Genomic DNA, 51,058 nt, shown 5'->3' with positions numbered 1-51,058 from the left:
ACTCCAGTTCTATAGCCCAAAGGTCGAGGGTGGATCTGTGGGCACTGCTCCTTCCCCGACCCCTGACTTTCCTAGTTCCCATCTACCCCACTTCCCGGAAGAGAAGACTCATGCCAGTGTGGCTTGGCCTCAGTTTCCCAGTCTGTAAAATAGGTTGTCATCTCTGCCTCTTTCCCTGAGGTTTCCCGCAAGTGAATTCCTGGCAGGAAGGATGGGCACAGGAGGCTCCAGGCCCAGTCCACAAACCAAAGGGTGAGAGAGGCCCTTCCAAGCTGGGAACGGGCAGCCTCGGTTGATCCTCCTGGGCCTCAGTGTCCCAAACTGTCCCAAATCTTGGTCTCAGGGTGGCTCCCCTTCAATCTTTGCACCAACAAGGGGTTTCCAAGCCCAACTTGGGGTCTTCCTCACTCTCGACCCAAACGGCACAAACAAAAAACCAGAAAAAAAAAAAAAAATCATGTCTTTATTGTCTGATTAATAAACTGGCTTGGAGGGGGAAGAGGAATGGGGTTTTGAATACAGCTAGCCTTGATTAGTCGGAAACTCCTGTTAACTGTGTACAAAATGAATGTTATAAAATCAGGTACAAAACAGGGTCAACAAAGCAGCAGCCCTGGGGTGGTCTCAAGGTACCCGGGAGGCTGAGAAACGGACCCAACGTGGCCTCAGGGTGAGGCCGAAGGACTGGGGCCTGGGGTCTGCACCCCACCCCTCTGCTCCTTCACCTCGGGGCACACAAGCTCTCCTCCCTCCCCGATTACAAATCACTACAAAACTGCCCTCAAAGGGGCACAAACACCAAGGCCAAGGCACTACCAGAAATGAAATGGGTTCGGAGCCCAGCGCCAAGCTCCCCCTTCCCCAGCAGCCGGAGCATGGAGGAGGGGTGCCCTGTTCCCCACGCCCAGCAGGGTGGGCACGCACAGAATTCCGCAGCTGGGGAGGGGCTCCGCCCCCCAGACAGGCGGTGGCCTGGGAGCCCTGAGCAAACACAGCCATGGCTTTGGTCAGTGCTGAATGTGGAGAGAGGGGCCACAGTCCTATCTGGCCCCCACGACGTGGCCTGCGCAGAGATGTCCTGTCACGGTCCTTCTGGAGCTGCCGCCCCAGGCTACGGCCCTAATTGGGGTAGCACATGCAGCACCCCGTGCCTGCTGCGTCCACGCTGGGTTTGGTGCTGGGTCCCAGGAGCCCATCGGTGACAGAGTGCTCCGTGATGATGTCCTCCACCCGGGTGATGTACAGGAATGTCAGCAGCACCCCCAGGAACTGAGGAGAACGGGCAGGGCGGGTGAGAGCCTGCTGGCCATCTGGGTGGCCCTCTCCGGCAGTCCCGAGCCCCCACTACCCCAATGGCCCCAGCCTGGGCCCTCCTCTGCGCCTGCTGGGAAATCCCAGAGACCCTCCATTCTGCGACTCCTATTCCCCCCCCAGCTATGTCACTCACTTTCTAGGCCATTCACCCCCTCCTTCCAGCCCTCCAGCCCTCCCAGGGTAAGCCCAGGTGGCTGGTCCAAGAGCTCTCTTCACCCCAGCCCTTTGTGCCTACTCTGCACTCTGTAATCACCGAGCCACACATCATCTGAAGCCACAGCCTGCCCACACCATCCCCACCTTTAGCTCCCCTCCCTGGGGGCCGGGGGGGGGGGGACCAGCACACCTGGGGGAGCAGGATGCCTAGCAGGAGGCCCGCCATGATGGCGTAGTTGTCCATGAACCAGATGAGCACGGCGTTGGTGCAGCCCCGCACGTAGATGACATTCTGCACGCTGAGGCGCTGCCGGGGAGGAGCCTGGCTGAGCACTCGCCTGGAAGCCCTGGTCCCAACTCTGCCACTCACCCCAGGTCCAGGCGAGTCCCTCAGCCTCTCTGGGCCTCAGTTTCTCGTATGCAATGTGATGAGAAGGTGGCTCTAGATCACTGGGTCTCAGCAGGTGGTACCGCTCCCTAGAGAGCACTGCGGACATTGTGGTGGCACTTCCGGTTATCACTGCGATCGGGGCTGGGGGCTGAGGGACTGTAGAGCTCAGGGCAATCCTACTCCACGGACAACTTCCCAGACTACCTGCCTCTTAGATGTCCCCTGGGCATCTGGATGGGTGAAAACCCATCCATAATTATCTGAGCCCAAAGCCTAACTCCAGGGACATAAAAACCAAAGTGTTTTCTGCATGTTTTTACTATGCACTGAATTCTGTAGAAAGAATATTAGATAAAGTAAGGGATAATTATACTTTATTTTGTTTGCAACTTTATCAAGAATTGTTCACCATTTTGAAAAACCATGTCAATGGCAAAAATACGCCCATGGTAATGCAAGTTGTCCACACAACACCCCTGCCAAGTATCAGAAGCCCCTGGCAGTGTAAACACCCAACCACTTCGCTTTCTCTATCTAGTGCCTGAGCACGTACGTGTTGAAATATGGTATATGGTTGTAAATTGTTTTATCTTATTTCTCCTTTTATCTCAAATCATTACGTTACCTGTTTTGGAATTACGTGTGTAGGTAGGTTATATTATCTGTGAATTTCACTTTGGAATAATAAATAGGGCATTACCAAGTGTTTAATGTAAAAACTGGCCATTGGGTTTGATGGCTGGAGAATCACTGCTGGTCTGTGGCTCTGCATGTTAAACGTGTGTCAGAATCACCTGCCGGCGCCACCCCAAGAATGCCCGTTTCTAAGAAGTTCCCAGGTCGGGGGCGGGGGGGTGGAAGGCGCTGCTGTTGCTGCTGGTCGGGGGACCTCACTGTGAGAACCACTGCTCAGAGGCATCTCAAGTCGTCACTATTTTCAGCTTCCTTCTCAGCACCACCCCAGCTTGTCTCCAAGTCCAGGAGAAATGCCCAGGAAGCTGAGCCAGGAGGGACCTTCCAGAGGCTCCCTTCCCCAAGGGACTCCTGGGTCCCAGGCTGAGGAAGCCGGTGTGCGTCGTCTGCAAATGGGCAGCTCCAAGGGCAGAGGCAGGCTGGTGCTGAGCGCGGCCGGGCACAGGGGCATGCTGGGGGCACTGGCAGGGGCACGGTGGCCTCACACGTTAGGTGCCCGGCACATCCTGGCAGCCAGCCTTTCCCAGCCTGGGGGGATTCTTGGCTCCCCGAGTCCTGTTCTGGGTGGGGCAGAAAACCTGAGCAGTCCCTGGCTCCTTTTCACAGCCAGGAATGTTGGGAAATCTCAGCAGCCAGGAGCCTCACCCCTGGTAGCCCCTCTGATCACCCTGGAGATGGGACAGGAAGGGCAACCTTTCTGGAGGAAAGAGATTTCAAAGACGTTACCTCCTTGTCAATAGTTCTGTAGCCGCACATGGTGTTGACAACTTCTGTCTGAAACAGAAATGTGTATTAGCTAACACTTACATAGTGTTTACTGTAGAAGACATTTGTTCCCCCGACCCCCATTTTATAGTGCACAGAGAGTTGCACTGCCCAGTATGGATGGAGCTGAGATTCCCACCCCGGCAGCCTGGCTCAAATCTGCATCTTAACCTCCAGCCTCCAAGAAATGCACAGGGAGGACAGGTGGGAAGGCCAGTTCCGTGGCGCTTCGGTGGGAGGCCCACTGCTCCACCCGTGGCAGCCTAGGAACCCAGAGGAAAGGGCACTGCCCCAGGCTCCCTTAGTGCAGCTGCCCCAGAGCCCAAGCTTTGCTGATATGGTTATGGGTTGTCTGAGGTCAGGGCTGGGCTGCTCCCACTACGCTGGCTCTTATGAAAGAAAATCCCAGACCACAGCCAGGGCCCTGGCCAGCTGGGGATTACCTGACGGCAAAGCCAGGCCTCTGACCACACTTCCCTGTTCCTGCAGACAGCCACTCACCAGTGGAAGGACCGCCCAACCTCCTTCCTGGGAAGAGAGCTGCTCTCAGGAACTCCCAGCGGCTGACTAATCTAGGCGCAGGGGAAGCTGTGGTCGGCCCTAGACCCATCAAATCTCTTCCCAGCAGACCTATAACACAGGACTGGCAGGGGCACTTCCCATCACTGCCTGAGCCCTTGTATAGTTTCCTCTATTTTCTACAAGGTGAGAGAAAGCTCGATGTCCCGGTCCCATCCCTTCACATCTAAGTGAAAGCTGCTGTGGGACCAGGGTGCCACAGGTTCCAGCAGTAATGCAGGACAGCGGAGTGGCCAATGTGGTCTCTGGCATCATGTTACCTGGTCCAGGTCCTGCTCTGCCACTTAGGAGCTCTGTGACCAACCTTAGGTGGGCTGCTGAGGGACTAGCACATGCAGGCACTCAATAAGGATTTGTTGAATGAATGAATGAATGAATAGCTTCCCTGGTCTCTTCCATAAAGCAATGGTGATCTAAGAATGTACCCCACGGAGCTGTTTTGAATATAAAGTGAGATATACATGTAAAGGGCTTATCCCAGGGCTGGGCACATGGCAGAACACAGACACGCTGGCTGGAGTGACTTTGGACACGATCCCAGTCCCTGGAAGGCAAGGAGGGCTGTCTACTCTCTTTCCAAAAGAGTGGGTTGAACCTCAGGCGTCATCTAGATCTGTCTAAATGTCAGGGCCTGATGTGTGGGCAAAATAACCTCTCAGTCTAGACTGTCCCCCAGGAGCCCTCAGACCCCAAAACACCGAGCATCCACTTCATGTCAGTTGGCATTTGTGGCCCCCCAGGCCAAGAACATGACCCCCAGGGAGAAGGTCAGGCCTGGGGAGCAAGTGCACGAGGGCATGATGGGAACAGGTGCTTCCTACCTCATTTGTTCATTCATTCAGTCATTACTGAACAAATACTGAGCACTCATTATGTACCATTCTCTGTTCTAGGTGTTGGGAATATAGAAGAACAAAAAAGGGTCCTTGCCTTCATGGAACTTTTATTCTAGGGAAGGAGACAGACAATGAACATAATAAATAAGTAAGCTATATGGTATATAAGAAGGTGACAAGAATAAACTTACTCTTCACTGTGCTTCCAACCCTGGAGGTAGAACCACAGCTCCTGCCCCTCAGGGAACAGACATGCAGCAGCAGAGGCCTCCCTAACCCTAGAGCCCAGAACTCTTCTCTAGGCCCCAGGGTGACTCACCTAGATATCTATGCAAACATTAATTCTGGGTGGTTTTTTAATGAGATTAACATTTTTTGTTTTTGTTTTAATTAATTTATTTAGTTTATTTATTTTTGCCTGCGTTGGGTATTCGTTGCTGCATGCGGGCTTTCTCTAGTTGCAGTGAGCAGAGGCTACTTTTCATTGCGGTGCGCGGGCTTCTCACTGCGGTGGCTTCTCTTGTTGTGGAGCACGGGCTCTAGGCGCTTGGGCTCCAGTAGTTGTGGCGCACGGGCTCAGTAGTTGTGGCTCACGGGCTCTAGAGCGCAGGCTCAGCAGTTGTGGTGCGCGGGCTTAGTTGCTCTGCGGCATGTGGGATCTTCGCGGACCAGAGCTCGAACCCGTGTCCCCTGCACTGGCAGGCGGATTCTTAACTTCTGCGCCACCAGGGAAGCCCCCAATGAGATTAACATTTAAATCAGTAGCCTGAGTAAAGCAGATTGCCCTCCCTAACGTGGGCGGGCCTCATCCAATCAGTCGATGGCCTGAATAGAAAAAAAGGGCGGTCCTTCCCCCAAGTAAGGGAGAATTCTTCCTGCCTGACTTCAAACCTGAACTGAAACACTGGGTCTTCCTGGGCCTTGAGCCTGCCAGCCTTAAAACAGGAACTACAGGGCTTCCCTGGTGGCGCAGTGGTTGAGAGTCCGCCTGCCGATGCAGGGGACACGGGTTCGTGCCCCGGTCTGGGAAGATCCCACATGCCGCGGAGCAGCTGGGCCCGTGAGCCATGGCTGCTGAGCTTGCGTGCCCGGAGCCTGTGCTCCACAACAGGAGAGGCCACAACAGTGAGAGACCCGCGTACCAAAAAAAAAAAAAACAAAAAAAACAGGAACTACATCATCAGCTCTCCTGGTTCTCAGGCCTGTGCACTCAGACTGGAACTAAACCATTGGCTCTCCTGGGGCTCTCACTTGCCGACTCACCCTGCAGATCTTGGGACTTGCCTGCCTCCATAATTCTGTGAGTCAGTTTCCTATAATAAATCTCTTTACACACACACACACACACACACACATCCTATTGGTTCTGTTTCTCTGCTGAACAAGCCAGCAAGTCCCTTCCGGGTGGGACACTCCTCATGTAATGCCTGGTGCATGTGGAGGGTATGAAGACCTGTTCCCCTTGCCCCAATATGGGACAACTCTGAAGGACCATCCCAGAACATTCCTGGAGAGGCAGCTGAGGCCCCCATTGAGCCTGCATCATTGCTCAACCTCTCCCTCTGCCCAGCCCAGATTCTGTCACCTCCCTTACAGGTGTCAATCCTGAGCGCACCTCCTACTAAACCTCCTGCTCACTAACCAGCATGTCAGAGTCCACTTCCTGGACAGCCTTAGCTGTGACACCTGGACCACTGCACTAGCCCCTAACCAGACTCCCCACGTCACCTCTGCTCCCACAGCAGACAGGGTGGTCCTGGTAAAGCCTAAGTAAGATCTGCTACTCAGCTACTGAAGCCCTGTCACTTGACTGCTTGTCACTCAAGGGAACCTAAGTCCTGACCACGGCCATCAGGGCACCCATGACCTCCCTGACTTTGTCTGCCACTCTCCTCCCCCACACGCACTCTGCTCTAGCCACACTGGTCTCTGCACTGTTTCTCAAACTCACCAGGGCAACTCCCACCTCAGGGCCTTTGCACTTGCTGTTCTCTCTGCCAGGAGTTCCCATCCCCAGATACACATGGCTCACTCCCTCACTTCCTTCAGGGTTTTACTGAGAACCTACATTCTCAGTATCTAAAATTGCAATCCTCCACGCCCCTGCTTTATTTTTCTCCTTAGCATTTATCATCTTCTAGCATACTATCTCTTTTACTTATTTATTTTTCTTATCAGTTCTACCCACTAGAAAGAATGTCAGCTCCATGCAGGCAAAAGTTCTCTGTGTGTTTTCTGTATCCTCAGAATGTAGAACCACATCTGGCAGGTCCTCAATAAATACTCGTTGAATGAATGAATGAATACAAGTTGGGCTTCCACATCTCAACCTGGACCTTCAGGTGCCACTGCCTTGGGTGATGAAGTTCAGGGTCACCCCCCGTAGGCCTCCCTAAAAAACCCGGGCTCTTCCCCAGCACTCCCCTTGCACAGAAAGCTACCCTAAAATGGCAGCTACAATTTCCAAACAAACCTCCCCTCCTGGCCCAGCCTTTTTAGGGCTAATGCACTTGGCATTGGCTCCCTGACTCACTGGGTGAGGCCCCCACCCCTACCAGCAGCTGCGTGGTTTACAGAATCCGGAAGTGGGCACAGAATGGTGGAGCATCAGAAGAGAAATTTTCCATGACTCTTCAGGGTGTGAGTAATTGCAAAGCTCTCCGCCTCATTCCAACCCAGAAACCATGCAGTTTTGGGACACATTAGTCAAACACAGGATTGACCAAGCCTCTCATTTATTAGCAGTGACAGCACAGGGCAGCCTCCCAAGTGGCCAAGGAGGCAACAGAGCTGAGAGGATCCCACTGGGGAGAGGCGGAGGCTGACGGTTACATCACCAGACCCCTTCCAAATACCCTGTTGCTGATGGTGACCAGGATGTCAAGCCCAAAGTCCACCAGCAATGCCCACAGTGCAGGCCCTGCTCTGGTCCTCTGGCTACGGCTGTCAAGCCAGCCACCCTGCTAAGCCCCCCGGCCTGGACCCTCTCCTACTCCTTGCCTGGCTTGCACAGGAGTCCAGGGTGCAGCTCTGACAATGGCTGCCTGAATTTCGTCCCAGCCCCATCAACCTTGGGCAAAGCACCTAACCTTTTGGTTCCTCAGTTTTCTCATCTGTACAGTGGGTGAAATAACGGTACCTACCTCACAGGGTTGTTGAAAAGACTAAATGAGTTAATACAACTAAAGAACCTAGAAAAGGCCAGCACATGGTAAGTGCTCAGTAGATGTTAACGACCGCTACTAATAAGACAAGACTTCCCCGCCCCCCTTCCCAGATTCACCCCCTTTAGTAGCCCTCGAGGCTCAGGAAGCCTCGACAATGACCACCACCTCCTGCCTGCCGCACCCAACCATCCCCACCACCCGTCCTGAAAGGTGAGAGAAGCGTTTGACCAGCCGGGAAGCCCCAGGAGCAGTGGGTACCGTGTTTCTGAAGCAGCAGGTGTAGGGCACCCCGCAGGCCAGGGGTCCGGGGGCACTGCAGTCGTGGTACTGGTTTTTGCTCCAATCTCGGTAGTCTTCTCCGCCACAGCACTTAAACTGAGGGATGAAACAAGCGGGGAAGAGAGCTGCCATCACCGCCGGGGCCCCGGGCAGACAGCGGGGAGGGGCCCTGCCGGGGATGGACGATGTGATTTATGATGGGGGTCACCCTGGTAGGGGGAGCTACAGGCAGCAAATGAGGCATCCGTTGTGGGGTCAGAGTTCACCAAAAGCGGCATGGCTGCCCAACAGGTAGTGAGCGCCCCGTCACTGGAGAGGCATGCAAGCCAAGGCTGGGTAGCCTTTTGGTGGGATAGCGGGGTGGTGACTAAACACTGGAGGGAACATCCTTCCTTGACAACCGGACTCCATCTTCACATCCCCAGGGCAGGCGCTCAACCCGAGGAGCTGGCCTTTAAGGTCCCGGAGAATAGGATTCTAGGGAAGCCCCACAACCCAGGGGTCCCTGAACCACACTGACCTTCTCCTCACCTGCCCCAGCTCTGCCTGTCCTGCCCTTAGCAAAGGGGCACACACCTCACACCCTGGCCTGGGCTCAGGACTGAAGCGATGGCACAGCTGGCATCATTTTCCCCTTAGCTTAGCCCCTCCCTGCATCTCCCCCTGTACAGATGCCAACGCCTGGGGGAAGCAGTTACTCCACTGAGATGCTGGTGCGTGCCAGGCATTGTTCTGTGTGCCAGAGAGACAAGGGGCAGCCAAAGCACCACAGCCCTGCCCATATGGGACACACGTGCAGAGGGAGACAGAGAGGAATCAGCGTTGTGAAAAGGACAGTGAGGTAGTGCTGGGTACCAGGGATACGGCAAACAGGGGAAGGAGCGGGGAGGTCGGGAAAGGCCTGAGGAGATGTCATTTAATCTGAAATAGGAACAACAGGAAAAAGCCGGTCAAGACATGCAAAGACCCCACGCAGAGACGAGGTGGTTATATTTCAGCAGCAGGTGTGCCTGGAGCAGAGCCAGCAAGAATGGAGGACATGAGGCCAGACCGTGAAAGCCCTGTCAGCCAGAACCAGCAGGGAGCTGGGATGGTATTCTGAGTGACGGAAAGTCACTGCAGGGTTTATTAACCAGGGGAGTGATATGATCCAAGGTCTTAGTAAAAACACAGATACCCTTTCAGAGTCCCCATAGAGCCTTTTAGGTTATCAGTTTGAGGGATCTGGAAGTGCCTCTTTGGGGTACAGTGCAAAGGGCATTTGCTTTGCCATCAGACAGGCCAGAGTTCAAATCCTCACACTACCGGTAACTCCATGCTGTGTGACTTTGGGCAAGTCAGTGACCCTCTCTGTGCCTCAGATCCTCAACCGTAAAGCAGGAAGAGCAACGTCAGCTTTGCACAGCTGAGCTGAGAATTACAAAGGGAAGCCATGCATGACGCATTCAGCACCAAGCAGGGTGCCCAGTGAGCATGAGTCATCCCGCCATTCCACCCTGGAAGAAATGAAAATTGCGAGCCAGCTGAAGGTTGGTTCCAATAAAAGCATTTTGCTCCACTTGATGGCCAGAGCTGGCAGGCACATGCCTGGCAAAGAAGGGCCTCCCGGAGGCTGCACCTGTTGTGACTACATGGAAGGCCTGAGCCAAGGGTGTGGCCACTACGGGTGGCCCTGGGCGTGGTGAGACATTTGTCCCCACTGAGGGCTAGCATGGGGATCAGGCCAGCTGACGCCCCCAAGGTCACATCCAAAGAAGCGCAGCCAGGGCTGAGCGGGCCCTCGGCCCTCAAACTCTGCTTGTCCTCACCTAGTAGGACATGAGGATGATGACCACTGCAGCTGACACCGACCTAGGTCTCATCATTTGCCTGGCACTGCTCTAACCACCTCTGAAACAGGTCGAGGCTATCTCACAACGACGCCAAGAGGAAGGGACCATTAGTAGCCCCTTGAGGCAGATGAGGAGGCTAAGGCGCAGAAGGACTAAGTGAGGTTGATGTGTAGAAGCCCCCGAGGGCAGCAGCTTGCCCTGCAACTGCTATTATTATTACACCCACAGATTCGGGTGGACCTTGGGAAGAGGGATGACATCCCCAAAGGACAATTATCACATTCAAAGAAGCGTCATCGAGGAAAAGGAGAAGTCTTGTGCTGTTCCCCCATGCAGGGGGAAGTGGAGTCGGGGAAGAGCTCTCTCCCCGTCGGGGCTGTCCTGGACTTGGCAAGGCAGTGAGCTCCCCATCACTAAAGGGTCCTGGCAGGGGGAACTTCGAACTGGGTGGCTTGGAGGTCACTCCCACCTCAAAGAAGGAGGATCTTTACCCACTGGAGATGGGGCACCCTGAGGCACTGCCAGGTGGCTTGTAGCTACCCCTGACCTTGTTCTTTTTTTTTTTTTTCCAGGAGGGGAGGGCCCGTGTACCTGGAGAGGAACAGGTAGGGCAAGTATATTGTGGGGGAAGCACACGGGTAGAGAGCTGGTTGAGAAGGTCAGGCCCTGGCATCCCTACCCTTGGCGGCCATCCATGGCCCGCCCGTGCCTCCCAACGTGGCCAGCCACCTGCTTTGGGAATGGATAAGCCATGTGACCCTCACCCCGACCCTCTTGAGCAGGGTCCCCAGTGGGGGACAAAGGGCATGGGAGGCAGATGTCTGACCCAAAGAGCCTGGCTCACCTCCTTCTGAACAAAGTCCATGATGTTTTTGAAGTCCAGATCGTCATAGTAGTTCTCGATTCCTCTTCGAATGTTGTCATTCAGAAAGTCGATGGTCTATTTAGACAGAGAAATGACAAAGGAAGAAGAGCACACATCCCCAGAGTCCCACCCGAGATTTCCCAAAAGTCGGGATTGAACCAGAGTGCCCACATGCCCAGGTGGCCCCTGCCCCTACCTGCACAAAGCACCCCTTCCACGCCCCCAGTGCCCATCGGATGCAGGAGTAGTGCACCCCATTCCTTTACAGATCAAACAACCCATCCAGGCCAGGGCTGGGACCAGCTGCTCAGGTTCCTGGCCTGGCGCTCCTTCTACTGCCAAAGACAGGCCTGTGCTGGAACCTTCCCTTTGCCCTCCAGGCCTTCTCTCCACTCTTCTCTCCTATCCAAGCTCTTGTTTTACAGATAAGGAGGCCCAGAGAGGGAGCTTGATTCTCCCCAGATCACCGAGCAGGTCTCAACTCTGGTTAGGGGCCCGGCCAGGTCTCCTGACTCTCCTCCGGGCCTCTCTCTGTCACTGCAGGGAGATGACAGGGCCCACCTCCCTCTCGGGCTGGGACAATCCCCACCGGGAAGGGCGCTGGCAGGCCGCCCTGTCCCAGTCACACTGGGCCTTCTGGATCAACAGCCCGGCTGTTGTACTGGGATCCAGGAGCACAAAAGGCCCCACAGCAGGAAGGGATGGGGCGGGAGCGTGGGCAGCCCAGCTCCACACTGGCAGCGACAATCGGGGCTTTCAGAGCAGGAAGGCCCGTGTCTCATCAGAGATTGTGCTGGCACAAAGGGTGCATTCTCAGCTCTGGAGCCGGACGATTCCCGCGGGAGGTGCCCTCAGGGTACATGGGGACAGCAGGGCCCTGGGTTCCAGGCCCCAGCCTGGGACTGCAGGCCCCATCACAGCTACTCCTCCTCTCTGGGCCTCAGTTTCCCACTTGTGAACCAACCCTGCAGGCCTATGTTTAAGACACCTCCGAGCTCTGAAGATCAAAGACTAGGCTGCGAGGGGCTGTCAGGCCTCACGGTCCCTGCAGCCACGCTGGCCTCGGGCACTTCCTTTAACTTCCGGGCCTCCATTTCTTCCTCTACGGAATGGGGGCTGGCGGTGGGGGAGAACCCTCTGCCTGGGAGGGGTTGGAGATTCAAATAAACTAAATCTACAAAAGTGCTTAGCAGGACGCCAGGCACATAGTAAGCCCTGCTGTTATTATGATAGGTCTTTCTTTTTCCAGGAGACAGATACCCTGTGGTATCACTTCATACCCATTACGTCATCAGTGGAAAATGGCTAATCCCAGAAGAAATTAAGGCCCTAAGTCTTGTCCAAGAGCTGGGCCCTAGCCTGGGACCCCTCACAAACACCCTGCAGCCCAAAGAGGTGACGTGACGTGTCCAAGGTCACCCTGCTGATCACTGGCAGAGAGATGGCTGGAACCAAAGCGTCAAACTCCCGGCCTGATACACTTTAAGAAGCCAAGATAAGTATCTGTATAACTGATTCACTTTGCTTTATACCAGAAACTAACACAACATTGTAAATCAACTATATACTCCAATAAAAATTAAAAACAAAAACTCTGTGTGGGGATAGGTTATCCAAGGTAACTCCTCTGTAAAATGAGAAACAATATTAACAGTCTTAGACTCATAAAAGATCATGTTTACCGATGATTAAAGCGAATACGGAAAACAGCAAAAAAAGAAGCCAAGAATAGAACCCAAGGTTCAGATTGGGGCCATCTCCCCAAACCATCTCCAGTATCAAAAAGAGAGGAATGAAGGATGTGACAGCCATCTCCTTCCTGAAACTCAGACACTGCTCAAAGCCAGGGTGACAGAGGAGACTGGCTCAGGGAAACCTATCTCTGTGGCCAGAAGGAAAACCCTCTGCTGATGAAAATCAGCCGCTCAGGAGCAGACCTGGGAGCTGCAGGCCTCGGGAGGCACAGGGCCAGCCCCCTTCCCATGTGAGAGGCTCTGCAGTCACCAGCCCTCAGCCCTGCCCAGGTCTGGCACTGGATCCCAACCAGGGCAGGGGCTCAGTGGAAGAGCTGCTTGCTGGCCACTCGACCTGGGCAGAGCAGGAGGCTGCCTGGCCTCAGGCCACCCTTCCCAGAGGCTCCCAGGTCCTGCAGCCTTCCCGACCTTGGGTACCAGGACACCAGGCAGGATCAGTCTGTCACCCAGGGCAGGGCAAGGGAATGAGCTCGCAGCGTTCAATGGCATGGTGTAAGGGGCCCTTGGCTGAACTGAGGTGCAGGGGCTGATGTCCAAGGTCAGGGACATGTCTAGGGCCACTCATGGGAGGCGGGGTGGCTTCCTTCCACTCTCAAGGCACTGTGGACCGTCCTGGTCCACCTACCCCAGCCCATTGGCTCACCCCTCAGCCCTCCCACTGGGTCACATGCTGTTAGGAAACAGGGTGGGATGAGGGCAGGAGGCCCAGGGCAGGGAGGAAGACAGGCGGCAGAGGGGACGCTCAGTGGCCCAAAGGGGAAAGGCTCTCCCTCCCTCTTTGGTGAGCAGCCCTGACCTCCCTCCCCAAACCAGCTCAGTCTCTGAGCATTTTCCAAAGGCACGGACTCCAAAAGAGCCCTCTTTGTGCAAATCAGGCCTTCCATCTGGTTAGCTGAACCGGGACCCTGTGGGGAAGGGAGGCCCCGCTGGAGGCCTCTCGGGATGGACAGGAGGAACAGATGGTCCCAGGCTCCACAGGCGGCAGCTGCCCCCAGTTACCATCAGAGAGCTCTTTAGGTTGTGCTGGTTCTTGCACGTGTGCACTGCCTTTGGCACCGTGCGTGTGCGTGTGCGCGTGCATGCCCATGCCAGAGACGTGTGTAGAATGCTTGGGTGGTTCCTGTGGGGGTGGAGGGCATACAGGTCATTAATTAACTCTAATTAAGTGTAAAGCACGGTGCTTATATCCCACAACGTCCTGAGGGACTGGGGGAGCCGCTGAGAGGACGCGCCCTGTGGGAGCGTGGAAGGGAAAAGAGAATTCTGGCTTCCTCTGCTGCGTCCAGAGGCCAAACGCACACAGTGCCAGCCCCACTCTGCTCTAAACCAGGTCACACAGCAGGGGCAGCTCCAATGAGGACTAGAAAACCACCTTTCACAAATGGCTGGCATGGCCTCAGAGGCACGTGGCCCGGGCTAAATTAAGCAGAGAGTGAGCGAGCATCAAAGGCCATGGGATTTTCAGAGCACATTGTTCAAGCCACCAGACTCAAGCTACAAAGAGCTGCCCTTTCTAGTTCTTTCTTTTAATCTAGTTTTAGAGATATCTGAAGCCTCTGCATCACTGCTCTCAGTGGAGGCACTTGGAGAGTTTTTAAATGAAGGAGGGGAAGAGCGAAGGGATGTCAGATTGCTTCTGGAGGTCATGAAAATGTTCTCAAATCGACAGTGGTGATGGTTGCACGTATCTGAATGTACACTTTAAATGAGCGAATTGTATGGCATGTGAATTAAATATCAATAAAGCCTTTTTTTTAGCCTAAATAAATGAGGAACTGGAGGGGTGGGGGGCATGGGGCAGCAGCTCCCCCAGGACGGCAGGGGTGGAAGGGCTGGCTGGCAGCCGGAGCCTCCCACCAGGCCTCTGGGGACGCAGCTGTCCTAGTTTCCTACAGGCTGCCAGCCGGCTTCCATCGCTTCATGTCCGCTTCTGAGGCCCATGCTGGGGAGGCCCAACAGCTGGCAGCTCAGCTCTCATAACGCAGAGGCGGGTGCTCAGCCTAGGACTTCCTTCCTCCCTTAGTGCCTGGGCTGAGCCAGCATCTCTGGGCTCCCCACAGTACCCCCAGAAGGTGGGGATCCATCCTCGTTGCCTCCAGACCCCAGCCTCTGCTCCAGCCCTGAGATGGGCCCCATCAGACAACCAAGGGTTGAGAGGAACCCAGGGAGTGAGAAGGAAAGAGGTGCAAACTCTGCAAGGTTCTCTGGAATACCCGGCTGGAGGTCACAGGATTAATCCCCATGGTGAGGGAGGGTTATGCTTTGGTCTCCCAGGTGTTTGGGGCTCCAGCTCTCACTTCCACAGTGGGAGGCACCAGCTATGGGAATCTGTCCACAACAGTGCAGAACTTTCTCTACTTTCTTCTGGGTGGGAAGGATATATATGCTCAGGTGCTCAGCCAGGCAGGCTATGCTGTCTCCTTTCTCCCTGCCCTGACCTCACGGTCACACCCAGAGCCCGCTCGTGGCAGTGCCATGATAAACAGGCTGGGTGCTGCCCATCATTCCATGGCCTGGTGTTAGGTGTGACCACAGCACCCTCTGATCAAGGCCAGGAAAGTGGTCGCTCCCCTGACTGTTCTGGTGGTAGAGGGAAGGAGGTCGGGGATGGGTAAAGAGGTACCAGCTACAGCCCAGTGCCCTCTGGGTGTCCCTGCTCAGCCCTGCCTCACTGGGAACATACGGTCAGGAGCTGCCCACCTCCAAAACCCCCGACACCCTCCAGAGAGGCTCGGGACAAGCTGGGGTGATGGCAGGTCAAGAGCGGTGAGACCCAGACAGCTGTGGAGGTCATTCAGGTTCTCTGCCCCCCACTGGGTTCAAGGTGCTGCACTTCTGCTTCTAATGCCCGGGCCCTTGGGGCCAACAGCTCTGCACCCAGCTCTCCAACGCATGGCCACTCGACCCTGCACAAGCAGAAAAGCTGCTTCAGTCCAACTACTGGGTCATGCCTGGCAGCAGAAGCCTCATCCAGGGGCAGCGGTTGATGGAGAGTTTCTTCCTTACACTCTGGAGTCTGTTTATCTTTCGCTGCCTGGCGGTGGCCATGGTCTGTGCACCTTCCTGAGAACCCTGTGTGAAGTTATGAGCCTGATGACTTGTCCTCATTTGTCACCACAAGTGGATTCTTAGAGTTAAGAGGTAGCCTGCAGGGCTGGAGACTGAACTTATTACATCGTGATTCAGAGAAATCTGTCTTCTCCTCTTGGTGAAGAAAAACTGGAGTTGGGAACTCACCTCCTCCTGGAACCTGACCTTGACTGTGCCTCACCTCTTCCTCCATCATACGCTGCCCCTTTCTGCCACCATCAACAGCCAGGCTGCTCCTTCCCTATCCTCGCCATTGGCCCATTTCTTGTTTTACAAAATCGCATGGCATTACAGTTGGCAGGGACATCATTTTTCTTTATATGGTATTTTCCCCCTTGATTATAAAAAAAGAAAAAGAAAATTTGGGAGCTAGGGAAAAAAAGAGTCCCATCCCTCAGAGGAGATATGAATTAATATGTTAATATTTCTATTTCCTTCCAGGTTTTTCCAGGCCTATGTTTTTCATTGTGGAGATCTTACTGCACTTAGTTTTGTATCTCATTTTTTAATTTTTTGAATTATGTATCACGGGCATATGACAGCACAGCCCATCATGAGCCTCCAAAGAGCTGAGATCCCTGAAGGTGAAGGTCCTTCCTGGGTTGCACACTGAGACCTTCCCGACAGGGCCCCATGAAGGGGACAACCCACCCAAGGGGAAGGAACACACTTCACCCCGTGGTGCCCTCAGGGTTTGGGGATAATGGAAACTCTCACCCCTGACCTCAGGCCCACGGCATCCTCAGCTGTAAGACCTAAGGGTCCCTGGAGGTTTCGTCTTAGTTCTCTCCCTGGAAAAGAGTGGTGTCACAGCCCCTGTTGACCTACCCGGCACTGGAAAATAAGTCAACCGCCTTTGTGAAAGCACCTGGGAAACCAGAACTGCTGTTCACTTAGGGGATTGTTTATTAAACCACTGATGCTGCTAACCCTGGCCTGCACCTGGGCTTTAGTCAGTAAAGCACTCATAACTCTGGAAAGCTGTGGGCTGGCCAGGAGCCCTGCTGACTGCACAAAAATGCATCCCCATTCGCAAATGGAATAAACATCTCTCTCCCCTCAGGGCTGCTGAAAAATGAACCAATACCCTGGAACTGCCAGCCCAGAGCAGATGGTCTGAAAAGTAGAAAAGAGAAAAAGGGAGGAACAGGTAGCAAAACTAGATTGGGAAGACAACCAGTGGGACAAGGCAATCTACAGATTCAACGTGATCCCCTATCAAAATTCAGATGGCATCTTTCACAGAAATAGAAAAAAAAATCCTCAAATTCATATGGAACCACAACAAACCCCAATAGCCAAAGCAATCTTGAGCAAGAAGAACAAAGCTGGAGGCATCACTCTTCATGATTTCAATATTGCAAAGCTATAGTTACCAAAACAGTATGGTGTTGACATAAAAATAGACACACAGGTCAATGGAACAGAATAGAGAGCCTGGAAATACACCCACACATACATGGTCAACTGATTTCCAGCAAAGATGCCAAGAATATACAACAGGGAAAGGACAATCTCTTTAATAAATGGTGTTGAGAAAACTGGAAATCCACGTGCTAAAGAATGAAATTAGACCCTTATCTTACACCATAGACAAAAATCAACTCAAGACGAATGAAAGACTTAAATATAAGATCTGAAATTGTAGAACTAACTCCTAGAAGAAAATATAGGGAAAAACTCCTTGACATTGGTCTTAGTAGTGATTTTTTGGATCTGACATCAAACATTATAGGCAATGTCGCCTATAGCAAAAATAAATAAGTGGGACTACATCAAACAAAAAAGTTTCTTCACGGCAAAATAATCAAAAAAGTAAAAAGGCAAACTATGAAAATATCTGTAAACCATATATCTGATAAGAGGTTAATATCCAAAATATACAAGGAACCCTTACAACTGAATAGCAAAAAAAACAAATACAGTTGACCCTTGAACACTGTAGGGATTAGGGATGCCAACATCCAACACAGTTGAAAATCTGCATACTGCTATTTCTGCCTCAAAAGCAAAGGAAATGATAAATAACTCACCCAAGGGCAGGAAGCTAAAACAGCTTAAATAGAGTCAGGACTCAAACCCTAGTTCTTTTGACTCCACATATTGTAATCTCTAACCGAACATAAACTTTTCCTCACGCTTAGTTATTTAAGGATCTGTAAAATGAAATACAGGTACTATATTTATTGAAAAAACTCTGTGTATAAGTGGACATACACATTTCAAATCCATGTTGTTCAAGGGTCAACTGTAATCTGAGTAAAAAATAGGCAGAGAACCTGAATAGATATTTTTCCAGAGAAGACATACAAATGGCCAACAGGTATATGAAAAGATGCTCAACATGACTAAACATCAGGGAAACGCAAACTGAAACCACAGTGAGATGTTATCTCACTCCTGTTGGAATGTCTATTATCAAAAAACGAGAGACAAATGTTGGTGAGGAGAAAAGGGAACCTTTGTACACTGTTGATGGGAGTGTAAATTGGTACAATCATTATGGAAAACAGTATGATGATTCCTCAAAAAATTAAAAATAGAACTACCATATGTGGTACAATCCCACTTGCAGGTATATATCCAAAGGAAATGAAATTACTATCTCAAAGAGTTATCTGCCAGGAAAAGAACTCTCATGTTCATTGCAGTATGATTCACAATTGGCAAGATATGGAAACAACGTGTCTGTTGCCAGATGAATGGACAAAGATGTGAGAGATATAGAGAGAGATACAGTTATGTAGATATATAGATATACGTATATTCTCCATTGTGTGTGTGTGTGTGCATATATATATGTGTATATATGTGTGTATATATATATATATATATAATGGAATATTATTCAGCCATAAAAAAGAAGGAAAACCTGCCACTTGTGACAACATGGGTGAACCTCGAGGGGGTTATACTAGGTGAAATAAGTCAGACAGAGAAAGACAAACACTATATGGAGTCACTTATATGTGGAGTCTAAAAAAAAAAAGTCAAACTCATAGAACCAGCGAGTAGAAAAGTGGTTGCCAGAGGATAGGAGGTGGGCGAAATACGGAGATGTTGGTCAATGGTACAAACTTCCAGTTATAAGATGAATAAGCTCTGAGGATCTAATGTATAGCATGCTGACTATAGTTAATAATACTGTATTATACATTTGAAATTTGCAAAGGGAACAGATCTTAAGTATTCTCACCAAAAAAAAAAAAAAGTTAACTATTTGAGGTGATGGAAGTATTAATTAACTTGATTGTGGTAATCCTTTCACAATGTATACATATCTCAAATCATCACACTGTACAGTTTAAATATATCACAACTTTATTTGTCAATTATTCCCCATAAAGCTAGGGCAGGGGAGAAAAAAAGAACTGAAAAAAGATTGGAAAGCATCCCTGAGCTGCCTCCATCTTCCTGTGTGCTCTTAGGAGGGCTTCTTAACCTCTCTGTGCCTCAATGACTCCATCAATATGATGGGAATCTCCCCTTCCATCACAAAACAGGAAGAAGACCCCTGGATTCCAAGGGTGTAGACATGCCTGTGGTTAAGGCCCACCCAGCTGGTCTCCCTACTGTCCACTCTCCATTCAGCAGCAAGTAAAATGTGAATCAGATCACATCACTTCCCAGCATAAAACTCTCCAAAGGCTTCCTACTGCCTTTAAAACAAAAATCCAAGGCCCTACCTGATCTGCCCTAGATCTTCATCTTCTACTCCCTCCCCATCACTCACCTGTTTCAGCCAAGCGGCCTCCACACCGTGCACAAACCCGCCAAGCTCCCTTCTGCCTCAGTGGCTCCCTCCGCCTGGACCTCTGTTCCCTCTGAGCCTTAGCTGGTTGGCTCCTTTTCAGCAGCATCCTCCCCACCTCCACCCCAGGCACTCTGTTACCAGCCTGTTTTGTTTTCTTGTTCTCCGGTTTACCTGTTCAGTGCCCATCGCCCCAGCCCAGTGGATGTTCCACGAGGGATTATCTGCCCAGCTCTCTGCTGCACCCCCAGTTTGCAGCCCTGGGCGCATACACAGTGCGTGACTAGCATACACATGGCTGATAACTGCGCCAGAAGCCCACCTGGTTCCGGAAGATCAGGGCCACCACGCCACCAACGAGCTCGATTATGAGGCAAATCCCAAGGATGTACATAAACTGGAAAACAAAATTCAGAGATTCACCTAGAGGGGAAGCGGAAGTGCCATCTGTGCCGAGCTCAAGCGCAATAAAGAGAATCACCTCTGTCGGAGCTCTTAGCAGCTCCTGGGCCTTTCGCCCCTTCCTCCTGTGAGGACACAGGATGTGGACACACATTCCCGGGAAAGCCTGTCGCTGGACCTAGTGGTCAGGAAAAGGGACTCAGCTGTCCCAGCCAGACTGTTATCGAGGTTTGTCCCAGGGGTCCTCAGCAGGGTCTAGGTGGAGAAACACAATCCCCTCCACCCACCCCCTACCACAAGCAGAGCTGGTCCTCGCTCTGGCTGACCCAGAGGGGACAGGCTGTGCAGCATTTCCAGCTCTGCCTGCAGAGGCTCTCCACAGTGGCTTCCCAGACCCCCAGGGTGGGTGAGGGGATGCCTGAGGCTTAGAGGATACACCCCCCTTTATCACAGAAACGGGCATTGTCCAAACTGATGTCAATAACTTCCAGGCTCAGGCAGCACCGAGACTATCCTCATAGGGGCTTTTAGGGGCTTCCCGTGTGAGGGGGACAATGAGGTCAAACACACATGTGGTTGCAGAGAAAACAGATCCTCCTACCCGGCACCCCCCACTCTGGGGAGCCATCCATCTCCTGCCAGTAAGCGGGGTAGGTGCCCTGACCCCAGGGCAGGCACTTGGCCAAGCAGGCCCATCAGAGTCCTAGGACCTTGGCCAGAGTTACCAGGAAAGATTCCCCGGAATCAAGAACCATAAGGACTGTTGGCCTGAGGCTGCTGGCCACCACTGCAAAGAGAGCCTGAGAACAGCATCGGGCGTCCAGCTGGGAGGTGGCGAGAGAGAGCGCCTGAGGGCACCGTCTGTACCCCCAGACCCAGTGTGGGCTTGCTGGTTACATGAGCTACTGACTCACCACCAACAACTTTTCTTGGTTTTGCTTGCTCTCATTTGAGTGTGCTTTCTCCCACCTCCAACCGACAGTCCAGACCAACACAGGGTTTAAGTAAGAAGAACAGTATTCAAATCAGCCTTTCTACGCAGAAGTGGAGGAGGCTGGGCACTCTTGGGCCAACGTGCACAGACAGGCTGACCCAGGAAACCCTCTAAAAGAGCTGGTTTGAGGCAAGGACTGAATAACTGGGATGCCCAAGGGCCCAGGGGTGCTCTCCCCAGCTCTCCTGGGGATGCCAAGGACCCCACCACCACCAGTGGCTGAGGGGTGCGTGGGGCGGACTCACCGCTTGGAGAAGGCACAGGTTGTCGCGAAGGGAAGCCAGCACGCCGATGAAGGACACGATGAACATGACAACCCCCAGGAGGATGAGGATGATGGCCGGGGCCAGAAAGGCACTTTCCAGGGTTTTGTATTTCTGCCTCTCGACCTCTGCATAGATCCCCACTGACAGGACCAGGCCCCCGATCAGCTGCGGCAAGAAAGCAAGGAGTGAGAGAGGAGAAGGACTGGCAGTCGCGTGATTTTCCTATAAAGGGTTCGTCTGAGGGCTGTGGAGTCTGCCGTTAAGAGGGGCTCACCCCAGGTGACTGGATGTGAGGGAAACTGTTATGGGCTCAACTGTGTCCCCCCAAATTCACATGCTGAAGCCCTAACCCCCCAGGACCTCAGAATGGGACTGTACTTGGAGATTGAGGCTTTAAATCGGTAATTAAGTTAAAATGAGGTCTTATGACTAGGCCTTAATCCAATACAAATGTTGTCCTTAGAAGAAGAGGAGATTAGGATACAGACACACACAGAGAGAAGACCATGTGAAGACACAGGGAGAAGACAGCCATCTACAGACCCAAAGAGAGAGGCCTCAGAGAAAACCAATTCTGCCCACACCTTCGTCTTGGACTTCTGGTCTCCAGAGCTGCAAGACAACAGATCTGTTGTTTACGCCACCCAGTCTGTGGCACTTTGTTATGGCAGCCCTAGCAAACTAACACAGACCCTATTTGGAAATGCTGCTTTAGAAGAAGGTACTGGTGAGTCAGGGAAAATCCACTGGCTAGAGGGTCCGAGAACCTGGGTTCGAGTCCCAGCTGTGCCACTTGCTAGCCCTGGGCGTTGGATAGGCCTTGGACCACACGAGTCTGTGCTCTCATCTGAAAAATGGCTGAAGTTTATCATTTCTGCCCTGCTCACCCCACAGGTTTTTGCAAGGCTTTTGTGAGATAAGGAAACTGGAAACACTGTAAGTCTGAAAGCCTGGGGCCCCTGGGATGCGTATTACACAGGCAGGTCACCAAGGGAAATTTCAGAACTGCTCAGGGAGATGGGCATTTCACTCAGCACCATAAACATGGAATTTATCTTCAGAAAGACTATCGGGAAGGCCGCAAGTCGGAGCAGGAGGGCTTTTCCGGTGAATTCGTCATCATCAACTTTCCTAAGGGTGGAAAGGTGATCACTGTACAACCCATCAGAAAAAAACAGGCAAAAAAAAGCCCTTGGGGGACCCCTTTTTTGCTCTCAGCCTGAAAACTCTCATACTAAATCTTCAGGGAGACTGATCAGCTGACATCACCCCGAACCCTCAGATGAGTCTGTGGCTGCGCCGCCACATTGCACTGGGCCCTGCAATAGTGTTCTAACTGGCCCCCTTCAGCCTGTTCTCCACAACAGAGTGACAGGCGAAACCTAATCAGGCCAGGCTGGTACTCTGTGCGCCAAGAGTAAACGCCACAACCCTAATCACAGCCTACGCAGCCTGTCTGAGCTCACTTCTCACTCCCCCCACTTCCTCACTCTGCTTTAACTGCACGGGGCTCCTCACTGCTGGTCAAACACACGAAGTGTGCCACCCCAGGGCCTTTGCACAGGCTGTTCCCACTGCCTGGAATGCTCTTCCTCCTGATCTCCATACGGCTCTATGGCTCCCTCCCTCACCTCCTTTCCGTCTTTGCTCAATCGTTTCCTGCTCAGTGAGGCCTTTGGGGTCATCTTGTTTAAATGTAGAAAATCCCTTTCCTTGAAACTCCTGATCCCATTTTCCTGTTTTATGTTTTTCCTTTGTAATTGCAAGTACTTAACATACTACATTTTTTGCTCTATTTTTTAATTGTTTGTCTTGCCCACAAGAACATAAGCTCCATGCTAGGAGGGATTTTCGACCATTTCGGACATCGTCAGCACCCACAACAGCCCTGACATTTAGGAAGTACAACAGGCATTTACAATCAATGTCTGTCGAATGGATGCAAGCCAGGCTTCCCAAGAGACCCCCTTGGGTTTGAGTCTGCCGCTGTCTACCCAGCCTCCTTCCCGTCCAAGGATTCTGGCTTTCCGGGCCACACATTCCCGAGAGCAGATACCCTGGACTTCACAGAGCAGAAGGCAGTGTGGGAGAGGAGCTGGAAGCCATGGTGCTGTCAGCAAAGGTCTGAGTAAAGGAAATGAGGGATAATACAGACAAGATGTGGGCCAGATGTGCCATGAGCACAGCTACCCTAGAGTCAACATCTGGAACTCCTCAAGTTACTCCTGGTCTACCCCCGCCTTAAATTGGCTACAATGTGCCGTCAAAGTAGATCCCCTTGACTGCCTTCTAAAGAGTGCCAAGACTGTCCTGGGTAAAGGGAAGTGCCTGCTTCTAAGCTTTGACAAGTGGCGGGGATGCCGAAAGTCAAACAGACCAACCTCACTTAGAAACACTGGGTAACAGGGGATTACTGGGAAGCCATCTCCCTCGGGTCCAGGGTTCTGCTGTATTTCTCAGCTAAGTGACATTCCCCTTAGTTTGAAAGGATAATCTGGGACTACTGAGACCCACTCCCCTGGTCTAAAAGGAATGCCTTCCCGACACACATGGGCCAATAGGTGTGAAAGGCATTGACAAACTTGGCCATGAGCCACTTATTAACAAGTTGGCCATATCAGGAAAACTGTGAGTGAAATGATGTCATCCAAATTACCCAGTTGGGTAAATTTTTTAATTTATAAGACAGGATACACACACACACACACACACACACACACACACACACACACACACACACACACACACACACACACACACACACACACACACACACACACACACACACACACACACACACAGCCCTCTATAGGAAAATGGGGACCACAGGAAATAAAATCTACCTTTGATAGGGAAAGATTAACCAGAGTTATTTGGTCAGTTCATGCTCCAAACCCCAGAACGTGGTGAAATCATTGTTCAAGGCTGGCCTAAGCCCTGCGGGTCCTCTGAGAACAAGGGCAAGCAGCTTTAGAGAGCCAAATCCTCCCCTTCCGAATTAGTGCAATTACAAGAAATCATTCACTCAACCCTAACCCTGAACCAGACACAGAGCCCAGAGATCCTTCCACCCCTTCACCCTGGGGATGACGGTTAAAGAAGAACCCCACAAAGAGGTGACATCTTCAGAGCCCAGGCAGGAGTGCAGCCAACATGCAAGGCCATGGGGGCAACAGAGGTGGGGCTTCACCCTCTATCTTGGTGGAAAGTATGATTCTCAGGTTGTCACTGAACCAACAAGATAACATCTTAATATTTTCAGGATTGATTCCATATACTTTTGAGAGTTCTATGTTTCCTGTTGTGAAACAAAAAAAGCTCTTCTTGGTCAGGATGGACACAGGCCCTGACATCTTCCCAGTGCCCTAGCCTGTCCCCCTCCCTCCTTCCCGCTTTTGGATTAAAGTACCGTAAACCATCTCCAAAACACCAAAGCTGTCATTGGCCTCCATTCTGAGCAGAATTGACCCCAGCCCTCTTTGTAAAGGCCAGTCAGTGGCTTCTTCTATTTTTATAAGCTCCCCGGACACTCCAGAACAGCCTTGCCGGGAGGAAACAAAACTTCCTTTGGTCTGATCTCCCTCCTGTTACAAAAGATCACATTTTCCTTGCTAGTCAGCCTTGCAACATTTCCAGACCACTAAAGCCATAGGAAAGCTACTGTGGCAAACGCAGACCCAAACTTCTGGACTCCCGCACCACTGTGTGCTGAGCTATCACAGGTTTGTGTCTCCTGGTCCAGCCCTCCCAGCGGCCAGCAGGCAGTCCCCAGGGCGGCTTCGCACACAGCACACGCTGATCTGGGCTCCTCATTCAAGGGTTCCAGGGGCAGTAGGCACGGGGAGAGGCCGGCATACCCCTCCCAGGCACTTCAAGATTTCCAAATGATATGTACATCTCCGAGGACATCAGTTTATGTTTCCATGTGAGTATAAAATTAACTGTTGATGCTAGCGTGCAATCCCATCCACTCTCCTCTGCTAATTATAGTCTCTCTTCGGGGGCCGGCCACTCCAGCTCCAGCGCAGGAAGTAAATGGCCCATTTGTCAAGCAGGACAGCTTCAGCTAAACATGGCTGGGGATGAGGGGCACACGGCCATGCCCATTTGGGGCCAAAGAGGCAAAGAACATGCTGCTGGTAGCCCACGGGCCAGGACCAGAGCCCCAGACTTTGCAAGCCACATGGCATCTTCAACAGGCTGCATGGGAGCCCTGTCGTCCATTGTGAACCAGGCCCAAAGGTCCCCTCTGAGCCCTGCAGCCTGGAACCGGCTTCTTCCTCTGCAGGTTGAGGCCCAGCTTCACGCAGCTGCTGGGAAGCAGGAGGCCGTGTGAGGCATTCCAGCACCTGCGTCGTCCCCTCCTTCAGGAAGCATCTGGTCCCAGCTGGCTTACCCCCAGCTGGAGCAGGTCTGCACTTTGAGGGGACCTGCAAGGCCTATTTTTACCCACAAAGGCACATGCCAGGCACCTATTGTGTTCCAGACCCTGGGGGTCACAAGGGGTCCCAAGACTAGACAATGGGCTAAGTCTGGAGGAGGGGAGATTAAGAGGCTAGAAATGATCTCTATGGCCTGACGGATGGAATTCAGGGGTCTTTACTTTCATTAGCTTTTAACTGAAATGTTCCTGTCACGAAAAAAGAGGAAGAACCTCAGGTCTACGGGAAGCATGCTGCAATCCCTCCCATGGGGAAGGCTCTGGGAATTTGAACAAAACTGAGGGGGAAAAAGGAAACATCAGAAAATCAAGGTGGGCTTCCTGGAGGAGCCAGCGTTTCCTGGAAGGTCCCAAGAACTGTTTCACTCTGAAACCATCTCATGGGTCACTCAAGGCTCCAGGGTTCTGTGTGGCCCAAACAAAGCACTTTTCTGAGTTTTGAGCTTGAAAGGATGTGGGGAGTAGCTAAAATCCAAGTCCTGAGAGAGATTTTAAATAAGATGGGGCTAGCAGGCCCCCGGCATCCAGCCAAGAAACCCCGGACTTCACATCCATCAGCTCTTCTGCCCCAGGACGATCCTGCCTGGCCCTAGGCAGAGCCCACCCTGCAGACAGCCACCTCCTCCTCAGCACACTCTGTATCAGCTTCTCTCACGCACAGATTAGGGCTGGAAGGAGCAGTAGAGGCAGGATAAGAGATGGGAGTTGGCATTCTGGACCTTCATTTATTAGTTCAGTGCCCTTGGCCATGTCACTTCGCCTCTTTGACCCTCACCTTTCACCTGCTGCTATGTACAGAGTGATTATGCTGTGCCAGCATCCTGCAAAGTGCTATACCAGCGTGATCTCCCTTGACCATCACACATCCTTACACGTCTAAGAAACAGCCAATCACATTTTACAGACCAGTCTCAGTGAGGCCAAGTGTCACAGAACTTATGAGAGGCAGAGCCAGGATGTGTGGGCAAAACCTGTCTGGCCTGCCACTAAGGCTACCAGATGGGCCTTTCACTTAGATCTGGGAGATAACTGGTCTGAAATGTCTCTGCAAAATACAAAGGTTCCAGTAGCAGAGCAGTGCTCCCAAGAGAATGTTCTGTGATGACAGTAACATCTAATACGGTAGCCACTAGCCATGTATGGCTAGTAAGCTCTTGAAATGTGGCTTGTGTGCCTGGGGAGCTGAATTTTTAATTTTACTTCCTTTAAAGTAGTTTAGATTTGATCACGTGTAGCTGGTGGCCACCGTATTGGACAGCACAGCTCCAGAGCAGCTCTCACTGGACGCTGCCCCTTACCATTCTCACCTTGCTCCTTTCTGATAGTACAGACCACCCTTATTAAAGAGTCACGTGCCCTAACCATCCTGCCACTAGGTAGAGGAAGTTCAATTCATACTCACTGACTTCATTCAGGAGAAAGCAACCTCTTTTCCCACTTTCCCCAAGAAAGCTCAGTTCCTATTATCCCATCCTTCTTGCCCCTAAGGAAAGCAGGACACACCAGATCCAGCATCCCCAACCCAAACTGATATAGGGCCTATTCTGTCTCCTGGGAAGGTGCCAGACCCACCTCTAGGACTACAGGGCAGTATTCTAAGCTCTGGGGCCCTGGACCTCAGCACTAAGTCCAGGCAGCCTGTGCTTGAGGAAAGGGGTTCCTCCCAACCCCAAAAGGAAAGCCAGCCCTGGAGGAAACAGCAGAGACGGCCTCTTACGCCAGCAAAAAAGCCAGCCTCTGGTCTTTGTCACTGATACTCTGCTGTCAACTCTGCCTTCACCCTGGACTTCTTTCTTTTTAAAAACCTGGACATCAATGCAGAGAACTTGGTTAACTGTAACACTTGGTCCATGATATCCTCTGACAGTCTGCTTTTGTTTGGAACATATTAACCGGTCCTCCTGTCCTCGCTGATGTGCTACGACTCTGCTGTCACACACTGACTCTCCCAGGGGTCACTCGGTCCCGAAACGAACCTCCCTAGTGTAGTGATACAGTTTTATAACACACCATGGCATCTGCTAGGCCACATCCCTCCTTCCTGTCTTCTTCCGAAGTGTCCTGGATACTCTTAGACCTTGACTCTTGTGTAGATATTTTAGAATCATTGTATCAAGTTCTATGAAAAAACCTGCTAAGGTTTAACTAGAACCGCATTGAATCTATAAATCCCTTCGGGGAGAACTGACATCTTTATCAGGCCTTCCTGCCCAAAAGCATGATCTATTCCTTCTTTATTTACATCACCTTTATTATGACCTCTCTAATAACAGTGCTCTCCACCTCCCTCAAGCTTTTCTGTGGCTGTCTAGGCAGATCTGGGGAGAGACTTGTGGAAGTCTTTCCCAAGCTGCCCCTCCAGCTAGGCCCAGGGTGGGAAACATGGTCTTTGGAAAACAAATCTCTCTAAGAAGCAAAGTGGACACACCAGTCTGTTTTGCTACCCTCCTGTCACCAACAGTTACAAACACTTGATTTAAAAGACTCCCACATGATAAATTAGGAGTTTGGGATTAACATATACACATTACTATATACAAAATAGATAATCAACAAGGACTTACTGTATAGTACACAGAACTCTACTCAATATTCTGTAATAACCTATAATAGAAAAAAATCTGAAAAAGAATGGATATATGTATATGTATAGCTGAATCACTTTGCCATACACCTGAAACTAACACAACTTTGTAAATCAACTATATTCCCAAAATAAAATAAAAATTAAATTAAAAAAATAAAAGACTCCCACATGTTGTCTGTTCTCTATATTGTGAAGTTTTTTAGAGGTCTGCCTTGTCACTTTCTCTATCACTAGATGATCGTCCACATTCTTACAGCTGGGGAAAAAAAAAAAAAAAAAGGCTCCCACATGCACACAGCTCATTCCAGGCTGTGAAAGAGCTAAACTGGGAGGTTTGCAAGCCCCAGCTACTCAACCCAGCCGGGGCAGAGTGGAATTTCTAATCACAAACCAGCACAAACATATAAAACACTGTGGGTAGGAGCTGACAGAGCCCGGACTCTCTTTGGGAAGAGTTTAGGGGCAGGCAGATGGGGAGTGGTGTAACAAACAAGTGGTAAAAATCTTCTGAGACAAGAGGCCTGGCAGTCACTTCCTCCTGGGAAATCAGAGCAGGCCTATTGGAACGGAGCCTTGGAGGATGCACAGGAGTTTGACTTCACACCACTGGACGCTCCATCAGCACAGGGACTGGCCCGATAGATCTGTCGGCGGAATGAATCAGAAATGCTATTGCTTCAGATGCCCATGAGCCCAAAGAAGAAACTAGTGATGCCATTCCAGAGCAGAGCCCTCTGAGGCTTAAGGATAAGATGACTTATCTGGTTAATCTGAAAACCACAGAAACAGCCAAGGGGCAAAGGAGAGTCAAGAGCATATCACCTCCACCCAACACACTCTTCTCCCTGGTTTTCTTTTCCCTTCTGTCTCTGGACCCCTTTCCTTCTCTCCACCTTCCATGTGTCTGAACCAAGAGAGTCAGAGCCCACCTCCCAGGGCTGTATTCCCACGGTGCCTGGGTGATTATCTTCCCAGATCTCAGCCCAGGTAGGGCACCTCCTGCTGGGGTACACTCAGCAGTACACCCTGTGCCAAACCACTGCTGGTCTCCCCTCCCTTCTTTCTCTAGCAGGGCTGGATAAGCCTCCCCTGCTCAGAGCTGCAGGCCACTGGCAGGAGTGAGTAAGATGGCCCAGGTCTCCCCTTCCCTCAGACCCTCTAAAAGCAGACACAGGCTCACACAGGTGACAAGGGGGCTTTGTCCTAGACAGCCTCCAGTTCAGGTCCCAGCAGCCTTTCAAAACCCCCAGCTGCCCACCAGGAACTGGGCCAGGCATCCCCCATTCTTTCCAAAGTGGCGGCAAGAGGAAATTCAGGAAAGGGGGCAGGAAGGTGGAGTCCCCCATGATCTCAACTCTCCCTGACCCTCCGGGCTACTGAGAGAAGCCACAATAAAGAAGGGAGCTGAGCTTCCCTGGTGGCGCAGTGGTTGAGAGTCTGCCTACCGATGCAGGGGACACGGGTTCGTGCCCCGGTCCGGGAAGATCCCACATGCCGCGAAGCGGCTGGGCCCGTGAGCCATGGCCGCTGAGCCTGCGCGTCCGGAGCCTGTGCTCCGCAACGGGAGAGGCCACAGCAGTGAGAGGCCCGCGTACCGCAAAAAAAAAAAAAAAAAAAAAGAAGGGAGCTGCACCAAAGAGCACAGGAGTTTGGGGAGTAGACATGGGGGGTGCGGGGGGGGATGAAGAAAATTCCAGCAGCAGGTGCAGAAGGCAGTGAGGCCCCACAGCCAGGGCTGCCTTTTCCCGGGGGACACCTGGCTGCGCTGGGCAGATACGAACTAAGAGCTGTCTCCACACAATTTTGGCAATGACAGAGCTTACTGTTTTGTGTTTCTTGTTTTTAATGTTAGATGTAGTTTTATAGCTAAGAAAAAAATACAGCGAATTGATTATATATATATATATATGGCCCTTGGTTCATTCTTTGCACAAAATCCCGCATCTGAACAGGGCCCTCTGTCCCTGAACGAAGGCTGGAAGGCAGAGGAGGCAATCAGGCCACAAGTGTCAATGCCTGGCATGACACTTAAAGAATATAAATCGCCCCCACTCCAAAGGCTCAGACTCCAAAGAGGTCAAAGGGCAAAAGGGAAAAGGAGGCAGCATGACACATTGGAAGGAGAACTGGGGGGCGGGGGGGAGGATGAGAGGGGAGCCCTGAACTTTAATCCCAGCTCTGTCGCTAACTCCCATGCAACCTTGGGTAAGTCTCCCTTCCCCTCTCTGGGCCTCAATTTCCCTGCTCCAAAAGGGAGATGTTTGGCCACAAGCCCTAGAGTCCCTTCACTGCTCCGGGAGCCCATGGCAACTCATGCCCGGACAGCCCTTGTTAGAACCCTGGCCATGGGCAGACCGTGGGTGGTCCAAAGTCCTCTCCTCTACTGAGTCCTTCTCCATGGGTCTACCCCTGCTTTCCCACCTGGCCTGGAGACGTCACGCTCCTGCATGAGAAAGGTCCTACAGGGGACAGAGATGCCCTTTCCGCCCTGATCAAGGCACACACCTCCCAGCCTCCCACAGCCGCTGTGGGAAGGAGACCAACTGTTTTTTGGAAATAACAAAGCTGAAAGAGGCTAATGCCCATCCCCCAAAGCTCAGCTCAAAGCCTCCTCCCCTGGAAAGCCTTCCTGGATCACCCCAGCTATAGAGATCTTTCTCCACTTGTGATCACCTATGAAATCACCAATGGGAAGCCCTCACTGGTACTGCTATTTACAATACTAACTATGCCCACTGAACAGATCATTCTGGGTATTTACTACCCACTGCATGCAGAGCGAGGTGGCAGGACCCAGCAACACATATACCATACCATCTCTGACCTCAACAACTTCACAGTCTGCATACATGATGCAAATGCATTAGTCCCAAAAGTTCACAGGAAGTTTAGCTTAGCTCCCAGACCACATTCTCCCCACAGAAGCCATATGGAAAGTGGTTGGAGCCCAAGTCGGTTCACAGTGGCCTAATGAACCACAATGCCCCTGAAGCAAGATACCGTGCAAAAGTTCCGGGCACCCAGCAGGTGCTCAATAAATGTTACTTCTCCTTTCCCAGTAAAGATGCAGTACTGTTGTAACCCTGACATTTCAAGACTCAAATCAGACGCCAGAAACCATTTCCCCTTTAGAAGCACTTTGGTCCAAGGATAAATAAGGGAAAGAGAGTCCCTATTCTGAATTCTAAGGCAACATTCACTGATTCAACATATATTTAGTAAGTGCCTAGTATGTACCAGGCACTGGGAATAAAAAGGTAAGACCTAGTTCCTGCCCTCAAGGAGCTCAGTCTGGTAAGACACACCTGCACACCAACAAATGCAGTGGAGTTAGGGAAACACTGGGGTAGAGGTAATTGTGCAGAGGCACTAGAGATAGGAAACGTTAAATCATGGGCAAGGAAGGCTTCCTGGAGGAGGTGAGTTTGAACTGAGTCCATTTGATGCACGTAATGGATAAGTAAGAATTTCTGAAATGGACAAGGGGTTTCAGATGCCTGTGAAGGTGCCATGGGGACAGCAGGTCAGCATAGCTAGAGCCAAGGACAGGCAGATGGGGGAGGGGAGGAGGCCAGGGAAGCTTGCAGAAGCCAGACCACCAAGGCAAGGTCTCTCAGGTTAAACCAGAAAGTTCATTCATTCATTTGACATCTCTTTACTGAGAGGTTGTGTAAGCCAGCGGTTCTCCAAGTTTTTGGTCTCAGGATTCCTTTTCACTCTTAAAAACTTTTGAGGACCCTAGAGTTTTTGTTTTGGGGGATTATATCTATCAATTATTTACTACATAAGAAATTAAGACATATTTTAAATATTTATTAACTCATTTAGAAATAACAGTAATAGATTTACATGTTAACGTAAATATTTTTTGTTAAAAATTTTCCCCAAAAAATTGAGGGGGAAGAGTGGCATGGGCTTTACATTCTCGCAAATGTTAATGTCTGGCTGGTGAGAAGAACTGGTGGATTCTTGAAGCTGCTCCTCACTCAGTTTGCTACCGCATCACGGTCACGTGCCCCTGAAATACTCCCTGGGGCACTCCTGAGAGAATGAGAGCAGGAAAGCAAATAGTATCCTAGTATTATCATGAAAATGGTTTTGACTTCACAGACCCCTCAGAAGAGTCCCCCCACCAAGGATCCCTGGAGCACACTTTGGGAGCAGCTGTTAGGAATGGGCTGCGGGGTGGTGAGTGGGGCCCAGCTAGCAGTGAACCAACCAAACACAAAAGTTTCAGCTTTGGTGGAGCTCACGTTCTAGTCGGGGAGAAACAAATAAATAAGAAAAGTATACGGTATATCTTGGTTATAAGTGCTATGAAGACAAAAACAGAAAAGGAGGCCAGGGAGGCTGGTAGAGGGGGCTGTCATTTTAAATAGCACAGCCAGGGAAAGTGACACTGGAGTGAAGACTTGAAGTGGGGAGGGGTGGGCGTAGCTCTGTAGCATCCACGTGGATACACAGCCGAACATCCAAGCAGCTTCCAAGACCTTGGAATGTGCCCATGTGTTCAAGGAACAGCTGCTAGAGCCTGATGGGGTTAGAGTGGAGGGGAGGAGGGGAGAGGGCAGGGGTGTGGGCTGCAGAGCAGATGGACCCTTTGAAGCTATTGAGGGGACTCTGACTTTTGCTCTGAGTGGAAGGCAGTACGAGTTTGCATCTGATATGACTGTGATTTTTAAATGAGTTACTCTTGACTGCTGTGCTGAGAACTGGGGGATGGAGGCATGGAGGTGGAACGGTCAGGAATCCACTGCAGTAACCTAGATGCTAGGTGAGAGTGGCCTGGATCAGGGTGGGCACGTGAAGGTAGCAAGAAGCAGGCAGACTGGATATATTTTGAAGTTGAAATTAGGGAAATCACTGAAATAATTTAAGCAGGGAGTCACATGCTCAGATTTGCTTTCAAAAGTTGTTTACCGAACAGAATATGCACACAGCCGCAAGTGTCACCCACGGTTTATGCATTTGTCGTCACAGGGCTGGCGGTCCAGCTTGGCACGGTCAGCAGCCGGGAGGCCGGGCGTCACGCACCTCCTAACGTGGCCTCCTGTACCCCCTCACCGCCTCCCCACACAGCGTTCGTGCAGGAAATGTGTGGCCTGAACCTAATTACAAGGAAACCATAGAGCAAATCCAGGACGCTGATGTTCTGCAGATCAAAGGCCTGGAGGCTTCAAAGGAATCCAAAGCAGTGAGGATAGCCTAGGTTGGAGGAGATGAAAGAGCCATGTCACAGTGAAAACAATGGGTGGACCTTGATTGGATAAAATGTCCACTACAAAGGACATGTGGGAAACAACTGGTGAAATCTGGAAATGGACAGCACAGATGATGTTCTATTTAATGGTGATTTGTTTTCAGATGGACAATGGCAGCGTGTGGGAGAACCCCCTTTTCGGAAAGCTGGATGCTGGGGTACGTAAGGGTGAGGTCACAATGGCTACAAAAAAAAAAAAAGTGTTGTATTTATTGAACTCTTCTTTCAACTTTTCTGTGGGTTTAAAAAATTTTTTTTAGGTTCATTTCCCCATCACAGCTTGATTAGGCACTACTTATTTAGCGCTCCCTGTCCCGTGAAAGAAGGGCCTCTCCCGCCTCCCCTTCCCCAAGGAACAGAGGCTCCGCCCCACACATCCCAGACAAGCTGGCTGTCTGCAAACAGAGCGTCTCTGAACAGATAACACCAGGGCGTGCTGGGTGTCCCCAGGCAGACCGTGGGCAGTGGGCCCCGGGTCTCGAAGCTCTTTAGAGCATCTCCCCACAGTGCCTAGCACAGGGCCCAGCACATGCCGTTGGTGACTGACAGTGGGCATTCAGGGAGTCCTGGGTCTGGCTTCCGGCCACTCAGCAGTTCTCCTTCCAATGGGAAGAGGGCTCATGCAGGGTGGGCCAGCAGCTCCACATGGATATCCAGGCCCAGCAAGCTGAATGCTTTCTGAATTTTCCTAAGCAACGAGAGGGCAAGACCCCAGTAGGTCTTGGTGGATCAGACAAATGCAGGCAAGTGACACATGACTGTCTTCCCTGAGACTCCAGAACCTATAACATTCAAGGCCTCAGAGGTCACCCCTCATGTTTCAGAGGCACTGGGACCTTTTCTGTCAAAATGAGATCCGCTATAATGCATGAACTGTAATTCTGCATCCTGATTCTTTTTTTTTTAATGCACTATGAGAACTATCTTAAGGATAACCGGAGAAGTTTTAACATGGACTTGGTATATAGTGGTGCTGTGGTTGTATCCAAGGACAATTTTGTTTAAGGAGATGCATCTGAGGATAGTTGGGGTGAATTGTCATGATGTCTGCAACTTCCTCTGACACGGCCAAATGTCAACATTACTGATTCTGGTTAGTGGGCATATGGGTGTTCACTGAATCATTCTTTAACCTTTTTTATGTTTTATGTTTTATTTTTTAACAATAAAAACGTTGAAGCAGCAAGCAAGATCCGAGTTCCATGTCTTCTAAGAGGAGATCTGTTCACAGTCTGAGTCTCCCTTTGGCCTGGGAAGTCTCAGTGGCCACAGCCAGGGGCTTGCTCACCAGAGGCTCAGGGCAGGCAGCCTCCTCTGGCCTGGAATTAATGCCCTCACCAGATGTTTCGCTAACTGCCAACTGGGGCTAAAGATCAGCTGTGACGGGAACCTACCTATTATCCATCCAGCGAGCTCACTAGAAAACAGCACCCCAGGGGGCCTGTAGGACACGTTCCTCCTTGTGCACAGGTTAGAGGCCTGCAGGAATGGACACAGAGGGTCACTCGTCACCTTCAATCCCATCCTTCTCTGCTTTAAGGAAATCAGGACAAGAGAAGATGCATACGACAAAGCAACAATATGATGACAGCCGGTGCCAGCTGTGGGAGGAGGTAAGGCCGAGTGACCCAGCGCTCCCTGAGGCTGGGCTGGTGGGACTGGCAAAGAGCATGTGCCAGCTGAGGCCCTCTGCACTTGGGAGCTGTGTGACCTTGGACAGATCACTTCCCTCTCTGAGGGTCGGCTGCCTCTGCTGTTAAACGGGAATGATAACACCTGCCTAATGGTCACTCAAAGGACCTGGGGAGATGGGGAAACTCCTTTGTAAACTGTAAGGTGCTGTAACACATAATGAGAATCCCCATTCTTTCTTTAAAAGCCAGCAAAGACTGTTAAGTGCCTACACCTGACCAGGAGGTGCCACTATTTTTCTTTAAATTGACTGACTTTTCTTACTAAAATAAATATGGTCTTGGCCTAACCTAATCAACATCTATGAAATCATAGATCTGAGGTATTAGTTATTTTCTTTAATACACATTACACCTAATGCACACGTATTACATTTTAAAATGTTCCCCCAGGAACCACCTAAAATCGTCTTGTGGACCCACCAGGACTAAGGAGATGGATGCTGTTCTGGCCCCACCCCCTTATTCTGCAGATGGGAATCTGAGGCCCAGAGAGAGGCAGTCACTCCCATAAGGTCACACAGTCCAGTGCTCTCTCCACTGCAAGCTGCCCTCCCTCATCGGGAAAAAAATGTTCTCACGCCCTGGCATATCCTCTCATAAAAGAAAAACAAAAAACCTGCTTCTGAAGGACGGTGATAGAGGCTCCATTTCTGACTTCCTGCAGCTTCAGAGAGCCCGCTGGGGACCTGGCCCAGGTGCCTTGTGCCACTTCAGGTCTGCTCCCGTCCTTCCCACAGAGTCTGACAGTCAGCCCACCTCCCTGGGGCCCTGGCCCCAGGAAGCTGGTCCCCACTCCAGGGCCCCTGCTCCTCTAGCAGCACCTCAGGGAGAACCAGAGGGCCCCCGGATGCCTGGGAAATGTTAGATGAGTGACTAAAGGACCGAACCAATGAACAAACAACCCATCCCCAAACAGCCCACCTCCCTTAAAAGCGTCCTTCTCTTAAGGACAAACACCTGGAATAGGAAGGCATCGAGAAGTCTGCCAGAAGAGAGGGGATAAGGCTTTGCATTTATTTGCAAGTTCCCTAACCTCTCTGAGCCTCTCTTTACCTCCGTGTAGAATGGGGCAATAACCCTAAAACTGCCTCTGAGGGTTGCTGGAGGATTAAGGAGAGAATGTCTAGGAGACAACTCAGTCCAGCACACAGGAAGGGCTCATTAATTGTTAGCTTTAAAAAGACAAAGAGTCCAGTTATAAGGTAAATTAATGTTAGAGATGTAATGTACTATATGATAAATATAATTAACACTGCTGTATGTTACATATGAAAGTTCTTTTTTAAAATATTTATTTATATTTTTGGTTGCATCGGGTCTTAGTTGCAGCAGCCGGGCTCCTTAGTTGTGGCTCGAGGGCTGCTTAGTTGTGGCTCGCTGGCTCCTTAGTTGTGGTTCAAGGGCTCCTTAGTTGTGGCATGCGAACTCTTAGTTGCAGCATGCACATGGGATCTAGTTCCCCAACTGGGGATCAAACGCGAGCCCCCTGCATTGGGAGTGCAGAGTCTCAACCACTGCACCACCAGGGAAGTCCCTGAGAGTTCTTAAGAGAGTAAATCCTAAGAGCTCTCATGACAAAGAAAACTTTTTATTTTCTACTTCTTTAATGTTATATCTGTATGAGATGATGGATGTTCACTAAACTTGTGATAATCATTTCATGATGTAAGTCAAATCACTATGCTGTACACCTTAAGCGTATACAGTGCTGTATGTCCATTATATCTCAATAAAACTGAAAGAAAAAAATTAAAAAGACAAAAGAGGAGGAAGCAGAAGGCACAACCAGGCTAGACAGAGGGCAGCCAGGGGAGATTTTCTCACTGTAAAGGGGAACGTTTAATTCTAAGTGAGGTGAGCACCAGAGGAGACTGCAGTGGAGAACCAAGACACAAACAAACAGGGCCGCTCCTGTCTCAGAACTGCGGGTCTCTGAACAATTCCTGTCCTCGCCTTCTTTCTGCTCTGATCCTGAGTCCACGCCCCCTTGAAGATGGAAAGAGTCAAGTGGCTGCTGCCACCCCTGTGGGGAGCCCAGAGCCCAAGTCTCCACTGCTGACTAAGCCTCCCCACCCACCGGAGCCTCCTGGGAGCCGCTAGCCCACCCCACTCCAATCACAGAACATCTGCAGCTGTCCTGAGCACACTGCTAGGACTCAGTGAGTGCCGGCTTCTCAAGGGACGGGGCTGGCTCATCTGTCCCCACCAACCCAGCACAGGGCCAGGCAAACAGTGCTCCCCGGTGGCACGCACAAGCGTTCCCGCTGCCTGAGTTCTTTCTGGCTCTGCAGAGAAGACCAGTCTGTGATAAGTCACACATCAGGCCTCTGTCCCCAGGTGCAGCAGCAGGCCCGTTTACAGTAGGGACACCAATAATCCCAGCTGGAGAGCATGCCACTGGGGTGAAATCACTGAGCAGTGTCCACTGTCCCCTCTGAACGATGGCGGTATTAGAACCAGAGGCACTTGCCGTGTGGCCTGGTCTCAGTTTCCTCCCCTCTGAGAGGAAGGCATTGCTACACCAGATGCCCTCCACTGCCCTTTGAAGTTTGCCCAACTAGAACCCCACCCAACTAACTGCCCCAAGTGATGGGTGATACGCCTGTTCAGAGAGGTTGTAAGGGAATCACAGATATTTTACAGCCCCACTTGGAAAGCGGTTTCAATTTAACTCTTTTCAGAATCAGGAAGTGCTTCCTGAGAGCTAACTTATATTCCCTTCTCATGCTTTAACCTCTTACTATCAGGCTTTCCTTGCAGAAACCAGTTGTAGAGCACAGCCTTTGAGCTGTGTGGGCAGACAGTTGCTGGGAAGGGGCGGGGCCTGTGTGGGGCAGGCCGCTTGGGGGTGGGGCTGCAGGAGGGGCGGGGCCACCAGCAGGGGTGGGACTATGGGCCTTACCCTCTGCCAGCCCGGCTCCTCTCCCCATCCCCACCCCTTGTCCTCTGTCTTCAGCACCCGCAGAAAGGAAAGGGATATTCAGGGACCTGCTCAATTGGACCCCTCCCTAGCGAGGCAACCTGGTGAAGCGGAAAGGGCTTGCATTGGTTTTCTGGGTTGCTGCAACAAATGACCACAAACGGCTTAAAACATAAACGTATTCTCTCAAAATTCTGGAGGCCGGAAGTCTGAAATCGAGGTGCCGCTGGGCCATGCTTCTTCCAGAGGCTCCTCGCCTCGTCCAGCTTCTGGTGGCTCCAGGCATTCCTTGGTTCGTCTGCCTTTGCATTCACAGGGCTCTCCCCTAGGTGTGTTTGTGTCTTCTCTTCTGTCTCAAAGCTCCCTCTGCCTTTCTCTTACAAGAATACTTGTCATTCAATTTAAGGCAGCTCAGGCGATCCAGGATGATTTCATCTCAAGATTCTGAACGTAATTATATCTGCAAAGATGCTTTTTCCAAATAAGGCCACATTCACAGGTTCTGGGACATGAACACATCTTTTTGTGGGGTGGGGGGGCACCATCCAACCCACTACAGAGCTCACTGGTCAGAGTCAGAAGTCAAGTCCCTATCCTTCCACGAACTGGCCACTAGCTCATCACTGTGACCCCACGCAAGTTCATCACACCTACCTGGAACTCTGCTTCCCCACCACCTGCTGTACCTCCCCTACAGAGTCAGAACTGCAGGTCGCTGACACTCAATAGATCACAACCAGCTTTCCAACATGATGCCTACACATCAGCAGTTCTCAAACTGGAGACATAATTTCGGGGGTGGGGGGGTGGAATTATCACAGCTCACCCCCTAAGTGTGTGAATCCCTGACTCAAGAAACTCAAGTCTGGTTCTATAGAAACTTCTTTAAGTTACAAAGTTAACTACAGAGACGTGTTGCCTTTAGAGCAGATTAAAGGATGCTATAAAGATAACCAAAAGGAAAACAAAATTCTAGAACCATGGACACCCCCCAACCCGGATACATCTGGGTCCCCGGAAGAAGCCCAGCCTCCCGCACGGTCACCCCCATCCCCAGGCTGGTGGTCTCCACACATCTCCGTCAGCCTAGACTAGCCCTGTCAATACCCCACCCAACACCCCCGCTCCTCCACCCCTGGCTAGCGCACCCTCCCCTTCCAGGACGGCTCCCTCACGGTGAGCCTCTCCCAAATGTGCACAGTGACTTCCCAGCCCACGGACACTGTCCAGATCGGCAGCGAGGTTGGGAAAAGGTTCAGCAGGGCAGTCAGGATTCAGGTAGAGAGAAAGTCAGCTTGGAAACCGGGCCACTCCCATCAGAATTCCCTCACAGACACCACCATGAGCTGCAGTTTCTACTCCAGCTGCACGTTAGAGTCACCCGGGGAAGTTTAAAACTTATAGGTGCCTGGGCCCCACCCTAGACCCATGCAGTCAGCTCTGAAGATGGGGCTTGGACACATGCCCTTGTGAAATCCTCAAGATGGGACGCCTCAGAGGCCCAAGGCCCAGAAGGTCCTGTCTTTTGACCTCAGGAAGTGACCCAGTCTCCGAATTCGGTGCCAGCCTCGGAAGCCAGCACCCCACTCCACTCCAGCCGGGCGACTTGGCCTCGATCTGTGACGGGGCGGGCTGGGGGCTGCACCCATCTCTGGGCCCAGTGCCCAGCCCACAGAGGGTGCACGGGAGCTGACCGCCTGACCCCAAGCACCTCTGCGGCCCCCCACACTGCACCCAGCACAGCCCGTCCTCTGGTAGGGACGGGAAACAGCACAAGGAGCCTTGTGACTTGTCCAAGGCCACACACTGCATCCTGGGAGGGGCTCTCCAGCAGGAAGGGGGAGGGCTCTGAGAATGACCAGGCCAAGGCTGTTTTCCTTCTATCCTCTGGGCAAATATTTACTTCCCTGCAGGCCAAGATGCAAACGCCTCCACTGGTGAGAAAGTCTACTCTGGAAAGAATTAAACAAAACACAACAAGCACCACTTTCACAGTGAAACAGCTCCGGTCTCAGGGATGGATGCAAATGGTGGGTTGTGCCAGTCACGTCCCCCTCTCTAGGCCTCAGTCTCCGCAGCTGTGAAAGGGGAAAGTGCCCAGCTCACAGGGTTGTTCTGAGGACCCAGAGAAGTGAAGCGATGTATGGTGATGCAAGCGCAAAGCGGAGGCTCCTCCCGCCCTCCAGCCCTTCTCACCAACACACAGCGAGCTGCCACCGGGCTCACGTCCAGCGATGCTTCTCCCGGCATCCGCGCTGATGCTTACCGCACAAGACGCCCGGTTAAGAGCCCTGGAGGCATCGCCCCATCCAAGCCTGGCCCCCTGTGAGGTACAACGGTTACCCCATTTCCACAGACAGGGAAACTGAGGCACAGAGAGTTGTCCGTGACTTGTCATGTAGCCAATCAGACCTGCTCCTCACCCATCAACCAAGAAGTGCTCGTTCTCCTAACTTGCTGCGTGGTAGAGCTGCACCTCCAGGACTGGTCCCCTCAAAGGGCGTTTCTGGGGGCTTCCCTGGTGGCACAGTGGTTGGGAGTCCACCTGCCGATGCAGGGTACACGGGTTCGTGCCCCGGTCCAGGAAGATCCCACATGCTGCAGAGCAGCTGGGCCCGTGAGCCATGGCCGCTGAGCCTGTGTGTCTGGAGCCTGTGCTCCGCAACGGGAGAGGCCACAACAGTGAGAGGCCCGCGTATCACAAAAAAAAAAAAAAAAAAAGGGCGTTTCTGACCTCAACATCCAGGCCCAACAAATATCCCATTCTGCAGTGACCCCCCCTCCTCTCCCAAAGCTCATCTCCACTCCTCTCAGCCTGGCATCCATGCCCTTCAAGCCCGGCTGCCACCTCCTGGAAGTCCTCCCCAGGGCTCCTCTGCAGTCACGGCCAGGCAGCCCCGCAGGAAACCACACGCTGCCTCCAACTGGCTGCTGCCGCCTGATTTCACCTTCCAGCTCCCCCGTGGGCTGACCTCCTAGTCTTCTCTGTCTCCCCTCCCACAGGCCCAGGTGGGAAGGCCCAGCCTGGAGCTGAACAGTACACCTGTGTGACATTCCCTGGCAAGGGCAGACCCTGCCCCTGGGCTCCCCCACCCCTCCTTCTCCAGGTGCTCTCAGTATCATTGAGGATACTTCTAGTTTGGCCTCCCTAGACCCACGTGCCCATCATGTGGCACACAGCCTCTGCTGGTACACCACTAAAGCCTAGGAACGAAAGGGTGGGAAGAACTCAGGCCCCAGAAGAGGCTGAATGTGCTCCCAAGGGGGCAGACTTCTCCGCCCAAGGGCAAGGCCACAGCCATCTGCTCTAAGCAGGCAGAGAATCCCCAGCAGAAAGCAGCTTCCTCTGATAAGACGAATTCCAGAACTTCTCATCACATCTTACGTCTCAGCTCCCCCTGAGCTCTGGAAGGCTCCCCAGATAAGTCTCCATCCCCCCCCAGGGACACCGGGCCTATAGTGTGCTGGGTGCTTCCACATCTCTCATCTTGCAGGGTCCTCCCCACAGCCCTCCAGGGTATCCGCAGATGAAGCGTCCAGGAGAATCAGAGAGTTGGTCCTTCACCCAGCGTCACAGCAGAACCAGCACTTGATCCATGTCTCCAGATGGCACTGCCATCAGGTCCTGACAATTAAACCTCCCCTCTGGGCCACTTAGACCCCAGACTCCTCATATGACCAGAGTCTCTCCACCCACAATTTGGCCCTTAGGCTTCCTCATCTGCTGCAGCCATACTTGCCTACCTCGGGCCTGTGCACTTACTGCTCCCTCCGTCTGAGATGCTCTCTACAGGCCTTTTTTGTGGCTGGGTCCTTCTCAGACTTTGACCTCCTCATAAAGGCCTTCTTTGACCACCCCATTTAAAGTAGGAACTCCCATCTCTTCCCACTTCCTCTCTAATTTCCTCCTTAGCACCTATCACAGCTATGTTTATTTACTGGTTTGTCTGACTAACCTGTCTCATTCATAGTTGTTTCCTGGTAACTACCACAATGCCTGGTATACACAGTAGGCATTAAATAACTATTTTGTTGACTGAATAAGCAAACGGTCCCCACCCTGGAGGGAATGGCAGATCAAGACTGGAATCTCCTGCCTTCCAGAAGATGTCGATTCCAGCCCACTCACATCCAGAGGTGCTCTCTGGGAAAGGTTTATCTTCTCAATCTCCTGTGTCCGGGCTTACCCAGAAGACATCATTCCCCTGTATATGCAGCCAACTGGTATGGAAATTGCATTATCAGTCCCTAATCTGGTTGACTCTAAGCCCCACCCCAGGTTGGCATTGTGACTCACGGAGAGAGAGGAGGCACCGGGCAGGGGAAAGGAGAAGGGCAGGTAGTTACTCCTGCTCAGGAACGAACAACCAAAGGTAGCGAGGTCCCAACCCACTCCTACAACTTAAAGCAACCCCTCTCTTACAGGAGGGGGCAGGTTCATGCACAGAAGCCTCGACTAAGCACAAAGAAACTTTCTCGGGGCCTTACTTGCTCATATGGAAAATGAGTTCATTAGAAGGTTCTCCAAATCCCTTCCGGGACTGTCTTCCTGATTCTCTGGATTTTAAAGGTCCCATGGCCAAGCTGGGGGAAGGGAGGACCTCTCTGGGCCTGAGGCCTGAGCCCAGCGCCAGGTCATCTCTGACAGCCCATGAGGCATGGTAACCGCTTCTCCAGTATGAAGGCTGCCTCACTTTCTACTTGAGTTTCACTATTTTCTCTTTGAAATGCTTGCCTAGAACAAGAGGGAAATAGACCTGCCCGATCAATCAAACACAATAAAAAAAAGTTAAATATGTACATATATGTACAAGGACATGTCCAAATGGGCAGTAACCCCAACAATGAGTTCTCGCTCAGTGGTAGAATCGAAGGTGACTTTTATTTTCATCTGTGTACCTACCTGAATTGCTTGGAATTCTTTTTAAACTATGTGCACATATTATTTTCACACAAACAAAGCTCTTTTCAAAACTTAGAAATTCCTGCTATGGACTTCCCTGGTGGCGTAGTGGTTAAGAATCCGTCTGCCAATGCAGGGGACAAAGGTCCGATCACTGGTCCGGGAAGATCCCACATGCCACGGAGCAACTAAGCCCGTGTGCCACAACTACTGAGCCTGTGCTCTGGAGCCCGCAAGCCCCAACTACTGAAGCCCATGCACCCTAGAGCCCGCGCGCCGCAACTACTGAGCCCACGTGCTGCTACTACTGAAGCCCGCGCACCTAGAGCCCATGCTCCGCAACAAGAGAAGCCACCGCAATGAGAAGCCCGCGCACCGCAACGAAGAGTAGCCTCTGCTCGCCACAACTAAAGAAAGCCCGCGCACAGCACCGAAGACCCAATGCAGACAAAAAAAAAAAGGAAATTCCTTCTGTGCTTAAGTGAGAGGCCAGGTACTTGGCTCCTTCCAGAAATGCTGTCTTCCACCTACACCTTGAGCCCTGACATGTGGAGGGACTACCACGGGGTAGGGGCTGGGGGTACAATGGCTGGTAAAGGTCACAGTGACCCCATGAAGAAAGTGAAGTCAGGCAACCGGGTCCTGGTCTGGGTCTGTCACTAACTTGCTGTGGGGTCTCAGATACTTGCTTCCTCTCTCCAGGCCTCAGTTTTCTCCTCAGTAAAACAAAAAGGTCACACTAGGGCCCTTCTAATTCTCAGTGAGTACCAAGAAGAATAGAGAGGAAGGTTGGGAAAGAACGGCTAATCCTTAAGTAGCTGGTGTAGTGTTTACCATGTGCTAGGCATTGCTCTAAGCTCTTCCTATAATTAATCCATTTAATGGTCTCAGCAACTCTCAGGTAGGTTCTGGTGTCACCCACTTTACAGATAAGACAACTGAGGCAGATGGAAGTTAGTGCCTATGTCACTCAACCTATAAGTGTCAGAGTTGGGATTTGAACCCAGATAGCTTGGTACAGAGTCCACGCTCTTCATCATTAAACTTTAGGGAAAAATAAAGCATCACAGATCAAACTATGATAACGGGGCCCATCCTTGGAGAGGGCAAGAAGAGTTAATATTGCCTCTGGCATTTATAACCTTCATCACCTATCCACACCCACTTCCTTCTCAATCATCAACACCCCTCAGCCCTGACACCATTACCCAACTTTTCAGTTGGGTTTTCACCCTACCTCATTGTCAAGACAACAGGTGCTTGCCAGAGAGCCAGTGTCTCCACGACCAGTAAAGCCCACTTTGCAAATTCAAGGCGTCAGCAAACCTGACCACTGCTGGCTATACACCCAGTTCAGCCTCTGATCCAGGTACCCATATCTCCAATCCTTGCTTCCAAGATGCAGGTTGGGACTCAACTGCCCCAATGCAACAAGCTTTCCCTGAGGACCTACTGTGTGCCCGGCTCCAAGACCAGCATTTGGAAGAGGATACGAATGAGCTACACCCCTGACCTCCAGGAGCCCACAGTCCAGTGAGGAAAAACAGTCATGTAAACGGATCTCTAGGATACCCTGTGGTTGGTGCTATAATTAGAGATGTGTTCCCAGTGGGCTAAGGGCACATGTGTCAGAGTGATTCACCCATGTGGTGGGAAGAGGAGCCTCCAAGAGCCTCTGGGTAAGCTCCTTTCTCACTGAACTGGGAATGAGGAGACGTGGGGGCTAGTGCCAGCTCTGCTCAGTGACCTTGAGACACACCCCCTCTGAGCCCCGAGGTCACCCTCTAAAAATGAGAGGGCCCCCAAGTGTGGGACAAGAGGTCACTGTAAGGGGTTCAAGGTCATGTTCATATTGACTCATAGACTGAGAAGTTTTCATTGTTCATTTTCCTTCTGATCTTTCCAATCTCATCAAGGAGCAAATCTCAGCTTCGGTGTCAGTTTGTCTTTACGCCTCTCAAACACTTGCCAAACTGCTTTTGAACAACCAGGGCAAGCCTCAGGTTTGCAGCCTACAGCACCCACAGTATCTAGCTAGGATTAAATAACTTGTTTTATCTTCCCTGCACTATATTTACTGTCATATTTACCTACTATATTTTTTAACATCTTTATTGGAGTATAACTGCTTTACAAAGTTTTGTTAGTTTCTGCTGTATAACAAAGTGAATCAGCTATATGTATATATATATCCTCATATCTCCTCCCTCTTGCGTCTCCCTCCCACCCTCCCTATCCCACCCCTCTAGGTGGTCACAAAGCACGGAGCTGATCTCCCTGTGCTATGTGGCTGTTTCCCACTAGCTATCTATTTTATATTTGGCAGTGTATATATGTCCATGCCACTCTCTCACTTCGTCCCAGCTTAACCTTCCACCTCCCCGTGTCCTCAAGTCCATTCTCTACGTCTGCATCTTTATTCCTGTCCTGCCCCTAGGTTCGTCATAACAATTTTTCTTTTTTTTTTAGATTCCATATATATGTGTTAGCATATGGTATTTGTTTTTCTCTTTCTGACTTACTTCACTCTGTATGACAGACTCTAGGTCCATCCACCTCACTACAAATAACTCACTTTCGTTTCTTTTTATGGCTGAGTAATATTCCATTGTATATATGTGCCACATCTTCTTTATCCATTCATCTGTAGGTGGACATTTAGGTTGCTTCCATGTCCTGGCTATTGTAAATAGTGCTGCAATGAACATTGTGGTACATGACTCTTTCTGAATTATGGTTTTCTCAGGGTATATGTCCAGTAGTGGGATTGCTGGGTCATATGGTAGTTCTAGTTTCAGTTTTTTAAGGAACCTCCATACTGTTCTCCATAGTGGCTGTATCAGTCTACACTCCCACCAACAGTGCAGGAGGGTTCCCTTTTCTCCATACCCTCTCCAGCATTTATTGTTTATAGATTTGTTTTTAAGTTTGTTTGTTTATTTATTTATTTATGCCTGTGTTGGGTCTTCATTACTTCACGCAGGCTTTCTCTAGTTGTGGCGAGCAGGGGCTACTCTTTGTTGCGGTGCCCAGGGTTCTCACTGCGGTGGCTTCTCTTGTTGCGGAGCATGGGCTCTAGGCGCGCGGGCTTCGGTAGTTGCGGCGCGTGGGCTCAGGAGTTGTGGCTCGCGGGCTCTAGAGCACAGGCTCAGTAATTGTGGTGCACAGGCTTACTCGCTCCATAGCATGTGGGATCTTCCCGGACCAGGGCTCGAACCTGTGTCCCCTAAATTAGCAGGCGGATTCTTAACCACTGTGCCACCAGGGAAGTCCCTGTTTGTAGATTTTTTGATGATGGCCATTCTGACTGGTGTTAGGTGATACCTCATTGTAGTTTTGATCTGCATTTCTACCTGCTATTTTTGATGAGGAATATTGGTTCCCCAATGGCAGTGGTGATATAAAGCCTCCTTTTAAAAATAAACTTAAGTTTAAAAAGTGAATCAGCTTAAAGTAATATAATATTACATGTAAACAATATTATAATAGTTACAGCCTCTACGTATGGCTATTTGAACAACATCTATCAAAATTTTTAATGCACATACAAAAACAGGTGAAGCTGTTCTGTGCTATTAGACATCCCAATAGTGATTACTACTGGCGAGAAGGGGTAGCGACTGGCAGTGGACACAATGGGAGTTGCTGGCTTCTTCTGTCCATTCTGCTGGTTGACCTGGGGGCTGAGTATACAGTGGTGTTCACTTTGTAAAAATTAATCAAGTTGTACACACTTATTATGAGTGTATTCTTGTATGTATATTATATATTCATATACCCTTTAACCCAGCAATTCCACTTTTAGAAATTACCCTGAAGACATACACACATATGTGCAAAATGACACGTTCGAAGACGCTCACTGCGGCACTGTCTGCAGTAAGGAAAGATTGGAAACAACCTGAGTTCCCCAGCTGGAGACTGATTAAGTATATTTTGGCCTAGCCTACAGTGAATTCTATGCAGCCATCAAACAGAAGGAGGCAGCCCCTAGCAAAGCTCCAAATTTCACACAGATTTAAATTTAAGTGAAAAGGTAAGGGCAGAGCTGTGTAGTGTGCTACTTTATGCAGGGGGAACAAAAAGGAATATGTAACATATGCACATGTTTGTGCCTAGGACATCCTGTGCCTAGGATTGCATCTCAGAAAAGAATCATAAGAAACTCATAACAGAGGCCTCCTCTGGACAGGGCAGGCCAGGAGAGAGGGATAGGAGGAAGGCTTATCACTGATGACGATTCTTCTATACTTTTAAATGTTGTACAGTGTCCTTGCATTTCCTATTTGATAGTAAGTTTTAAAGCAAAAAGCCCTATAGAAGGTGCATGGCTATGGTAAAACTTATGGCTCCTTAAATACTGAGATGAAAGTGTTGGCACTTTGGGCTTATAAAGCAAGTAACCCTTGGCCCTACTCCTCCTCCCAAGGGACGGAGACGATAGGCTCTCCTGTAATGGCTTCCAATTAACAGCAAACCCAGTCTAGGACAAATTACTTAAACTGGGCCTCCACCCTGCAGTCAAATTCTGGCACCTGGAGTTGCCCTGGCAGGTGGCTGAGCTCTTGGCATGCCTAGGGAGACTTTTAAGCACAAATACCTGCAGGGATGGGAAGTTAACGATTTGGTAAGGCAATCTCAGGTGGCTGGAAAGGAAAGATTCTGAGTTCTGAGTCCCACCCTGCTCCAAGAGGGACAAAGCAAAGGTCACAGAGTGCTCTTTTCTCAGGGCTGCAGGGGACAGTGACAGGACAGGCCTTGAAAATTCGAGTTCCGTTTTAACTGTGCAACTTTCTTTTTTATAGTCCTTGGTTTCCCCACATATCACTGTTTCCCCACATCACTAACCCCAAAAACAATCCAATGAAGTGTGGGGCAGGGTATCAGTTATCCATTTTACAGATGGAAAAATGGAGGCACGAAGAGGTTAAGAGACTGGTCAGTGATTATATATCAAGAGAAGGGGTGAAGCCAAAACAGTAATCCCCACCTTCTGACTCCTGGTCTTCCCCTATTTTCTCACCTCCCCACCCATCAACCTCAGCCTTTCTTTCAACTCTGACCTACAGAGAATGAGCTTCTGAGGCCAGACGAACAAGGAGAAGGCAAGAAAAACCCAGAATCAGAATCAAAGGGCCTACGAGACCATCTAACTCAGCCGTTTTTAACCCTGACCACACAGTAGAATTACCTGGGGAGCTTAAATAAGTTCAAATAAATACACAGGCCAGGGCCCAGGTAACTGTAGTGTTTTTAAAATTCTGTAGTTGATTCTGATGCAACTTTAAGAACCACTGAATGACAGCTCAAATCACCCCCATCCAGTTCCACATAAAACCTTCTGCCTCCCTGAAGCCTCCATCAATGGGTCTGTGCTCCATCCTCCGGCCCCCACACATACTGCTCTTCTCTCTTCCACATTACATAGAGTCAGAGAATTGGACTGGGAGCTGGGCAAGTCAATTAACAGCTCTGAGGCCCCAAACATGGAAATGACTTGCCTAAGCTCTCCCAGTGATTCAAAACAGAACAAGACTAGAATCTGGATCTTGACTACCAGGTAAGGTCACATACACAGAGGGGTCACAAGGAAAGCCAGGCTTGATGGCAGATCTAACAGTTCCTGCCAGCAGAACAGACCCAATGAGGGCTGAGGAGAAGACCAGGAGTGTGCATGTGTTTTGAGGCAGAGGAGTGTCAGGTACCTGGGCAAGTCTACCCTGTGGGGAGGGGTGTCAGGTACCTGGGCAAGTCTGCCCTGTGGGGAGAGGTGTCAGGTACCTGGGCAAGTCTGCCCTGTGGCATACTGGGGGTAGGGGGCTATTCTAGAGTGGCAGGGCTGGCACTGGCCTGTAGAAAGAGGTCCTCATTTCTACAAGGGGGCCCAGCCTAGTCTGAAATCTCCATAAAGAAATGCTGTCTATTGGGGCAGTTTACCAGGAGGGCCCAGCTCCCTTGCCCATAATAATAATGGCTGACACCTCTTAAGCTCTTCACTGGTCCCTGTGCTAAGCAATGTACTTGACCTGTTTCATTTAATCTCCACAACCATTCTGAAAGTTGAGTATAATTACTGTCTCCATTTGCAGACCGGGAAAATATGGCCTAGAGAGTTGAAGTAACTTCCCCGAGATCACGCCGCTGGAAAGATGTAGTGGCAGGATTCGAAGGCTGGTTCATGTCCAGCCACTACCACCCTGCCCCCAACAAGAGAGAGAGAAGGTTAAGTGCAGGGGCTTTTTTAAGTTACTGAGCACCTGGGAGCAGCCGGAGACCACACGTCTGGTGGAATCCTCCTTTCACCAAAGAGGAAATCAAGGCACCTGGAAAAGCATCTTGCTCAGGGGCATCGGCAAGTAAATAGTGGGGACAGCATAAGGAGTTCAGGTCTCCCGACTCCGGACAACAAAGCCCTACCACTTCTCCGCAGACGGATAGAGAGACGAACTCAGTAATACCCGGCAGGTGGGGTGAGCGCGGCCAAACGTGGTAACCACAGCCTACGGCACCAGCGGAAGCGCAGCGGACTCGCAGAACCAAACTGCTGGTCAGGTGCACACAGGTGAGCCAGGCGGAGCTCCTTCGTGGGAGCTCCTTCGTCTGAGACGTTGCCACCAAGCTCTAAGGCTCCGCACCGAGCGGCTGAAACTCAGGCGGAGCTGGAGCAACCATAATTTCCTAGTTCACAAGGAGAGTGGGACGAGAATCCAGGAGTGCGCTTCTGCCCCTCCCTGGAGCAGACAAGCCTGGACCCAGCCCACCCCCACCGCCGGCTCAGCGTGTGGGTGAACAAGGGAGTGCCGACTCCCCCTCCCATGCCGGGGCCCGACTGGGGTCACTCACCCAGAACACCGTGGAGTAGATGACGAGCGAGAACTTGAGCCAGAGATAAGAGAGGCGCGCGCAGTAGCGCACCTGCTCCGAGTCTCCGCGGGGCATCCTGGGGGGCTCCCGGGCTGGGTCCCTCGCTGCCAGCAGCCCCACCTGAGCCTGCCTGCCCGGCTCCCCGCCCCGCCACCGGCGCTCACTCGGGGACTGACACCGGCGAGCCGCAATCACAGCCCCGGCCCGGGCCCACCCAGCCCCAGGGCCAATGGGCGCTCTGGGAGGGGGCGGGCCTGGGGCGGGGCAGCGGCCTGGACCCAGAGGAGGCCGAGGGAGGGGCAGGGGCGAGGGTTTTGCGAAAGAGGTCGCGTGCAGCTGTGGAAGCGCCTATGCTCAGGCACTTTGGGGGCCGTGGGAGAGTGTGTGCAGAGGGGCGCTAGGGAGACAGCTAGAGTGCTTCATTCGGGGTACACAGAAATGCTCGCTTTCCACTGTTGTCAAGAGAGAAGACTATGGGAAAAGAGCAGGAATTTATGGCTAAGGTGTTAAAGTGTGCAAATGAGTGTGCAAGGCATGAATGGAATAAGGAAGTGGAGTTCCTCAGCCTAAGGGGGGTGGGAGAGCCGCATCTAGGAAGGTGCTGCAGACGAGGGTGCGGGTAGGGGCCCTCGTGGAGCTGAGGCCCGCAGTTTCCTCTTGTAACAGTTTGGAGGCTTTTCCCCAGGTCTCTGAGATTCCCCTTCTCTGCGGCCAGGTGAGATCCCAACCCTGCCCCAGTGGCCTCCTCCTCTGAGAAGCCCTCACCCCCTCACCCCAACTCAGGAGCCCCCTCCCTTGCACACACTCAGCCCAGCTCTGACCCAGCTTCTTCGCACCCAGCCTTTCCCCTGCCCGGGGTCAGAATCTGTCTTCCTGTCTGTGAGTCTGTCTCCCACGGCCCCTGCTTGACTCACTGCTATTTCCTTTCCCTGCAGGCCTAGCTCAGCCTGGGACTTGGCAGGCCGGCAATCAGTGTTTGTGCCATTCAGGAATTAAATGTGTGGCCCAGAGGTTGTGAGCTCACGGCAGCGCTAGGTGGGGTCCCTGGTGGTGACTGCAGGAATGGCACACTTGTCCCAGTCCCCTGCCCTAGACTCCCAAGCCTCCCAGAGAGAAACAGAGACCAGGCTGTCCCAGCCCTCAGGGCTCTGCCATAGAAAGAAGAAAGTAAGGTGGGGGTGGGGAGGGAGGCAATGCCCTGCCCAGGGAGTTAAAAGGAAGCCAGTTTCCTGGTACTAGGAAGCAAGCGAGCCTT

The 51,058-nt window shown here is 51.3% G+C and overlaps 1 protein-coding gene across 4 annotated transcripts; it reads right to left on the bottom strand.

Annotated features, from left to right (window-relative positions):
- Nucleotides 1-464: 464 nt before the first annotated feature.
- On the bottom strand, nt 465-49,951 carry TSPAN15 (tetraspanin 15). Of its 4 annotated transcripts, none has more exons than XM_082674302.1 (8): nt 49,783-49,951; nt 21,114-21,299; nt 19,795-19,869; nt 10,857-10,952; nt 8,160-8,276; nt 3,281-3,328; nt 1,661-1,777; nt 465-1,269 (listed from the first exon to the last, which is right to left on the bottom strand). In XM_082674302.1, the coding sequence occupies exons 1-8, from the start codon at nt 49,876-49,878 to the stop codon at nt 1,120-1,122; spliced, it is 885 nt and encodes a 294-aa protein (XP_082530428.1). In that variant the 5' UTR covers nt 49,879-49,951; the 3' UTR covers nt 465-1,119. The 4 variants fall into 4 exon arrangements, with proteins under 4 accessions (XP_082530428.1, XP_082530429.1, XP_082530430.1 ...); XM_082674305.1 differs by having other exon boundaries at nt 1,144-1,269; nt 3,281-3,324; XM_082674303.1 differs by lacking the exon at nt 1,661-1,777.
- Nucleotides 49,952-51,058: the final 1,107 nt, after the last annotated feature.

This window comes from Grampus griseus, assembly GCF_964374135.1.
Source record: "Grampus griseus genome assembly, chromosome: 16".
NCBI classification, from domain to species: Eukaryota; Metazoa; Chordata; class Mammalia; order Artiodactyla; family Delphinidae; genus Grampus; species Grampus griseus.
Note: the sequence above shows the minus strand (reverse complement) of the source record. Positions and strands in the feature narration are given on the sequence as shown.

What these genes read in the sequence shown, in the direction of transcription:
- TSPAN15 (XM_082674302.1), bottom strand. Translation starts at nt 49,878, where the DNA reads ATGCCCCGCGGAGACTCGGAGCAGGTGCGCTACTGCGCGCGCCTCTCT. An exon ending in TGGACTTTGTTCAGAAGGAG is followed by an intron (nt 8,277 to 10,856) that starts GTGAGCCAGGCT and finishes TTCATCCCTCAG; the next exon opens with TTTAAGTGCTGTGGCGGAGA. An exon ending in CCTGCTGCTTCAGAAACACG is followed by an intron (nt 3,329 to 8,159) that starts GTACCCACTGCT and finishes TTTCTGTTTCAG; the next exon opens with ACAGAAGTTGTCAACACCAT.